The sequence below is a fragment of the Gobio gobio genome (genome assembly GCF_949357685.1).
Source record: "Gobio gobio genome assembly, chromosome: 24".
Taxonomy (NCBI): Eukaryota; Metazoa; Chordata; class Actinopteri; order Cypriniformes; family Gobionidae; genus Gobio; species Gobio gobio.
In genome coordinates, this window is record NC_137120.1 from 11,365,340 (window position 1) to 11,437,428 (window position 72,089).

Here is a 72,089-nt window from a genome sequence, read left to right on the forward strand (position 1 = left end):
CACAGCAAAGGCACAGTCCCCCCTGAGCCTACGCATTGTTTTGGGCACGTTCAGGAGCAGTTGATAGGCTGACCTGAGAGAACGGGTGGGTGTATAAGGGTGTAGCAGCTCAAAGATGTAGGTTGGGGTGAGACCATTTAGGGATTTAAAAACAAATAAAATCATTTTAAAGTGGATCCTAAAATGGGGGAAATGTGCACATGTTTATGTGTTCGAGTTAAAAGACACACTGCAGCATTTTGTACCATCTGGAGATGGGCAACAGAAGACCCACTAACCCCCCGTATAGAAGAGGATGTGCACTGACTACACAAGATGGTGTTACAATGACGTCTCTTTGGCAGCTTCAGTTGTATTATAGGATGTCCCATTAGCACCATTCACCAAGTGATTCTCGTTCTGATGAGGAGACGTCCCATTGGCAGCATTCTTCATTAGAGGTTGAGTCTGATTAGGGGATTCTACTACACCATTCTCCTGCAAGAAAACAGATTCACAGACGGTAAAAGAAATGAACAGGATTTATGATTCAGACACAAAAATACAAGAAGAGACTAGAGAATCCAACTATTGTAAATAGTGTGCTCTAATACAACACTTGCTCTCTAAATAAAGTTATTTGTTATTACGTTTATTTAACTGTTCTGTTCTTAACTGTTCGTAGTCAAATCTTAAATTGTGAGTTATTATTATTGTTGTTATAGTTGTAATTTTTTACAGATACACCACATGCATACAGGGGTCCGTTCTTCGTACCTCGCTTAATAAATTTGCGGATTGGATTCAAATATCTGGATTAAATGATCTAAGATTACTGCGCGTTCCTGTGTTCATTGAAGAGGGCAGATGCATCGATACTCGAAACAACAATCAGCAATGTTTTTCAAACGTTTTTCAGAGAGCCTCAAAACCAAGGCAGAAAATAGTCTATTACTTATTCATTATGATGTTTTTGAATGTAAAAACCACGCAAACGTCATAAGTTGACCATAAGTTGAAAAAAAAAAAAAGCCAGTTCAATGGTTTTGAACGGTACCTAAAACCCAGGATTGGCACAAACTAAGCTTAAACATATCTGGTTAGCCAGCTAAACCGGCTTCATGGTATGGCCCCGGGATGAGCTTCGAAGAACCAAACAATCCAAGATCATACCAAATCGTCAACAATCAAATCCAGCTAACTGAGTAAGCGACATACGAAGGACCCCAGATCTCACAAATCTGAATCTGTATAAAATTCAGTTTTTTAACAGACAGACAGATTTACTGCACATATTCTCACCTCATCACCCCTGGCCTGCATCTCGATCGTGTCTGTTTAAACAAAAACAAACTCAATTAAACACATTACTTTGGTTAGTTTTCACATATTTTCACACATTAAATCTCATATTTTCAATCTTATTAAGTCATGTTTATGTATATAATACCTTTTTTACGCTTGAGATAGTAAATCACAGCAGCAGCAGCAGCCACCACCAGCAGAACAGCAGCACATATTCCTCCTATAGCACCTGAAGACAGACCTGAATCTGGAACAGCTAAAAACATACAGTCGTTATTACTAGAGACTGACTGATAATCCATCTAGTATTTTTCAATATCTTTGACTTATTTATAACTCTCTATATTGTCTATCAGCTGTATGATATTGATTTAACTAATAAAGGGCTCCATCTGGTGGGATTCCGAAGAACTGCTGCTAAAGCAGCACCACAGCAATGCTAGCTCAACAGGAAATAGTAGCACTATTTTTATACATTTTTCCTGTTGATAACTTTGCATTTAAAAATTAATAATGTCACATAAAATGTACATGTCTCATGGGCAGTGCGCCAATATATAGCTGCCAGGAGTCTGTTTCGTATTAGTGTCCTGTCTTTTATTTTGAATCTTGTATTGTTTGTTCATGATTTCACATCCTTTTGTAGACTTGTTGCCAAGTTTGCGGTTTTCCGGCGTAATTGGGCTACTTTTACAGCTTTGTTTTTTTCTTCTTGTTTAAAGTGATTTTTTTTTTCTGATTACACTAGCATATAAAGTGACAGATTCTCCCTCCACTGACTGGTTCTTCATGTTATCTAGTCCTGTAGCAGGAACATCTGACACATCAACAGCTGCTTTAAAGACTTTTTTGCTGAAGAACAAAAAACTACATAACCTGAGAGAACTGTGGAAATGAAAGTGATTACACAAGACCTTTCTTCACTTTAAATCTGTATTTAAAAAAACATGTATCCGTGTTTTGTGCTCATGAACATATTTGAATCCTTATTTATCATAAAATAATAATCAGAGATTGTATGACTGAAACTCTTAGCAGAACACACCTGCAGCCATTTTATAATTCATATCTAACCGTTAAAACTAACAGCTCATTAATGGTTATTATTAAGTTTGAAATAAAAATGAATTTCATTTGTATTGAAATCTACAAATTCCACTTTAAGTATTTTTCATGAAATGATCTCTATAGACTGTATGTGAATTAATATATAGGCACACGGAAACAACACAGTAATGATGTGATTTAAACATATCTCTGCCTTTAAACATTCATTAAATGACTCACCAGTGATGGTAACATTGAAGATCTTTGGACTGCTGCTGCTGTTGATCCATAGTTTATAGAGTCCAGAGTCTGTGGTTCTGGTGTTTGTGATGGTCAGAGATCCAGTCTGATTGTTCAGCTTCAGTCTGTCTCCGAATCTCTCTTTACACTGATCATCTTTACAGAGCATACTCCAATTGTCTCTACTGATCAGAGCTAAGCGAGTTTTATTATAATACCATTTCATGTCTTCTTGTTGGTTTGTTTTAACACTACTGTTTAGAGTGACTGAATCTCCCTCCATCACAGAGACTGACACTACATCTGTATCAGCACCAGAGGCACCTGGAGAAGAAATGAACAATTCATTAATATAAATCACTTTTTGTTTTATGTAACAAATGCAAACAGCAGAAGAACATCATTGACTTACACATTTACTCATCAGGCAAACATACTCGAGTCTCATGGATGATCTTATACAACTGAACATCACACACACATCCTGATTCATATACACTCTTTCTCTATACATACAATTGTGAATTCATGCAACCAACTAGCCTATTTTCATAGTCTAATAATGAATATTACCCATTATGAATATTACATAGATGAACAGCCTATTACCAAGAAGAAGAAAAAACCTTCAGAAAATTGTGCAACTCTCTTGTTCTAAACGGAAATTCCCATTTTAGACTACAGTTTTCCGGTAACATGGATTTAACATATAGATATCAGTCTCAATGATTTCAGAGTAGGTCAGAACAAATTCAAACATCATTTTATAACCAGGTAATTGAAAGAGTGATTTAAAATCCAATTCTGACAAGAAACATCAACTAAATAGATTTTTTTTTTATATTATAGGGTTAATAGAAACTAACCCTAACCCTAAGATCAAAAACACAAAAGAGCGGCTCTCAAATGGTTTGGCCATGGGACATGAATGACCATGGTCATTAAGCCACAACCCAAACTTTTAAAAATTTGAACCAAGCTATTCATCCAAAATGGTTGACACACACAAGTACCTTAACTTATACAACACATACATTGTAAGAATATCACTAACTGATGAATAAACATAAGGAAAGGCTACAGTCTTTGGTTGAATAAAGTGAGTACTCAACTATCGGCTGTAACCGTCCATTCTGTTAATAATATAGGGTAGACATGGTGGCAGCAATTCTTAATGAGGAATATGAAACCACAGAGATTTAGCAGACACAACGCAAGACACCGACCGGCTCAGTAGAATGGTGGAGAGAGCTCCTGGACTGGAGCCAATCTGGCCAAATCTTGCCAAATGAAACATGAGAGACTTCTGAAAGCCACACCCTTGCTGGCATGCCACATTTCCTAACATTATCTACAACTTATTTGTGGTTTATACTGTGGTTGAGGGAGACCATGTCATGTTGATTGTGAACATGTTAGGTGTCTTAATAAAAAAAAGGTCTCTTTATTAAGACACCTAACATGTTCACAATCAACATGACATGGTCTCCCTCAACCACAGTATAAACCACAAATAAGTAGAGAGGGAGGAGTAGAGAGAAAATGGTACTAGCGATTGCAGACAGTGGTGAGGTGTGATCTATTCATGGGGATGTATCTTGATGAGGATGTTCTGTAGTGGCCTTCAAATGATGATTTCCAGGAAAAGTCCTTTGTTTCTCAGGGAATAGAGTTTTCTTTCTAGGTCCAGACATCTTACAGGGTTTCAAACTGGTGGGTGTTTCTAAGTTATGCAGTGAAAAAAATTCCCTATCTGACCCTAACCTAAACACAACCACCACGTGTGACATGACCAAATCATGCAAAAGAACTGAAAATGTCCCTTTGTTATGGCCTCACCCACCAAACAGGTAATTTAATTATCCCTTAGTTTATGTGCATTTTGATATGTTTTTGTTTGATTAAAGTTAAATAAGGTTTGCACTATTTCTATTATGTCCCTGCTTAAACAGAACCCAGTTTGCGCTGGTTGGCTGGTTTTAGAGGGGGCACTTTTTTAGCCAACCAGGCTGGTCTTTAGCTGGTCAAGCTGAGAGACCAGCTGAACACCAGCCCAGCCTGGGACCAGCTTAAACAGACTATTTCCAGCTATGACCAGTCAACTAACCTAGGGTGGTTTTATTCTTCTCAGCAGGGGTTATGTGGAACTATTATTTTGAAATTGAAGAGAGCAGCACGAGGCGCACACATCCGATTCCGATCCGAGGAAACCAGCATTCACTCAGCAGACACATTCAAAATCACAGACACACCGTCTGTCCTAATCAACAGTAAGCTTTGAGTAGTATTTCTGTTATATTCTCCGTGTATGCTAATGATAATGCAAAAGAGATAGCCATACATTTTTGTATTTAATGCACATTTTTGTACGTTACCCTGTTGTTATTCGGCTCTTCTGGTCTTTTTGCGTATGAATGTCTGATTTAACAATAAAACCTCTCAAAAATCACCAGTCAAGTTTTGGCCATCATTCGGACGCGGTCCGTTACAAATTGAGCATGGACCACATTATTTTTTATTTATTTATATATATTTTAAAAAATATATTATGCCCATATTGTTGTCATGTTTGGAACTGCGTCACATTTCATCCTTCGATTTATCGTTTACCAGAGGAGAGATTTATAACAAAAAATGTCTTACAGTGGTTAAAAAAAATACACAGAGAGAAAAAACCCAATAATAAATGTCAAGCATAACAAGAACAATGTCGAATATAAAGATTTTAGAGCTGGTCCAAATTTAAACCGGAAGAATATGTCTTACTTACCGTGTAACGTTAGCAAAAACCCCGCTGAGAGAAAACACAGGAAGACGTTCATTTTCACAGCAAAAACATAAATAATAATAAAAACCGTTTGTATGAGAGCGCTAGCTCGTTGCTCTGCAATGAGTGAGACGATCAGAAAAAAAAATTAACATTATTTTCAGGTCCCACCTTCTCGTGCTAGCTATGCTAGCGCTAGTTTGTTCTCCTCTTGGAATCCAGGAATAGGAATTTATCTGACACCTAAATCAGTCACAGTTTTAGGTCTGGATGTCATGTAACGTTAAAGAGCAAATTCAAGACTTTGTTGGGTGACATTTTTGTAACTCTTTGAAATTAAACTTAAAAAAATACTAACTTTTTGGCGCATAATTTGCAAAGGCCGCATCACCGATTTTCTTTCTTCGATAACTGTTAACCTCCAATAAACCTGCACTAGATGATCTTGGGGTTCTTGATGGAATATAATTAACAAAATAACTGGCAATATAGTTAGGTCCTTGCCCGTTAAGAGCTTTGTATGTGATGAGGAGGACTTTAAAATCTATTCTAAATTTTATTGGAAGCCATGCAGTGCAGTGCAGCTAATACTGGTGTTATATGTTCTCTCTTTTTAGTTCTGGTTAGTAACCGAGCTGCTGAATTTTGAATAAGCTGAAGTCTGTTTATTGATTTTTGAGGGAGACCTGTAAAAAGTGCATTACAATAGTATAGTCTACTTGAGATAAGAGCATTGATTAGTTTTTCTGCATCTTTCCGGTTTAAGAGAGGTCTTATTTTAGCTATATTTCTTAGATGGAAAAATGAAGATTTTGTTACCTTCTTAATATGGGAGTCAAAACTTAGATCCAAGTCTAAAATAACACCAAGGCTTGTAACCTCCGGTCTAATCCACAGAGTCAATTTGACTAAATTCTGGAGCAGCATTTCTCTCTTAGATTTTGGGCCAACTAATAGAATATCAGTCTTATCCTCATTTAATTTTAGAAAGTTATTACTCCAATTATTTACTGCCATAAGGCAGGTAGTAATAGAATTAACAGCTGTATTATAATTTGGCTCGACAGAAATATAGAGCTGTGTGTCGTCAACATACCTATGGAAACACACATTGTTTTCTCTGATGATGTCACCAAGTGGCAGCATGTACAATGAAAATAATAGAGGACCAAGGCAGCTTCCTTGTGGGACTCCCCAGAGGATTTCATGTTTCTCAGACATATGTTCTCCAAGTTTAACATAAAAATACCTCCCTTTAATGTATATTTTTAAACCAGTTTAATACACAAGTGGACAGACCTACTAGCTTTTCCAGACGATTGATTAAAATATCATGGTCAATCGTATCAAACGCTGCACTTATTAAGTCTAAAAGAACAAGAATTGAGACCTTCCTTTTTTCAGAATTTATTCTCAGATCACTGGTTATTTTTGTAAGGGCAGTTTCTGTACTATGGTACGCTCTAAAACCAGACTGAAACTCACTGAAAAGAAAGGAGTTTATTTGTGCTGCAACTACCTTTTCAAGTACTTCACTAATAAACGGGAGGTTAGATATTGGTCTAAAATTAGCCAGGACATTACCATCCAGATTAGGCTTTTTCAACACAGGTTTTACAATAGCCGTTTTAAAAGCCTCAGGGAAGTAGCCAATCAGAAGAGAAGTATTTATTGTATACAAGACATGACTTGTCTTGAAACACTGTCAAACACTAGTTTAAAAAAAGTTGTAGGTACAGGGTCAACGCATGAGGTAGTGGAATTACAAGCAGTAACAATCTTACGAAGCTCAGTTAATGTTATACAAGTTTCATCTCTATCATATATTTGATCAGCTATATTTTGTTCGATGGCAATATTATTCAATAATCAATTCTTATTGATGATATTCTATCATTAAAAAAAGTGTGCAAATTCTTCACATTTTGATGCTGAGAAATCGTGATGAATGGGTGCAGTATTTACTAACTGATCGATAACAGCAAATAATGTTCCAGGGTTACCACAATTCTCTGTAATAATCTTGGAGAAATATTTTTTTCTTGCCAAAAGTAGTGTTTTGTTATAGACAGTCATTGCTTCTTTATATATATTGCAATGAACTGTTAACCGTGTTTTTCTCCATTTTCGTTCAGCAGCCCAACAACATCTCTTAGCTTCTCTCGGAAAATCGATTGGAGATTGGAATTCTGGAATCTGAGGGTGCAAAAAAATCTCCTTTAAAGTTGTCCAAATGAAGTCCCTAGCAATACAAATAATAATGTTGATATATTTACGGTAGGAAATGTACAAAAATATCCTAATGATTTTTGGCATAAAAGAAAAAACAATAATTTTGACCCTTGCAATTCATTTTAAAGAAGACTGAGGCCTCAAGTTTATCACTTTTTTTTTTAAATAATTTAATTTATTAAACAATTGTATAAATGATGGAACAAACAAAAACTGATTAAAAAAACAGTGGTCTAACTTTATTTATAAAAATAGATAAATAAAATATTGTAACAGTAATGAAAACTGTAAACAGGAACGAGTGTCCGTATGTGTGTGTAAGAGAGAGTTGTACAAAGCCGTGTGTATATGTGTGCGAGTGAGATTTCTGTTGAAGGAATGTACTATGTGCTAGTAATAAATACTTCAGCGAATAAGGTTTAAAGAGAAAGGAGAGAGAGGGAAGGAAAGACAAAAAGGGAGAATTAGAGGGTTGCGGGTGTGTCTTGCTCCTTCCCTTGCAGCATGCCATGCGTTTCTGGCTCCTGCATAGTATGGGTTCTCTCAATCTTCTACAAAAGATAAGAAAGACAAATGCAAATACAAAAAGTTGAAGTCACTGGCTCCCTGTAAATATGCTATTCACATTGTAAAACTAATCCTAAATGTATACTTTTTTTTTAAACTGTAAAACTCATAAAACGGGTGAATAGCATTATCAACTAATATTCACACAATTCAATCAACAAAACAGAGGACTCTGCTGTTACTGTTACTCACTCCTGTTATTTATCATATAAGTAACAGGACTGAATGTAACAGGATTGAGTTTTTAAGCAACAAATTAGCAAATATATGACAAGTGAATAGGGAAAGAAACTATATTAATATTCCTATGAAATATTAGATATTATTATGAACATCTTGCCAGTTATTACTCCCCTTATTCCACTTCTTTTGTCATTACATGTTGCCACAAGAACACATTGATATGCAAATTAGATACAGTGTATAAATACATTGTATTGAATGGGACTATACATGTATGGCCATTTTACCCACATATTGCATAAAGTAAAATGGTGCATAATTTCATTCCATTATAGCTTTCATAATATAGCTGAGAATCATCTTTTTTTTCTTTCATAACAGTTTATTATACAGATGAAAATTAAACCAACAAGTACTAAAGAAAAACATTATCTGCACACTTTTTTTTTAAACACGTTCCCTTACCCACATAATGAGGGAAGGAACCCCAAGCCACCCCCCACCCAAAAAAAAACCTGGAGGATTAGAAAATATCAACAGTCTCTCTGAGCAATTATACTTAAAAAATAAATAAATAAATGCTTTGAAGAGCAGAAGAAAGAAGAGGGGGGAAAAATGACAGTGTTCATTGGAGATAATATGAACATATGTATCTGCACATTCATACAAAAATATACCCGTAACTTACGCCTGATCAAGGATGTAAGCTTGCACATTTATAATATATATGATTAGTCAGAATCTAGTGAGGATACAGAGTCATAAAGATTAAGAACAGGATTCCAAATGTTATAAAATGTATCCATTGAGCCCTGTATAGAGTATTTACATTTTTCAAGTGACAGGAATGACATTAGATCCTTTAACCACACTGAAAAAACAGGAAAACACATGTTGTCCAATTTACTTAATCTTATTATTTGTGATCTACGCAACAAATTTGTGTTTCTCTTCTAAACATGATTTCATTGCTTTCGATTAATGTAATTCTCTAAAATGTGAAATCTACTAGATTAAATTATTTGGGGTGAATGTGAAGCAATTAAGTACTCGAAAATGATTTTTGCTGAAACTGTAGTTCCCAGCATGCTTTGCTTGGGACTTGACGACTAGAGTAAAATTGTTGAAATTAAGTGTTATTTTATGTGTTTTTGGGCAAAATGAGAAAAAGGGGGAGACTTTATATTGTTTATTAGTGTTTAATGTTTAATTATGTTGGAATTATTCGAACCATTTAAATTACACTGGGTTACCATAGTGGAGAAGAGCGGAGCGATTGCTTAGGGTGTGGACTGACTCAGCACATGTCATTAAAGAGCATTTCACACATAGCACATATATGAGGTGCTATTGCTGGCAAATATAATGAAAGCTACTGAGTACTGTGTTATAGATCAGTCAAATGACAACACAAATATACAAAAATAAACGTGTTTTGATTAAAGAGGTTAGATCTTAAGCCCCCGTGTGCACCACTGTTGTTAGGGAGCCATATTGTGAGACTACTCAATTCGGTTACTTAAAAATAACTTAATTCCATTATGTTGAAATTATGTGAACAAATTATGTTTGTTTAACTTAATTGAATCATGTGGAACCGATGTACATGATTAAATCATGTAAATCCAACACACCATTTTTTTCAGTGCAAGAGGTAGTTGGGGGTGGGGTTGGACACTTCCAGTGCAGCAAGATGCACCGTCTAGCAATAAGAGGAGCGAAAGCGATAACATCAGCTTTCTGTCTTGAGAAAGGTGACGAGTGATAAACACCAAAAATGGCAACTAGGACATGGAGATAGAGAAACACGCAGTGCCCTAGACATGAACTCAAAAAAAGAAGCCCAATATGAGGCCAGTTTTGGGCAGCTAAAGAATGTATGGGTGTGATCAGTGGGAGAGAAGGAGCATCTGGTACAGGAGTCCTCTGTTTCTAGGAAATGTATGAAGTCTAGCATTGGTCAAATGTATTCGATGAAATACTTTAAGCTGAATGAGACTTAGCCGAGCACATACAGAGGTAGAATTAACTCTAGCAAGGGCCTCAGACCATAGCTCATCCGATAACTTGCAACTCATTCTCCCATGTTATCTTTAAGCAGGAGAGAGAAGATGTACTAGGTGAAAGTAACATGGCGTAGATAGAAGACATCCGACTACCACCTGTAGGGACTGACAATAAATTCTCAAGGAGAGATTTTTCTGGTAACAGAGCCTGTAGAATTCAAGTTAAATTTGGACATAAGATTGCTAAATGTAGCAAAAGAATTATCAATAAAAAGATCTGAAAAACAAACAATGCCCTTATCTTTCCATCTTTTAAAAGTAAAAACAAGTGATTATTGCAAGTAGGTGACTCCAACCGAAAATGTTGTCGAAATTGTTTCCACATTTTTAATGTCGACAGCACAATGGGATTCCTGGGAATCATCTTTATAACAATTTTGGTTTAAAAAAATCCAGAAACCTAAAAATGGATTGGTTAATGAAAAAAAAATCACATTGTTTTTGCTATTATTATTTCATTATTTTTTTAAACAACTCAGTCCTGGGGCCCGTTTCAGAAAGGAGGTTAAGTGAAAACTCTGAGTAGGTTAACCCTGAAATAAGGGAAACTCTGGGTTTTCTGTTTCAGAATGGGAGGTATGTCAAACCCAAGAAAGCAGGGTAAGTCAAGCCCGTTTCTGAAAGAGAGGTAACTTCTACTCAGAGTCAGTTACCAGGGTAACTTACTCTGTGAACCTAACCTGGGGCCTATACCATGAAGCCGGTTTAGCTGGCTAGCCAGATATGTTTAAGCTTAATTTGTGCTAATCCTGGGTTTTAGGTACCATTAAAGTGGTTTGGCTTTTAGCAGTGTTCATCTCCATAGTAACTTACGCTCCACAGCTAACCTGCTCCAGGGCAGGTTATGTTCTGGATAAGAGATCTCAAACTGAAATTGGACCAATCAGCTGTGAGCAAAGTGACACATATCTGATGCAATAAAGTCACTCCCCCTGTTTCTACTCCAAATTAAAGGTCACTACATAGCTAATGGCTATTAAAGACTTAAGCCTCTGGCTTTTAACAATGCTTATTTATAATAATAATAATAATTTTGAATTATTTAAAAATAATTTATGTAATTATTATACCCTTAATCAATTACACATGTATAATTTTAGTAAATCAATCATTAATATGCATTTTGTTAATATTAAAATAAATAGCCTATATAAAGGTCATACAAATAAGCTTTAAATTCAATAACTAAATCTATAAAAAATTACATGTGAGCATAAATGTTCAATTCTCTCTATATATCAACTAAACTAACTTCATAACTTTTACTTGCATTGACGTATAAGATTTTTCTTAAAGTTGTCCTCGACAGCTATTTTCTTATGTGTAAATTTGTTTAAATTCTTAATATTTTTCAATCATGTAATATTCTGCAGAAGAGTGAAGTGAATCACACTGCTTCTCTCGCGAGAAGTGAATCTCAGTTTTACTGATCCACAGCGTGTGATTGGCTGTTCACTACTGATGTCACAGCGAAACTCCTAAACTCAGGATCAAAGCCTGAGTTGACAGAGAAAGTTGATGATCAGCATCAAGGGACCAACAAAGCCTGAATAGATTGGTTTGGTTTTGTCAACTCGAAACTAATCCTGTAACCCTGAGTTTGTTAAACTACCATCATGGTACAGGCCCCTGGTCAGGAGCAGGTTTTCTTTGGTAAACCCAGAGTTTCTTTCGTTCTCCTCCCCCTTTTTAAAGCACCAGCAGTGTTTAAATACTTTATTCATTCATTCAAACGCCACAAATGCTTTTCTTACTGAGTATTTTGGTCGTATTTCAAGTATAAATATAAAAAAAATTATAAATTTAATCTAAATCTAAAGTAAGCAAAGTTTACTTAAAACAAATAAAATTTTCTGCCACTTGACAAAAATACATAGTAAGAAAAGCATTCTTTGCAGGAACATTCATTGCTCATATTTCCATCATGAGGACACTGTCAAAGTGACAAAACTGGCATGTCCTTTTATACAGGATCCTGACATTCACTTGATAATCCTCTAGAAGTAACCTAATAATTAGAATTTCCTTTAGGATTTCCAGTGGTTGGACGCATTGATGACAATCATATTCCCATCATTACACTTTCTGAAAACGGATTACTGTATGGAATGGAAGGATGCTGCCAGATGGTAGTACGAGATAAATGCCATAACCACCACCACAGCTGTTAAATACATTTATTTACATTTTTTATAGTCATCTTTATTTCCTACAAATACTTTATTCTTTTTCCTGTTGGATGTTAATATTCTTCCTCCATCTCCTCTTCATCTGTCAGTGGTGCTGGAGTTTGGCTGGCCTGAGTAGAAGTCAAATGTTAATGTCATTACCCTGATTAATAAATGTAACCGGTGGGATTAGAGAACATTTCATTATGTGAAAAGAGCATAGACCCTTTCACATTTCTGGGTTTCCGAAGCTGAAGTCGTCATAGTTGGGTTAACTCTTATAGCTGTGAATGAGAGAATACATGAAATATATATTTTTGTCTCTCCATTTGCTCAAATAGCAAAAGAAAAACTCCACAATAGTGATTTCACAACTTTCAAAAAGATGGACAAATTAAAGTGAGATTGATAACTGCAGTGAAAAGAGAGAAAGATGTTAATTTTAACTATCACTCCCATAGACGCTTTATTAGAAACACTCTCACAGCAGCGGTAGCTTGATTTTTGTAATTTGATGCACAAGTAATATAATACAAAGTATTAGTGTTATAAATGTACATGCATAAAAAAAAAAAAATACAAAAAACGTTGCAGGATTTACGATATTGATGACCATTAAAACGCGCTATCACAGTCTGTGAAAAGGGTCTATGTGGGAAAAGCTGCTGCACATTGGACACTGAATGATATTTATTTAATATGTCAAATGTTTGTAAAGTCATTAAACCTACACCCATGAAAATTTTATGCTTAAAGCTTTTCCTGATTGAATTATGTTTTTTTTTTTTTTTTTTTTTAGCTGCTGCCACATTCTTTGTTTGCCTTTTGGATACCATGAAAATTAAACTTAATTAAAATAATTAAGAATTAAACTTGTGTATTGACCCGGAAGTATGCAAACGTCTTTTTGTTGGGTGCTGTTGCCATGGTGAATCGTAATTTCGGAGCTCCATTGATCGTGGCTTTTCATAGTCGTGGCTTTTCTTAACTCAGTCTACTCAGAGTTGACTGAACTACCTCAATTCAGCTGTTCTGAAACCCAAAACTCAGAGTTTCCCATCTCAGAGTAAGTCAACTCAGAGTTCAGGTTTAAACTCTTTGACTGTCGGGAAGAAGTCACCAGTGCGGGCTCGGCAGAAGTGCGCATCAAGGGCGCATATCGGCCTCAAAGGGGGCGCTCGCGAGCACCCTTCTGAGACCTAAAATGACAAATGGGACACTCTACGGTCTTGTGGACTTAACGGACACGCGCACGCAGCGGCCATTGTAAGTCCACAAGACCGAAAGTGCACATGAAGTGTGCCATTTGGGACAGGGCCTTCGTAGGCATCCCATTTAACAACGCTCAGTCCGACCTTTGTGGCCTTAGTTCGAAGGATGCAGCCTTTGAATCGAGACACAGCTGTTTCACTGGTCTTTCACACCTCCGATCTCTAAAAGATGAGATATTGGAAAAGACTGAAGAATAGTGATGGGAAGATCAGATCAACTTTGACAACAAAGTTCTGTTTAAGCATTTAATCACTTTGCCATCGCGTTCATGATCAGACTGTATAGGCTAATGCACACATATATTTCATTTAAAGAAGATGTGATTGAATATGTGCACATATGGTTGGTTCAAGTTCAGAGCACTAGAGGAGATGAAATATTGCCATTACGTGCTCGGTACAGATATGGACTGTGATGAGAGCTGCAAGTGTTGTTAAACTCATTGCAGTGGTTCAACACAAACAGCTCGTTCCGTGTGTACGTGAAATGCTTTTTTACAGACATATTTTCCTTGTGTTGGTAGGTAGCTAAATGCATGCGGGGGTAGTGCAAACAACGTTCTTACAGCCATGTCTCTGAAAGACAACAGCACTTGTTGAACAGACCTGAAACAGCTTAGTGTTGAAGTCGCATGTGCGCTTCACTATGAAACACAAAGCGCATATTAAATCGAACCATTTGCGGTTCAAAAATCACATTATCGAGATTTCTATTTTGTGCTGGTATATTGGTCCTAGACTAAACTGTGTGTGTGTGTTAAACCTAAATTTAGCTGCAGCCAAGTGACTGCGCAACCCACCTTTTCCTTTTCTTGGATCGGACTCGTAGTTTAAAGACCCATAGTTTTCAATATGCAACAAATACATTCAGGGTTTCTGTGGGTCTTAAAAAGGCCTTAACTATGAGCAGAAAGGCTTACATTCATAGTTCAATATTAAAGGGTTTGTCCAACCCCCCTCCACCCACACACACAAAACATTTTTTATCAGTGACTCACCCACATGCCACTCCAAACCTGCAAGACTTTCATTCATCTTCAGAACACAAATGCAAATGTTTTTAATGAAATCTGAGAGATTTCTGTCCCTCCAAAGACAGCTATACATAACTACCTCTTTGACCCTTCAAAAAGTTCATAGATCATAAAACCATGATCCATATGAATCGAGTGGTTTAGTCCAAATTTTGTAAAGAGACTCGATCGCTTTATATGATGAACAGATTATTTTCGAATGCAAATATCTAATCATTCTCAAGATACATTTACTCGAGAAGCAAAATAAAGATATGGAACCTTGCTTTCTGAGAAATTGGACAAAATGAAGTGAGTTTATGCCTAAAACAAGAACAAATATCTGTCAATGGGATTTAAAAAAATGAAGTGAATCATTCTTAACCTACTGGCAGATATTTGTTCTTGTTTTAATTATAAATATTGAGAACATACACTGTTTAGGCATAACATTTTTACCACATTCGTAATTGTCACACGGTGTTTTGGTGTTGGTTCATGTTCATTGTTCCTTGTTCATGTTTTAAGTTGATTATGTTCAAGTTATGTTTGAGTGTCATGTTCACTGTCTTGCTTCATGGTTTTGTCACGTGACTCCCATGCCCTCATGTGATCTTGTGTCTTGTCCTGTCATTGGTTCATTGTTTAATCACTGTTCACAGGTGTCACTTGTCTTGTCATTAGTCTGCGGCTGCGTCCCAATTCGCATACTATCCGTACTAAATAGTATTCGAAAAAAGAATTAGTATGTCCCAAATCTTAGTATGTTGAAAAAAGTATTCCAAAGATTCCCGGATGGTTTACTATTTCCGGTCAGAATCCGAAGTGCAGATCGATGCGCACTCTAACGGCTGATATTGCCCACAACCCATTGCGAGATGGACGAGGATTCGATTAGAACCACATACGCGGATAAAAAGTGTTAAAAAACTACAAACATGACGGTTACGCGAGTCTGACGGTTAAGTGGAGAGGATTAGATAAAGTGGTTTGAGTGAGCAATTATCAGTATTTAACCTGACGAAAAGATATTTATTCAATATTATCCACATTATATTTCTCCTTCAGCAGCATTGAGAACTTTTGTAATGATACGTTTGGCCATTAACTTTGCAAACACATGAGAGGAGTCTCTGCATTATAGACCCACGAAAGGCAGATCAACGAGCGACTACATTTCTCTCCGATACGGTAGGAAATTAAATTGAAAGTGGGGGATTTGAACTGTGACGATGATTGACAGGGCAGTTTAAACGGTGACGGGACGCGCGTAACAGAGTCCGTTAAAGATGACGAAGTAGTATGTCCCAAAGCTTGCATACTCTTCTGCTACACACTCAAAAGTATGTACTTTTTCTTCACAAAAAGAGTACATACTTTTAGGACGTAGTATAAGTAGGCGAATTGGGACGCAGCCACATGTGTGTATTTAGCCCTCATGTTTGCCATGTGTCTTCATCTGTTATTGTCATTGTAACCTGCTGTGTAGGTGAGGTTTATGTTTAGCTATGTCACGTCTTTGTTTTGAGTATTGCCAAGTCTTTGTTTTATATTTTGATATTTTTGATTAAACTGCACTTGGGTCCAACAACATGCCTCCAGTGGATTCATTGTGACAGTAATATTGTGTAGGTCCCCTTTTGCTGCCAAAACAGCCCTGACCCGTCATGGCATGGAATCCACTAGACCCCTGAAGGTGTGCTGTGGTATCTGGCCCAAAGATGTTAGCAGCAGATCCTTTAGGGGTCCTTCAGAGGTAAAGTCAGACTGTGAGGTTCATAACAGCAGGACAGGAAGAAGCTCTTCACCTACAAACTAAACACACATCAAACAATTGGCCACTTTCCTGCAATAGCTGTTTGTCCACCAAACAGATCAAACCATGTTTCTGAAGAAACCCGACCGCAGTTTCAGTTTGACTCACTAGATGAGCTGCTAGAGTCATACTTCAGACTGGCAATGTGAGATGATGGATGGTTTGAATTGTTTTTGTTTGTTTTACACATTTTATACATGGATATTCAATTGAATTATACAATCAGTAAGATCTACTTTACTATGCAATTCAAGGAGATTCAGACAATATTCCACTCTTCTATTTTTACGTAATTGAGAGAGAGAGAGAGAGAGAGAGAGAGGGAGGGTCAAACTGTTGTGGGAGGATTCACACCTTGTTGAGTGTTTCCAGGAAATAGTCCTGTTAGATCATACACTGCATGAGTGAAGAAAATGTTTCTTGTGTTTGTTTTGTTCTTTTTGTGCTGGAGGTGTCCAACTGGTAAGTTTTAAAATCATTTTTATTGCTTAATGTATCATATTTGTTTTAGAACAAAGTGAAAGCCACGGTTTAGATTACACTATTTACACTTGTTATCGCCAATTAAATCAAACTGAGATTTTATTTTGAGATTTACTACTGTATTCAGGTTTCTGGTTGTCAGGAAACTTTTACATTGTAATGTTCATGCCTGTAAAAGTCATGGAAATGTATTAAAATGTTAAGTCATGGACAATAATGGAAAGGTCTATGGCGAAGAAGCTCGAACAGTGGAGGCTCAGAAAGGAAATCCTCCATTGCGCCACTTTCAAACCTCAGGCCTTTTTTTGTGATTTTTAAATGCATTCATTTCATACAAAATGGAAAAGCATGCTCAGCTGTCATTAAAATTACTTAAAAAATACTTCTACTGTAATCACTGACAACAAATGTTATACAAATTAATATTTACTTTCAAACCGCAACTGATTTTATACTTCGCAAACCATTAGGAGCCTAATCTGCATAAAACCTTTTTCTTTTTACCCTCCAGGTGTGTTTGGTGATGATGAAGTTAAATCAGTGACCGTGATGGAGGGAGAATCAGTCCTTCTACAATCTGATGTCACTGAAATACAAGACGACGACGAAATACTGTGGAAATTTGTGAATGAAAACGCTCTCCTAGCTAAAGTCAATAGAGAGAAACAAATCTTCTCCACTTATAATGTTCCTGATGGTAGATTCAGAGACAGATTGAAGCTGGACGATCAAACTGCATCTCTGACCATCACAAACACCAGAACCACAGACACTGGACTCTATAAACTTGATATATTTGGAGCTGAACATTCGTCAAAAACATTCAGTGTTTCGGTTTATGGTGAGTAGAGAGTTTATTTGTACAAATATTCATATACAGTGCATCCGGGAAGTATTCACAGCGCTTCACTTTTTCCACATTTTGTATTTGTTACAGCCTTATTCCAACATGGATTAAATTAATTATTTTCCTCAAAATTCTACAAACAATACCCCATAATGACAATGTGAAAGAAGTGTGTTTGAAATCTTTGCAAATTTATATATCTATATATATATATAAAAAAATTGTTTTTATCTGTATAGAGGGAAAGGGAAGGAGGCCTTCACAGGGGAGAGTCTAGTTGACACAGTCTCTCTATGCTGACACTTCAGGGCTGCGTTGTGGTTATGTCTAGGCGCAGGTCCACCATCTGATCTGCAGTAAACCTAGAGAGACTAATATTAGCGTAGATGCCATTATTTTTATGATGTAGCGAGTACATCAGGTGTTATGGGACGTGTTCCCAGTTCCGGCAGACCTAGTTAATGCAGCCTAACAATCATTTAACTGATTTAAATAATAAAAATTGATATTGTTCTATGTGTATGCCATAGTAAAGAGATGTGTTTTTAGTCTAGATTTAAACTGACAGAGTGTGTCTGCTTCCCGAACAATGCTTGAAAGACTGTTCCGAAGTTTAGGTGCTAAATAGGAAAAGGATCGACTGCCAGCATTTGATTTTGATATTCTAGGTATTATCTATCAACTGGCCAGAATTTTGAGACCGCAATAGACATGGTGGAGTATAATGCGCTAAGAACTCGCTCAAGTACTGGGGAGCTAAACCATTTAGTGCTATGTAAGTAATAATAAGCAAGATTTTGCTATGACACTCAAAATTGAGCTCAGGTGCATCCTGTTTCCACTGATCATCCTTGAGATGTATCTACAACTTGATTTGAGTCCACCTGTGGTAAATTCAGTTTATTGGACATGATGTGGAAAGGCACACACCAGTCTATTGAAGGTCCCACAGTTAACAGTGCCGCTGCGTCCCAATTCGCCTACTTATACTACGACCTAAAAGTATGTACTCTTTTTGTGAGGAAAAAGTTCATACTTTTGAGTGTGTAGCAGAAGAGTATGCAAGCTTTGGGACACACTACTTCGTCATCTTTAACTGACTCTTTTGCTTAGTTACGTGCATCCCGTCACCATCTAAACTGCTCTGTCAATCATCGTCACAGTTCAAATCCTCCACATTCAATTTAATTTCCTACCATATAGGAGAGAAGAGTAGTCACACGTTGATCTGCCATTCGTGAGTATTTAATGCAGAGACTCTCCTCATGTGTTTGCAATTTAAATATAATGATGCATTTAAAAGTTAATGGCCAAACGTATCATTACAAAAGTTCACAAATGCTGCTGCAGATTAAATATACTGGGGAGAACATTGAATCAATATCTTTTTGTCTGGTTAAATACAGATGATTGATCACTCAAGCCCCTTAATCTTAACCTCTCTACTTAACTGTCGGACTCACATAACCGTCATGTTTGTAGTTTTTTAACACTTTTTATCCGCGTTTGTAGTTCTAATCGAATCCTCGTCCATCTTGCAATGGGTTGTGGGCAATATCAGCCGTCAGAGTGCGCATCGATCTGTACTTCGAATACTGACCGGAAATAGTAGACCATCCGGGGCATCTTTGGAATACTCTTTTCAACATACTACGATTTGGGACATACTAATTCTGTTTTCAAATACTATTTAGGATGGCTAGTATCCGAATTGGGACGTAGCATGCATGTCAGAGCACAAACCAAGCCATGAAGTCCGAGGAATTGTCTGTAGACCTCTTAGACAGGATTGTATCGAGGCACAGATCTGGGGAAGGGTACAGAAACATTTCGGCAGCATTGCAGGTCCCAATCAGCACAGTGGCCCCCATCATCCATACATGGAAGAAGTTTGGAACCACCAGGATTGTTCCTAGAGCTGGCCGCCCGGCCAAACTGAGCAATCGGGGGATAAGGGCCTTAGTCAGGGATGTGACCAAGAACCCAGCGTTTCTTTGTGAAGAGGGGAGAACCTTCCAGAAGAACAACCATCTCTGCAGCTCTCCACCAATCAGGCCTGTATGGTAGAGTGGCCAGACGGCAAATTACATCCCGTCAGGAGTTTGCCAAAAGGCACCTGAAGGACTCTCAGATGGAACAAAGATTAAACTCTTTGGCCTGTATGGCAAGCGTCATGTCTGGAGGAAACCAAGCACCGCTCATCACCTGACCAATACCATCCCTACAGTGAAGCATGGTGGTGGCAGCATCATGCTGTGGGGATGTTTTTCAGCGACAGGAACTGGGAGACTAGTCAGGATAGAGGGAAAGATGAATGCAATATTTTACAGAGACATGCTCTGGACCTCAGTGCTCTGGCACGAAGGTTCATCTTCCAACAGGACAACGACCCTAAGCACACAGCCAAGATAACAAAGGAGTGGCTACGGGACAACTCTGTGAATGTCCTTGAGGGGCCCAACCAGACTTGAAACCGATTGAACATTTCTGGTGAGATCTGAACCTGATGGAGCTTGAGAGGTCCTGCAAAGAAGAATGGGAGGAACTGCCCAAAAATAGGTGTGCCAAGCTTGTAGCCTCATACTCAAAAAGACTAGAGGCTGCAATTGGTGCTAAAGGCGCTTCAACAAAGTATTGAATACTTATGTACTTGTGATTTTTTTTTTATTGTTAATAAATTTGCAAAGATTTCAAACACACTTGTTTCATGTTGTCATTATGGGGTATTGTTTGTAGAATTTTGAGGAAAATAATGAATTCAATCCATGTTGGAATAAGGCTGTAACTTAACAAAATGTGGAAAAAGTGAAGCGCCGTGAATACTTTCCGGATGTAAACTGTAAATCATTTTGTGGCGAGCAGCGAGGCTGGGGGACCGTGAGAGCGGGACGAGGCAGCGGTCATTAGTGATGATGAGCGCCAGCAGTCTCACGGAGGAGTTACAGGAGCATAAAGTCCAGGCCGGGTCCTCTCTCGTCCTTCACTGTCGTTGTTCCTTTATGCTCCCGTAACTCCTCCGTAAGACTCGTCCCACTCTCACGGTCCCTCAGCCTCGCTGCTCGCCACACATTTGTTTGAGTGTTTATGGTGTAGGGATGTCAAAGCGACAAAGTTAAATATAACTTTACACAGAAAAGGATAGTGGGTGATTTTTTTTTTTCACAATGAACTCATGTTAACAGTCCTATTGTTCACATCTTGTCACTGTACTATTGAAACAGTGAGTATTTTGATGTTTGTGGATCTGCCCCATTCACTGCCCTTGTGAATCTTATTGTAACCCAGATTTTTACATTTCTGCTGGAAACATGTTTTAGTTTCAGATCATAGAAACACTCACTGTGATCACACTAAACAGTTACAAAACACATTGAACTGAAAATAACATTGTTGATTAGATTTCGGATTTGTTTATTCTCTCATGTTTTCCAGCTCGTCTGCCTGTTCCTGTCGTCAGCAGAAACTCTTCACAATGTTCTTCATCATCATCAAATTGTTCACTGGTGTGTTCAGTGGTGAATGTGGGTCATGTGACTCTCTCCTGGTACAAAGGAAACAGTTTATTGTCCAGCATCAGTGTGTCTGATCTCAGCATCAGTCTCTCTCTACCTCTGGAGGTGGAATATCAGGATAAAAACACCTACAGCTGTGTGCTCAACAATCCCATCAGCAACCAGACCAGACATCCCAACATTACTCAACTCTGTCACACATGTCCTGGTACAGCAGCACAACTGATATATGTGATTATTTACTGACCTGGGCTGTGTTTCCCAAAAGCATTGTGAGCCGGAGACTTTTGCCACCAGTGTTCTCTATGATCAACTTAGCTCAAGATGATTTTGGGAAACGCAGCCCTAATCTCTTGTAGACTGACACATTCTTTACGCTAATGACTGTTTCTCTTTAGCCGTTACAGCACTGGTCCCACAGACTCTTTCACAGTCTCCTTCAGGTCTTCCAGTCTCAGTCTCTCTGATGTTGATCTCTGCTTCTGCTGGATCTCTGTTGATTGTTGTGTCAGTTGGGATCTTCTGCATCTGCATGAAATGTAGAAAAACAGGTCAGAAATGTAATTATTAACTACAAATATTAATTTGAATCCGATGTACAAAATGATATACAAGAATGCTAGCACTGTTGTTTTTAACTCATCTGTATTATTGCAGTTCAGACCCGGGAGGAAGACAGAACTGATTCAGCATTGTTGAAACCAATAACACGAAAAAAGGTAAGATTTTGCAAGAAGTTGCTGCAGTCAGTCAGTGTGATTGAAGTTTGCAGCATCAGATGGTCAGTGAACAGGCGTGTGAATAACGGCCCAGACATTATTATTATTGCCTTCACTTGTAAAAGACGACGTAAACGTAAAAAAAATGGTCGAATGACTGGCAGCTAAGGCTGCCAAACAAAAACTGTACAATTTAAGGAAAATGTCCTAATTAATAAAATTCAAAGAAAAAATATTACAGAAAATTTGATTGAAAGTTTGACTAAAAAACAGATATTTCACTGTAAATTGTAAATCTCTTGCAGTTAACCGTTAGCTACACTCTAAAAAAAGCGGTTCTTCAGAGGTGCTATATAGCACCTTAGTCAAAGAACTGGTGAAGAACCACTGAAGCACCAAAATTGGTGCTTTATAGCACTAAAAAAGGTTCCCCTATGATTACGAGCCAAGAACCATTTTTGGTGCCATATAGAACCTTTTTTTTTTTAGAGTGTAGCAACAGCACACATGCATGAGCGAATATAGACATAATCACTGTAACACAGCTACTGTCTTTAAATAAAGCAACATGCAGCATAACACCAATGTTTTCTGGCCCATCCTGGACTGGGATCTCTGGATCTCTCAATATCTCAGCATCTTTACTTATTACAAACCAGTTTCACTTAATTTCTTTAATGCTAAAGTTCTTATTGAGAATTAAGATGTTTCTTTAAGATCTTTTATTGAAAATAATAACGTTAAAAGTCACCATCATGGTGATCGGTGTTTGCTTTAGTTGCCCTCTTGACCCTTAACTTTTTTTCTGTTTCAATGGTTACAACTGTCCCTTTTTGCCATCTAGTGGTGATTTTACGAACTATTATCAGCATTATTTTTGTAATTTGTACATACATTTCTATGTAGTTGAAGAAAACAGCAAATATTGTTATAAATAATAAATTTTCTGTATAAAAAAAATTAGAATTACTAAATGTAATTTGTCATGAATGGCATAATACGTCAAATAACAGTTGTTAATTTAAATATATTGTTTGTAAATTTACAGAGTTTTGAGTACAATTTAAAATAAAACTGAAAAAAATATATATTTTCCGTAAAAAATATATATATTTTTTACAGTGTTCAATAGGGTGCCGATCAAAATGTTTTTAAGCATGGTTTTAACCTTTTTATATTAAGTGTATGTACTGTTTGTACCTAAAAACATTAATTAGCATTAGGGCTGGGCGATATGGAGAAAAAAATATATCTCGATATATTTTGCTATATCTCGATATACGATATATATCTCGATATCTTTACAGGAAAAATAACCCAAAACCTACTGCAAAAACAAATATGCCAAATACCACAAAGTCTTTTTTTTATTGAAGTGCAAAGAGGTAGGCAGTTCATGTAGGAACAAAGTAGGGATGCAACAATACAGTAAGTCCAATTGCAAAGTACCTCGTTTTTTTTTACCACGGTTTTCGGTTCGGTTCTGATGGCTAATCGCATCAGATTTTTGCTATTCTATTCTTAGCCGAACATCAAGAGCTTAAGGAGGAAAAAATACTATTTTTTTATTGCAATACTCTTTCTTTATTTTACTTAAAAGACTTGAAAAACCTTACTTAAACTTAAAACTTTACTTTTAAAAAACCTTGTACACATTCTTAGTGTACTGTATAATATAAAATAAATATATATTTATAAAGATTTACACTGGCAGCTCAGAGCTGTACAGCAGCATTTAAGTATGAAATTGAATTAATAAATGTAAAAATAAAACACTACATAGACTTCCCTATAAAATATACATTGATTCTTATTAAAGCTACTGTATTAGTTTTTCAGTCAAGAGCCGTGAGTGATTTTGTCTTTGTCTTTTGTTATTTTATTTACCACTAAAGGAATAGTTCACACAAAAATGAAAAATCTGTCATTGATTACTTGCGCTCAAGTTGTTTTAAACCTGAATAAAGTTCTTTCTTCTGTTGGACATAACATATATTTTGAAGAATATTGGATCAGCTGTCTGTGTTCAACAGAAGAAATTAATACAGGCTTGGAACAACATTAGAGTGAGTAAATAATGACATCATTTTAGAGTGAACTGTCCCTTTAAGGACAAGCAGCAGCGTGTTCACTAAAGGCTGCCCTGCTGTCAATTTAAGACTTTCACGCATCTAATATACAGACACACGCCGATTTTACTTTCACTTTAGACATAAACGACTGTGTTTGTTAACCTTGTGTGTATTTGACAGTATTAGCGCATTAAGATTTAGTCCAGTAATCACTTGTTTGACAGGCTTTTAGTGCGCGCGCTCGGGAAAGCGCATGGTGCCCTACGCGCAAGGCTTTAAAACCGACGCCTTAAACCCGAAGTATCTCCATATAATGGAGCCAGTTGTTTTTAAGACGAGTTCTGTAGCCTCCGAGCTGGTTGCGGACGCCGCCATGACAACACGCGAGGGAAGGGGGAACAAAAGCGAGGAGGCGGGGGGGGCGAGCGAGCGGGCGCGAGCACAGCACAGAGAAGGCAAACAAGCAAAGTGGCGGAAGCAGAATTAAATATAAAGAATATATCGATATATACGATATGTCAAAATCCATATCGTGTTTAAAAAATTTCGCGATATATTTTAAATATCGAGATATCGCCCACCCCTAATTAGCATAAATCAAAATGTATTAGCACAGACCAGTATTGCTTTTTACTCACTCCTCATTCTATTTCTGATGTACTCCTCATGCCTGTGCTACTTCTGATCAGTTGGCGGATTGGCAACGGCAAATTTTCGATATCGTCCAGATGAAAATACACATATCAAATCCAATCATCCATTGTCCTATGTAGGGTCTGCTGGAGCCTGTTCCAGCATCTCTGGCCATCAGAAACACCCTGGTCATTTAATAAAATACACATAATCAATTTAAACTTTTAAATCTTAAAGGAACATTCCACTATTTTTGAAAATAGGCTCATTCCCCGTCTCCCCTAGAATTAAACAGTTGAGTTTGACCTTTTTCGAATCCATTCAGCCGATCTCCAGGTCTCGATCACTTTTAGCATAGCTTAGCATAGATAATTGAATCTGATTAGACTGTTAGCATCTGCAATGATATTACACAGTGGCTGAAAGTAGGCTAACTTCTATCAAAATAACCAATGTGACGACCTGCTTACACAGGGAGCGCTGGGACTATTTTCAGGTGCTGTGTAATATCATTGCGCCACTGCACTCATGGGACGGCTCAAAGTCTGTTGATTATTACGCAGGAATCAGAGTATAGTTCCTAGCCATATCGGCCTAGAAAATCATAACTTCTCATTTTCCGTCGGTCTCAGTACGCGATGTAACTACAGAAGAGTCAAGGTTTAAATAGGAAAAATATTGAAACTCTTTGCTCATTTTTGAGCGAGATGCTAACGGTCTAATCAGATTCAATGATCTATGCTAAGCTATGCTAGAAGTTCTACCGCCAGACCTGGAGATCAGCTGAATGGATTCAAAAACGGTCAAACTCAACTGTTTAACTCTAGGGGTGTCGGAAAATTAGCCTATTTTCAAAAAAAGGGGCGTGTTCCTTTAAAACCATGATTTGTTATATATATAATATGTACACTCTAAAAAATGCTGGGTTAAAAATAACCCAAATTGGGATTAAAATGGACTAACCCATCAGCAATTGGGTTGTTTTAAGCAAACATTCAACCCCACCGCTGGGTAGTCCATTTTCAACCCAACTTGGGTTGTTTTTAACCCAGCATTTTTTTAGAGTGTATATAATATATGTGTGTGTGTGTGCGTTACATGTTTTGTTTCTTGGAAACATGACAGATTTGACAAAAGCTTGAGCTGACAGTAGAATAGATACAGATGTAAATTTAATACACAAACAATATCTGTAAACGTTTTAACAACCTCGTTTTTAAAGGGTGAAATGGAAATATTATAACTGAGTTTGAACTCTTATTTACATTAATGAGTACTATCACCACAAGTAAAACCACACATGGCACCTCACTACATGGTAGTATGTAAAAAAAAAAATATTGTTTCTATATCTAGAATGGCTTTATGGCATTTAGTCTATAAACACATTTAGTATAAAAAAATAGTCTGTTATCTGGCCTTTATTACTCATTTAATACATGTCGACATTAAAAATTAAATAAAATTAGATATTAACCTACATTTCTAACAAAATACCACAGTTACAGTTAATGTTACCACAGTAAATCCATGATAAATGTTGGTGAATTCTGACTTTTCTGCTGAGGAAAAGTGAAGCCTCCGGAGGTCCGAATATGGTGCTGACATCTTGCACTATACTGGGACCAAACACATGGGGGCGATCGAGGCGCGTAGGCTTCAGTTTTTAACAGGAGTGCTGCAGGCTTGTGTGGGACACTTGGCAAGTAAACACGTTGGGTGCGTCTCAATCAGCTCCTTAGTTCAGTAGTCAGGGCACTGATCAGGGAATCAGCCCACTGACTTGTGTCCTGATCAGTGCCCTGACTACTGAACCAGGGAGCTGATCGCACGCATTGTGCCCAATTTATACTTCTGCATCGAGTGTACGCCGTAGCTACGTCGTAGGCTGTGTGTTGCACGCGTAGCCTACAACGTACCCTGACGTGCATCTCTCCAAAAATGTAACAATGCGACAATTCTATGCGGATTCTGGGATTGGTCTACCAGAACCCCTCCATAGGGGTACACATACTCTCTCTGCATGTGTCACTGCACGTCAACGTGGACAAGGACGCAGAAGTATAAATGAAAATCGATGCATAACCCACGGCGTACAGGCTACGCTGTAGGTCCGACGCAGAAGTATAAAGCAGACAGCACACGTAGCACTGTTTCGTTATGCTTTTGCTGCATTTCCCTGGCCTAAAATCTAGTACTTGTCCACCTTGTGTTGACATTGTGAAACTGCACGATTTGTCAATTATTTGTGGCGGGCCACATATATTTTAATCAAGCGGCAACCTCCCGCAGTTTCTCTTGAAGCCAATACGGAAGGGACATAAACTGCAATTCATCGACTGGCCGCTAGGGACAGGCTTCAGAAGGGAGCAGAATCTCATTGAGCCCCATGTTAAAATGACCAACTTTACAGCAGAATAAAACATGTTTACAGTCTGATACAAATTGTGGTTTTGGTCTATATGGCTAATTTTGCCCTTTATGACAACTGTGATGAAAACTGCCTTAAAGTTCTGCATAATTAAGGGCGTGGCCACTTTGAGTGACAGGTGGATAGCCATTTATCTGCTGTCTATTAGTCATCGCATCGCTTCAGCTCCGCCCACGTCCCGCCTTTTTGCCCATTTTCTGTTATCCGGGAGTGATGCGCGGTGACGCGCTGACAAGATGGCAACGGCCAGCTCGTCCCTACTTTTCGCTTCAGAACGGCTCATCAGAATCCTATGGGTGACGTCATGGACACTACGTCCATATTTATTTTACAGTCTATGATTTTAATAGACAAGCTGTGGGCCGTTTGAAATGTATCCCTGGGCCACATTTGGCCCGCTGGCCGACTTTGGACACCCCTGCTCTAGCTGCTCTTCTTGTAGATGCTTCAGTTCTACATTGTGAAATAATCGAGACTTCAGATAAATATTGGGTTAAATAAATTATTAAGTCCCTGTAAAGGCAATTCTGAGATTTGTTTGTAAACACATTATAAATGTTAGAAATGTGTTGCTGAAACACATTACAAAGACTGTAAACTATTTAGTACTGAATTCAGAAGTTAGACTGCTAAACAGTTCCCTTTCAAGGGAACTCGCGCTGCGCCAAGCGCTGCGGGAACGCCCCTGCGTGATGCGTCATGAAGCACTCGTAAAATCAGTCCAATGGTGTGGCGGGACGTCTTATGCGGGTGATGTCATCGACCAGGAAGCTATAAAGCAGCCCTGAACCAGACACTGTCAGCTTCTGTGTCTTCACAAGCGCTCTATGTGAAATCGTTTGTCCTGAATATATGAAAAGTGTGTGTGTGTCTCACTCAAAAAAAACAAAAAAAAAACAAATGGCGAATCCACAGTTCAGACAGTGTGTTACTCCCTGCCCTCGTTTCATCACGGGTGGGGATACACATCTGCTCTGTGTAATGTGTTTGGGACCGGAGCATGCACAGTCCGCTCTCGAGGGAGCTGGCTGCGAGCATTGTGAGAAACTCTCCATGAAAACTCTCCGGTCCCGCCGAGCGCTCTTCGAGGAGAGCGCTCTTCGAGGAGAGCGCTTTGGCTCGCGTTCCCCATGGTGCAGGTCCCGCTGCTGCCGAGGCACACTGAAGGCTTACGTCCTGGGGTTCGCAGATGGATCTAACGGCGGGTTAGAGACGGGTGATCCCCTATCTCTGCCTTTACCCGTTAGATCCAACGCTTCAGTTGCCGAGTTAGAAGCATGCTCTGCGGTTTCTTCTGCTCGCGCTGAAGCGCAGGTGCATCAGCATTCCAGCTCTGAGGAGCTGGATGTTGAAAGCCTGGATTATTTAGATGAGGTTTCGCCACCTCATTCACACGCGCAAGAGGAGTTTATGGAGGTTGTGATTCACGCTGTTGCCAGGTTGCAAATAGATTGGCCAGCCGAGACGCAGGAGGTTCGTTAGCCCAGTAAATTAGACGAGCGCTTTCTTCCATCCAGATCACAACCTCCAAAGCGGGGCTTGCCATTTTTTCCTGATCTCCACACCGAGGTGTCGAGATCGTGGATTAAACCAGCATCATTTCGGCCATTCAACCCCATTTCCTCTGCATATTCAAACATTGTGGGGTTGAAGCAACATGGTTATGCGGCGATGCCTCGGGTGGAAGAGACGCTCGCGAGCTATCTCTCCCCCGAGTCTGCATCGTCGCATGAAAGCCCCGCAGCTGCCCACTAAGCCAGTTAGAACAACGTCAGCTTTAGTGGGTAGGGCTTACTCGGCAGCAGGATGGTCTCCACACGATGGTGGTGTTGCTGAAAGACATTGATGATGAATGTGAAGAAGTGGGGAGGGAAACCATAGCGGAGATTAGGAGAGCTGCTGATTTGTCTCTTCGGGCCACCAAGGAGACGGCCAAATCCATCCAAATCCTCCTGCTGGTCTTTTTGGTGACTCAGTCAACACAGTGGTTGAAATGTTTCAGGATGCTAAAAAGCAGGCAGCCGCCTTTCAGAAATTCCTTCCCAGAAAATGTCATGTCTCTGGGGCTGCTGGGCGGGATCAGCCCCAGCCGAGTATGTCCTCCTCTTACCGAGCGCAACAGAGAGAGAGTGTTGCTACCCGCTGTAGTAAATGTTGTTTGTACGGGAAGAAGGAGGCGGGAACCGGCGAACAGTCAAAACATTTAATCAAAATAAAATGGCGGCGACAGCCCCTCACGGTCGACTGCCGCCTACATACAAACAAATACAAAATGAAAATAAAAAGCTGCAGCCCCTCACGGACGACTGCAGCGAACACAAAATAAAACATAACATAAAATCCAGGCCTGGTCCTCTCTCGTCCCTCACTGTTGTCGCTCCTCCTTTATAGTCCCTCACTCCTCCGCAAGGGCCGAGATCGCTGCGGCGCGCAGCTGGCGCTCATCCTCCCTGATGAGCGCCGCCTCGTCCCGCCCTCACGGTCCCTCGGCCTCGCTGCCCGCCACATACCCCCAACGCCCTTCGCAGGCCGGGGGGTACTCCCGAGTCTGCGCTCTACTCCCCCCCCCCCCCTCCCCGGGGGGGGGCGATCACGGCGGCCGCGGGACCTGGGGGTAAGAACAGCGAGGTGAGAGAACGGAGCGAGGAGCGACAGGGACGAGAGAGTGGAGAGAGGAGAAAAGAGAGAAAGAAAAAAAAAAAAAATTCTGGTCCGGTTCCCAGACACACTGCCGCTCGGTCCTCAGCCAGCCAAGAGGTTCTTCTTCGCGGTGCCATGCGGTGGTACTGGACGGCCGGTGGACGGCTCGACGCTCCTCCGCCCCCTGGCGGCCGGCGGTGGCTCCTCCTGTCGAGGGCAGCCGGCAGCGAGTCCCGCGCGCTCCCTGCCCCTCCCCTACACGGCGGAGGGATACAGGCTCCGGCCCACGGCGAACGCCGGTGACTCCTCCGCGCTCCCTCTAGGACGGCAGCCACCCCACCTCGACCCAGGGGCACGGCAGCGAGCTCTCCGTCCCACCGACCTTCATCCGCTCCAGCACCACCGCTTCGGGCAGCCGCTCGCGGACTTCTCTCCTCCGCGCTGCCCGAACTCCGCGGCACCGCGATCCCCCTCAGCTGCGAGGGCTCTTCGACAGCGCGTCCCTCCTTCCTCCCGGGTTTCGGCACCACTGTAGTAAATGTTGTTTGTACGGGAAGAAGGAGGCGGGAACCGGCGAACAGTCAAAACATTTAATCAAAATAAAATGGCGGCGACAGCCCCTCACGGTCGACTGCCGCCTACATACAAACAAATACAAAATGAAAATAAAAAGCTGCAGCCCCTCACGGACGACTGCAGCGAACACAAAATAAAACATAACATAAAATCCAGGCCTGGTCCTCTCTCGTCCCTCACTGTTGTCGCTCCTCCTTTATAGTCCCTCACTCCTCCGCAAGGGCCGAGATCGCTGCGGCGCGCAGCTGGCGCTCATCCTCCCTGATGAGCGCCGCCTCGTCCCGCCCTCACGGTCCCTTGGCCTCGCTGCCCGCCACACCCGCGCTCCCCCACAGAGAGACTGGGGACGGGGTCAGCGCTCTCAGCCGAGGTCTTCCCGAGGTAGAGCAGATCTGAGGACTGTTCTTATCTCCAGGAAGGCCTCGGCGAAGAAGTCCTGATGCCAAAGGTGTCAGGCTTCTGATGGCAGTCCCCTCCGAGGGGAAGCGGTGTGTCGAGGCACCCGTCTCCTCTCGGTGCCATTTGCGTGGCACAAATCTCCACGTCCGCCCGGAAACTTAGCGGCGCAGGGATGCACGCTCCCTCCAAGGAGGGTCCAAAGTGGATCAGTTCGGTTGCTTCCTGCCGGCGCGCCGTTTCAGGACACCGAGCTGCTCACATTAAAAAATACAGAGGCAAGCCTGGAGAGGCTGGTTCCCTTAGTAGATTTTCTGGCAGCGTGGAAACTTCTGCCAAATATCTCAGATTGGGTCCTGCGTATAATAGAAAAAGGGTACAGAATACAATTCGGGTCACACCCGCCCATGTTCAACGGGGTACTATCCACAGTGGTAAACTCAGAGCAGGCTCTGGTAATGGAACAAGAGGTACAGACTCTTCTACGAAAAGAGGCTATAGAGAGGGTTCCTCCCCACAGCAGAGAGTCAGGGTTTTACTGCCGGTACTTCATAGTTCCAAAGAAGGATGGAGGACTGCGTCCTATTCTAGATCTGCGCCAGCTAAATCGGGCGGTAAAGAAGTTGAAGTTTAAAATGCTCACTCTAAAACAGATCATGTGTCACATCATGTCCGAGGACTGGTGTGTCACAATAGACCTAAAAGGCGCATACTTCCATGTCTCCATCCTTCCTCAACACCGGAAGTTCCTCAGGTTTGCTTTCGGGGGCGAAGCATTCCAATATCAGGTTCTTCCATTTGCCCTAGCATTATCACCCTGCACCTTCACAAAATGGGTGGATGCAGCTTTGGCTCCTCTGAGACTCCAGGGCATCCGCGTGATGAACTACATAGACGACTGGCTGATTCTAGCAGAGTCGGAACATCTAGCGGCTCAGCATCGAGATGCTGTGCTCGCTCACATGAAGGCGTTGGGTTTGAGGTTAAACGCAAAGAAAAGTGTGCTAACTCCACAACAGAGTACCACTTTTCTCGGCGTAGTTTGGGACACGAACACCATGAGGGTGCGGCTGGCGCCCGCCAGGTGAAATCGATCCTAGACTCCGTGACCAGGATAAAGCTAGGCCAGTCACTCACTGTAAAGCAGTTCCAGAGACTGCTGGGTTTGATGGCAGCAGCGTCCAACGTGTTACCTTTTGGCCTGCTGTACATGAGACCCCTACAGTGGTGGCTCAAGACCAAGGGATTCTCCCCGAGGGGAAATCTGTTTCGCATGATCAAGGTCACGCGGCGATGCCTACGTGCCTTAGTCATGTGGAAAGATCCTTGTGTCTTGTCCCAGGGTCCGGTGCTGGGGGCTCCTTGTCGTCGCTTAATGCTAACGACGGATGCATCCCTCACCGGCTGGGGAGTGACCATGAGTGGTCGCTCAGCTCAGGGTCTGTGGAGCGACCAGCAGCTCTCCTGGCACATAAACCAGTTAGAGCTGATGGCAGTGTTCCTGGCACTCAGGCACTTTCTCCCAGACCTGAGGGGCCATCATGAGTTGGTTCGCATGGACAACACATCGGTGGTCTCATATATAAATCGCCAGGGGGGTTTACGCTCGCGCCGGCTATGGAAGCTGGCACATCGAGTCTTAGTTTGGGCCCAGGGCAAGATGCTATTGGTCCGAGCAGTGTACATCCCGGGGTACCTGAACACGACGGCAGACTCCCTGTCGAGGCAGGGAGTGGTGCCGGGGAGTTGGAGACTCCACCCCAAGGTGGTGGAGCTCCTATCGAACCGGTTTGGTCAGGCTCAGGTGGATCTGTTTGCGTCTCAAGAGACAACGCACTGTCCCCTATTTTACTCCCTCACACATCCAGCCCCTCTGGGGTTGGATGCCATGGTGCAGACGTGGCCGAGTCTGCGTCTGTACGCCTTTCCCCCTCTGGCATTGATACCAGGAGTGCTGGAGAGAATACGCCGGAACGGGGTCCGTCTGTTACTAATTTTTGGCCGACACAAGTTTGGCTGTCAGATATCATCTCTCTCCTCGAAGGTCCCCCGTGGGAGATTCCGATCAGGAGGGACCTTCTCTCCCAGGCGTCGGGGTCAATCCTGCACCCGAGGCCGGAGTTGTGGAAACTGTGGGCTTGGCCCCTGAGGGGGACCAGCTCGTAGACTCAGGTCTCTCTGCCGAGATAGTTGAGACCATGTTGGACTCCAGAGCCCCTTCAACGAGGAGGCTGTATTCCCTTAAATGGAGAGTCTTCATCGCATGGTGTTCTAACCATTCTCTAAATCCAGTCAACTGCCAAGTCAACTCAGTGCTAGATTTTCTACAAGAAAAGTTCTCTTCAGGGTTATCCCCGTCCACCTTGAAGGTATACGTGACGGCAATATCAGCCTATCACGTCCATCTGGATGGTGCATCGGTGGGGAAACACCCATGGGTTACTCGCTTCCTTCGTGGTACTCTGAGGCTAAGGCCTGCGGCACGCCCGAGGGTGCCGACCTGGGATCTGGCCGTGGTGCTGGAAGGTCTAGCTTTGGTCCCATTTGAGCCTATTGAGGAGGTGCCAGAGAAGTTCCTCACGTTAAAAACTGTGTTTCTCTTGGCTATTTCTTCTCTAAAGAGAGTGGGGGATTTGCAAGCACTATCTGTCGCCCCCTCCTGTCTTGGGTTTGCGCCAGGAATGGTGAAAGCTTTTCTATTTCCAAAAGAAGGATATGTCCCGAAAGTTCCTACGAACGTGGCAGGTCCTATAATGCTGCAGGCCTTCTCTCCGCCTTCCTTTGAGAATCCAGACCAGGAGAAATTAAATCTGCTCTGCCCAGTGAGGGCACTAGATGCTTATGTCCACAGAGCTGCCCTGTGGAGAAAATCTGAGCAATTGTTCATCTGTTTCGGGCCCCCAAACAAAGCGAAACCTGCATCTAAGCAGACATTAAGTAAGTGGATATTTGAGGCTATCTCACTCGCATATGAGTCGGCCGGCCAACCTTCACCACTAAAGGTCCGAGCCCACTCTACTAGGAGTATGGCGGCCTCTTTGGCTCTTCTGTCAGGAGTCTCCCTGCAGGAGGTATGTGATGCGGCAGGGTGGTCCTCTCCGCACACCTTTGTGAGGTTCTACAACCTTGATGTAGCCTCTACTCCAGGTTCTCGGGTGCTTGTAGCTTAATGTGCGCTATGAATTTCACATATACAGGCATTTGAGAGTCATGGCGGCGTTGTTACTGTTAGTTATTACAGCCTACAAGTTACTAAACAGCTTTCAAAACAAAAACGGTGATCAAGAATAGGTGGATTAATTTTGTGAACAGCTGCCTTGATGGAGAGCTGAGGATCACCACCGACACCTGCCTCTTCAGTGACTTTACACCGGATAGTTTTACAAATTTTCACCTGAGACAACTGGGATTCACTGATAGTCCGCTGCAGAACCGACTATCCCCCGCCCCGGCCTTCATCCTCCCGTCCCGCCGACATCTGGTGCGTCGTGACTCGTGATCATAGACGGTCGTGATTAGTACGTGAGTGTTGTCTTGTGTGCTACGGCAGCTTTCCCGCGAGTGGGCGCGGTTTCGGCGCCGCCAGCGGACACAGCCTTCAGCGTTTGAGAGCAGAGAATGCTGCTCATTTTTTCAAGTATTTGATAAGCTATTTTATGTAGGCCTACTTGCCGGATTTTATGATTCAAATTTGGCTGGGAGGTTAATAACACATTTATCTGTGGTGTGAGGAACTCAGAACACATGTTTAGTTTTGACTTTACAGGGACTTTAAAGAAAACTTTTTTTTTCTGATCAGCATTGTGGAATTGGTCTGCAATTAATACATTTGAAGCAAAATTCTAATATTAGCTTTAAAACTGTTGCATCAGCAGGTTCCTAATTGAGTTTGTTTCCTTTCAGAAATCAAAGACGGGTGCTGCTGTGTATGAAAATGTCCCCAAAAAACGATGATCGAATACTGGACACTGACTCGCACCTTTTGACCATTTTTCTCTGCTAGGATATGTCTGTTTTCTTTTCACTCTCTGTATCATATCTTTTGGTGTTATCGTGATGTATGAAAGTTTGTAAACTCTTCTACGTTTAGTTTATCATATGGAAATTTACCTATATTCATTATTAAATATTAATCACACCCTTCACTGTGCTCCTTTGACTTTCATTTACTGTTCTTTTTTATTCGTTTTTAGGAAATTGAACTGGATATTAACTGCATTACACAGTGATTGCGTATAACATTATATGATCTGCTGGACATTTTGGCCAATGTAACACAAGCACATCATTGCACTCTGTCTAAAGCAGAAAATAACATCTCTATGAGTACTTTTACTCGCTATAAAATAGATGCTCTCATTGATAGAGGAACTGCCAAAGAAGTTGAACAACATACCTCTTATATTTCTATTGTATTAAATCAGCAGGGTGTAATTCTTGGCATTCTGTTGTGCATGTGTTTTGTGTGGAGTGACTGCAGTGATAGTAAATCACACCAGTTACAGTTACCAGCAGAACAACAGCAACACAACTGAAGACAGACCTGGATAATTAATGATAAAGATCGACTGATAATCCGTTTTAGTGATATATTTTACTGACATTTACATATTTTTTTCTTTGGTCATCAGTTGTATTGATTTAACTGATAAATGGGTTTTGAGGAACAACATCACAGCACTGTTCGGTGCACAGGGAAAATACTAATTTTATTCCTTTTATTCAATGTGACAGTTGTCACATGAATTTGCAGTGCACGTGAATATGACATATTATCCAAATAATATTTAAATATTGAGTCAAAGTAAAATTTTCCATGTTTTAAAATTTTACTTTTTTGTGACAAGACTCGAAATTGAACCCATTATATCTACACTGGATGTGATACAAAAAATCCACAACGGGCAGTCACACTACACTTTATTTTTTATATATATTGATTTTAAAGTGTTACAACTACGGTCAAGGCGGTCACACTACACAAACTCCACTCATACGCGCAAGCTCCGATGAAAAGTTTCACATTTCGCTGTGTTCCAAAGTTCTGGTTTAGTGAACTACTAATTCGCATCACGAGAAGACGTGTGGCCAATAGAAGATCAATACGTCATGACATGACCTCTTGGCTGAATGAAAAGAACAATATTATTGCAGTGAAGTCGAGTAGATTGTTTATATTTTTGTGTGTATTATTTGTTTTTTTAATTCATGTTTATAAAAAAAGACGTTGCAGCGCGATATGACGTCATATCACAACCGTTGCAGACTCATAGACTGTAAAAAATATGGACATAGCACTGTCTGACGTCACCTGTAGATTTCTGAAGAGCATTTTTGAAACCTAAAGCCGGCCGCCGCCATCTTGGCATCACGTCACTCCCAGATAACTGAAAATGAGCAAATAGGCGGGACGTGGGTGGAGCTGAGGTGCCTGGTTGCTGAAAACACACCCGCCTAGCTCGACCATAGTGGCAATCCACCTGTCACTCAAGTGGCCACGCCCTTAATTTTGCATAACGTTAAGGCTAAACATAATTTAAATGGATGAGTTATTAAAAAATTCCTGTACCAGGCTGTAAACATATTTTTTTCTGCTGTAAAGTTGGGCATTTAACATAAGGAAGATACATATTTGACTCCCTTTTGGATCCTGTCTCTAGCGGCCAGTCGATGAATTGCAGTTTAAGTCACTTCCGTGTTGGATTCAAGAGAGACCATGGGATGTTGCCGCTTGTGCAGACTTCTGCTAAGAAATGTCGCATGCTCAAAGTCTAGTGTGTCTGATCATGTCAAAGTCAATGTCCCGTTCTGACAGCACTCTCGTGTTGCAGGAGACTCGGCAGACAGATTACTGTGAATACAGGAAAGCAAAGAAGAGAATCGGGAATCGCGTCTGTTCTCTGCCAACTCCTCTGCATGTATGATGATGTCGGCGGCTGGCGGCTGCAGAGAGAGTCCGTATGCACTTGCGTCATCTTCCCGTAACACAATAAGAGTCTCCTCAGATTGTCCATGTAAAATGGTAAGAGTCCTTTCTCAATATCCATATTCAGAGTGCAAAAGGGAATATATTTATGAACTACTCTATAATATTTGTGTACATACTTTCCGTGTGCACCACGCGTTACATCTGACATAAGAGACATTTAAAGTGACTGTCAGTAGCCTACATTCTGCTTACCACCACCTTCTGTGTTACCAGAAGAAAAAGACTGCTTTTTTTACTGTTGTGGCGTGGTGAGAAAATGGTTGTGTCCTAATGGGCTTAATGGGCTCTCAAGTTTTGAACTGAGTTGAGATCAAGGGGGTAGCCCAGCCCCCGGAAAGCGTACCACCCATAGTCGCGGCCATTGCTAACCAAGCCATCACCTGTTGTTAGCATCCCATTGACTCCCATTCATTTTGGCCTCACTTTGACAGTGAATATCTTTACATCTCAGGCGTTTAAAGACTCCATTCGTCCATTGTTTATTTCTAAACAAACACGACAATGTATAAAAGGCTCCATTACCTTGCATCTTACACTATCGCCCCGTTGAAGCTGTTTTTGTAAAATATAGGCTAACGATTGCGTCATAACCACGCGACTGTGTCGCGCTGTTGAGCAAATTACCGTATAGACCCGAGGAGAAGCTCGTAGGCAATCTTTTACTGCCTATGAGGCAATCGGGGTGACGTGGAGGCATAAACGCAGATAGAGATGTTGCAGATCCTGCTTCAGTCATCAAAAGTTGCTCCTGCTCACCCTCTCTGTCTCTGTCTCAGATTTTACGTTGCACAACTACTAGAAGATTTGCCACTGTCGGACAGGCTGATCACGTCACATCTACGTCGTCAAGCTCACGCCGCATTCACACGGGGCGTCGGCGTCAGCGCTTCTCGTTTACTTTGAATGGGTGACGTCATGCGTTGACAAACTGAATTGTGGGTTCCGTTGCAAGCGGCAAAAGTTTAAGATTTCTCAACTTTTCAAGCGCCAACGCAGGCGTCATCCAATCAGATCACCCTATGCAAATATCCTAGAGTAGGCGCTAGCCAATAGCGTTCGTTTAAAACACCGGTGAATGAAGAGTGAATGAAGAGTGAAAAACGATCTAAAATGGAGGAAAAGCTAATAATTGCGGTGGGTAATCACCCGGTCCTTTACTACCAATCATTATTTACCTACCGGGACACAAACCGGAGAGACCAGGCCTGGAAGGAGGTGGCAGAGACGGTTGGAGAATCTGGAATGTATCATGCTTGTATTCCGTCCGTGTACTCTGTTTATCATTGAATTGACAGGCAGCATATCATATCATGTGTGGTTCAAATAGGCGCTATCCCCCAGCCAAATGAGGAATAAAATATTAAAGTGATCAGTTTTCATACACAAAATAGTCTCACAGACTAGCTGTCAAAAAGGCGTTTTTTTTGTGTTGTGTTGTGGTCCAAGCGGCAAGTAATGTGATTAGCTGTTGTCACTATGACGGTCGCGTCAGCACCAAGCTTCAGCCACGCCCTCCGTCAAGCATTGACGCCGACGGCCCGTGTGAATGCGGCGTCTGGGTGCTGATCCACTTGTCCGTGCAACACTTCTGTCGCGCCGCACTCCACTTTATTCCTATGGGTGACGTCAGGCGACTTTAACGCGCCCGCAAAGCATTCTGGGAAGGCGGCGCTGCATTTGAACAAATGCCGCGCGTCAAAAAAGCTGACCGAAGCTCAACTTTATGCAAATGAATCCGTTGAACGCGACGCAGCTATCCAATAGAAGTAGAGCACATGGAGACGGAGGGAAGTCTCTCGCCGGTCCTTTGTTTTTCATTCCCCGCTGGCTCAAACACACGCCCATAGCGGTAAACTTGAGGAACGGCCATCAATATACACATGAGGGGAAGCATCACAACACCACGCTTCAGTCGTGCCGCGAAAGTGGATCTGTATCGTCTGGGTGCTGATCCACTTGTCCGTGCAACACTTCTGTCGCGCCGCACTCCACTTTATTCCTATGGGTGACGTCAGGCGACTTTAACGCGCCCGCAAGGCATTCTGGGAAGGCGGCGCTGCATTTGAACAAATGCCGCGCGTCAAAAAAGCTGGCCAAAGCTCAACTTTATGCAAATGAATCCGTTGAATGCGACGCGCCTATCCAATAGAAGTAGAGCACATGGAGACGGAGGGAAGTCTCTCGCCGGTCCTTTGTTTTTCATTCCCCGCTGGCTCAAACGCACACCCATAGCGGTAAACTTGAGGAACGCCCATCAACATATATATGAGGGGAAGCGTCACAACACCACGCTTCAGTCGTGTTGCAAAAGTGGATCTGTATCGTCAGTCTGAGGATGCGCGGTACACTCAGCCATCAGGAAGTAAGTGCTCCTAGTGTGACTTCAATTCTCTCCGTCGAAGTCTATGGGGTCGCTGTGTCCATTTCTTTTACGGTCTATGGTTGAGATACCCATAGACAGTATTTTCACATTTTGTTGCACTTCACTGTGCATATTGCAATATTACTGTAAACATTAATGGCACCTTAAATACTTAGTTCAATTTTATTTTTGTTTATTTTTGTGTATTATATTTTTGGACAGTTTCTGTTGCTTTGTCAATACTGCATGTAAAACATTTATGCCAATAAAAGTAGTTTGAAGTTAAACTGACTACACACAGTGCATTTTCAGTGATAACTTTCTTTTATTTCAAAACAAAGCAGATATATGTTTTATAATTATAATTACAGAACTATGTACACATACAGATTATCACACACACACATATTATAATTTTTATATCACATACTGTTAGGGGAATAACAGTTTAGGACCCAAGACCAGTTGTGGTGAATGAAGACCAAGAGTCAGGAGTGTAATTAATGAAAGAAATACTGAAGAATAGTTTGCAGTTTCATCAGCAGAAGCCAGCTTCAGGTCTCACAAGGAGTTCGTAGGCCGCTCTCCCTCTCTACCGGTCCCTCATACATACAATTTATCAACAGTTATACAAGAAACTATATGTTATATATGTTGAACATATCCTTAATATGTTATACATCAGTTTTCAAGGTCTAGCCACGTCATTAGTGCTGAATGATTCTTATTGGCTAAGAGAAAATAGATTGGAGTTGGTTGAGCTCCAGTTTTGACCCAAAAAGTTTCCCAAAACATACTGATAACTAGGGGTGCTCCGATCGATCGGCAACTGATCTCGATCGGTCGATAATCGCTTTGGGATGATTGATCGGCGGTCTCCAAAAAGGCCGATCTCATGAACCGATCGCATGCTGACGACACATAAAACCCGCACCTGCCGTGAGAGCTAGGGCATGATATGCAGCGACACCGTCTCATTCTCTTTCCAGCGCGGGTAAAATAATTATAATGCTGAAGGTGAGGTACAATTCATATTTCTATATTAGATAACTTACGCAGTCATTTGAAAACGTTCTGTGGGACGCAAGTTCACAAACAGCGTGCGTGAATCACCGCGTGCGCGCGCTCTCTCTCTCTCTCCCTTTCAAAATGCTCAAATGGCTTCACATCAGCGCATCGCATGTGCACTAAAATCGAGCTGCACAGTTGACACAGGATTTGCCACTTTGCACAATCGAGGCAGTGTCGCATCGTCACTAAAGTTTATCATTTGCATTTATTTTTAAGTCTTGCCAGTGTTCAAACCGCACTCTCGCGCACGGTCTGGACACACACACACACAGGCCATCTCACAAAAAGCTTGCGAGTACAAATTGCGTTGAAATGGTCAGATACACACAAATGTATGTACTAAATGACCGTCTTGACCAGTATGCACGTAAACCCCGTCGTGACTCGCGAGTGAACGTTTGTGCAGCTGCATGTAACCGTATCCGTGTTCGCTCTTAAAGTGACAGCATGTCGAATAAACTGCTGCTGTCTCTGAGTTTCTCTGTCTTGTGTTGAACCTTTATGACACTCACTGCTCTTGAATGACTAACTTTTGCAACCTTAAGTGTAAGGATTAATCTAATTTAATTTATTCAGGGAAGACCAATATTAATTTACATTTGATTTCTTATTAAATGTCTTTAGTATTTCTTACCTCAATACTAATGTTAGACCTACCTGAAATTTTTTTTTTAAAAACAAAAATGCACTGCATGATCAAATATTTAGGTGAGATAATTATATACATTTATTATATACATTTATTTGGGAAAGATGGCCTACAGTAGCCTTACGTTATCTCATTTTCTAAAATAAACACTTGGTGGTTCTTCAAGATCTTGACTGTTAATTTAGAGTTAGTTTCATTTCTACAAATGGTGCAAACTCTGCAAGAGTATAGATAAAAGATTGCCATTCCCCTGCCATTCTGTGATCGGCAGTGATCGGCAATCGGCAGATCATGATCTTGGTGATCGGTAATCGGTGATCGGCCCCAAAAATGCTGATCGGAGCATCTCTATCTCTACTGATAACATGTGCTTTCTCTCAGTGAGTGGTACAGACCATATTCACCATAGTTCTTTAGTGTTTCAGTACAATAAAATATAAAATGAAAGACAAATCCATATTTCAAGTGAGCAAACATTGTTACTGCACTCCTGGCATGGGCCAGACCCTCAGTCACTCCTCAGAGACCAAATACAAACTTTAGAAAACATACATGAAGAAACAATCAGTGGTTCTATTGATTAAGTAATATCATAACTGGAAAGAATCATTATAATAATATAAGAGAATACATATTGATTAATGCTTTGATTATGAATTTAATTAGGAGATTCAGAATGTATTTCAGAATCCGCACCCTTCAACACGAAACAATTTGTTTAAATCTACTCTGGAATTCCCCTCCATCATTAAAAAAAAACATTCAACAGAGCAATAGCCCTCAACCTATCTGAATAAAATCCACGCAGGACTCCTCTTCTGCCATCACCAACATACCCAGGAGGACAGTCCTTGAATCGTGCAGTGCAAGCACCTAGTCAATGAGTTGGGCACCCAAAACTCTTTGCTGTGTTGTGTGGACAATGCACACCAGTTCACGACACCCAAGTCTATCATGAAAAAACAAACAAACAAACAGATGATAAATAGATAGACCAATATTACAGACATGCAGACAGACATTAGAGACAGGCAATCAGACAGACATACATGTATGTGTGTTTGTGTGCAGGGGCGTAGCACCAAATTTTGGGCCCTGGGTACAAACCATCTTGCTGGGCCCCCGTACCAAATACCATAGTGATACCAATGGGTGGGGTATTGCATTTTTATCATAAAAACACTTCTTTGCAGCCCTGAGGACATCGGATTCCCACCTGGTCTCCGCCTTCAGCCGCCTGCCGTTCCAGCTGCGCCATCCGGCGATATATCCTTTATTCTGTCTGTGTTATTTTGTGTGTGTTGCCGCTGACACCCACCTCAAAAAGAGCGCGAGCGTTGATACAAATGCCTCGCTTTTTCTGCGCCTCGTGCCGAGCACCTCTCCTCGGCGGGGACCACCACATCATCTGTGTGGCTTGCCTCGGACGCGACCACGCTGAGACTGCACTCAACAAGGGCGGCTGCCCCGAGTGCGACGAGATGACTCTGCAGACCCTTCGGGCTCGCCTCGCCAGCTTCAATGTCTCCGCCCCGACCGCGCTCCTCCTACCGCGCAAAAAGAAGCGTCGCGACCAGAGGCCACCTGAGCGCTCGAGCGACTGCACGCCGAGTACTTATCCACGTGCCTCGCTCCCGCAGGTGAAGTTCACACAGGAGGAACAGCGCCCCTCACCTGCAGTGGCCTGTTCCGTCTCTTTCGGTGGACCAGTAGGTGATGAAGAAGAGGGGGAGGACAGCCTTTCACTGGCTGCATCTGGAATACAGGAATACACTGGAATACACTGGCTGCACCTCAATACAGATGAGGGCGCGGCTTACGTCACAGCGCGCCCTCTCTATTCAGAACATGGCGAAGTCATTCAAAGCTGGTGCTTGCGTTCCTCTCAAACGTTTTCAGAGGATGCTAGGTCTTATGGCCTCGGCATCAGCAGTACTCAAACTGGGTCTATTACACATGCGTCCCCTCCAACGCTGGCTAAACTCCCGCGTTCCGGCTCACGCATGGCGATCAGGCCAGTTTCGCATCAAAGTGAACCACAGCTGTGTCAAAGCTCTGGCTCCTTGGAAGGCGACCACCTGGTATCAAACAGGTGTTATGATGGGTACAGTTACGAATTGGAAAGTGGTCTCGACAGACGCGTCCAACCTAGGTTGGGGCGCCCTACACAAGGGCAAGCCATTTTCTGGCCAGTGGGCAACTTCAGAGAAAAGGCTACACATAAACTGTCTAGAGATGAAAGCGGTCATCCTATCGCTGAAAGCTTTCCTTCCGTACATAAAGGGTCACCATGTCTTGGTCCGAACGGACAACATGTCAGTGATATCCTATATAAATCGCCAGGGCGGGCTGAAATCACGCTCCCTACATTCCATGGCGAATCACCTCCTTTTATGGGCAGAGCACTTCCTGAGCTCCCTGAGGGCGGCTCACGTGCCAGGTATCCTGAATCAGGGTCCGGATATGTTATCCAGAGGCGGCAGAGTCCTGCACGGGTCCGATTTTGTAAATCCGCACCCGCCCGTACCCGCGGTGCTTAAAACCGCATCCGACCCGTTTTCCGACAGCAGCACTAATTAAAATCCGCACCCGACCCGACCCGCTTAAAATAGAACCGACACCCGACCCGCACCCGAAATAAAATCAGTTTAGCATATAGACACGTTTATTGGCAGGTCATACAGAAGTCATTACACCACCATTAGCACAACGACAACGTCAGCCGAAGCTGTCAAAAGGCTACATCATGAAGAACATGGCATTGCTACCACAAAACTGAGTAATACAATTTTACCAATCGAACAGACGTGAGACGCGGCTATCACTATACTGCCACACACAGTTTCGTCTACTCTAGCTTAGCCTACATCTGACAATTTCGGGTTTAAACATGCCCTGCACACCACACATACTTAACAGTGTTAAATTAAACAATTAACAACATGTGTAGGTGATATTTTAAATGAAAAAAGTCCAGTTATGTATGCGAATCATTATAACAAATGTGGCTAGACTGGACATAAGCTACTTAACTGCTGAGACGTGGAACTGTCCCGTTTATGAATCTAATGGGGGCAATTTTGGCCTGTACCTTTTCCCGTGCGAGGGGATTAGATCCTGTTTGTGGTGTGGTGGTGTTTTAAATTGCTGTGTAAAAAAAGCACATCGTCCACTGTTGACGGTTTCAGCTGACTCCTCCGCTCTTGGATAACGTATCCAGCACAAGAGAAGTCTCGCTCACTTGCAGCGCTGGATGCAGGGATGGAGAGGATAGACCTCGCAATCTGGGCAATATTAGGAAAAAGGCGAGCATGGTCTTGCCACCATGACAAAACGTCAAAAGGGTCATCTTTTGGCGTTTTGTGATCGATATAAGCAGCCACTTCGTCCTGATACTGCGGGGCCTCATCACCGGAATCTTCTACGTCTGATAAAGTGTCCACCGACACTCGAACTCGCTTCTCCGGTGGGGGGCGGTGGCACTGTTGCTCAGGACTTCCACGCTTATCCTTAAGATCTATAATAAATGCAAACAAACATTCTACAGGTGAAACTCGAAAAATTTGAAAATCATATCGTGCAAAAGTTCGTGTATTTCAGTAATTGAAGCCATCTTTACATAAATAGTAAGCAGCATCCAAAATGTTACAATGCAAATATGGAAACGTTGGACAGAACGAGAGATGCACGAGCCCAACGTCGATACAGTTTCAATTCAAATAAATTCATTTAGGATTGGTGTTTAAAATAAATGTTGATTTGTAATAAATGGCACAATATATAGGCTATTTTTATATGCTACTATGAATATTTTTATTATACGACTACTTATATTGTTAATTCTTGTTTTCTGAATACCATTAATTTAAGTATTTGTCATACAGTGATGGGAAGTAAAATGCACATAACCTACATGTTAATAATGTTAATATAGTATTTTATTTAAGCTACACTACTTTTGAATGTAGCAAATCATAAAATACAGTTTTTACAATGAAACGCGCACGTTTCTCTCTCAACATGACCCGATGTCGTGTGAATTAGCCTACACTCTGTGCGACTTTTCACTTTTAATTCATTTTAATAAAACACAAGACAATAAAATAAAATATTGTAATTAAGTATTTTAATATATCTGTTCTCCGGTTGTCTGGTTGCAACGAATTATTCTTTCCTTTTTGTATTAGTGTTTAAAATATTTATATCTTGTTCTTGTTATATCTTTTTTATTTTATTTACTTAACCAAGCAAGGTAGGCTATGACAGTCGTCATATATCCTGCCAGCTGATGCAAAGAGTTAGATTTCGAGCCATTCGTTAGTCTGGTTGTTTGATGGGAAAAAAAATGAAATGTAGCTGCAATAAACGTGTTAAGAATTGGTAGCAGCACAAACGAATATTTAGTTACTAGTATAAATAACTATACATATGCATGCTTATACTTTTCAGAGGGCCGACATTGTAGCCTATTCACATTTTCTGAGATTTTGAATTTGTGGTTTTCATAAGATGTAAGCCATAATCATCAAGTAGGCCTATAACTTTTGCACGATATTCAAATTTTTCGAGTTTAACCTGTAGTGCAAACATTTTACGCTATATTCAAGATTCAAGAGTTTTATTTGTCACATACACAGTTATATACACAATATACAACTGGCAGTGAAATGTAAACAGGTCCGCTCCATGGACAGTGCAAATAACAGTTACAAGAAATTAAAATAGAAATAGAATAAAATTAGAATAAAAAGTATTAACATAAGTAGAATTATAAATAAATCAAGTAAAGGATAAAAATAGGAAATAAGATAAAAATAAAAATATAAAAATTAAAATATAAAAAATATAAAAAAATAAGTGGATATGATAAGTGAGATAAACTGTAGACTTAGAAATAAGTGGTTAACATAAATATATATATATGTATATATAAAGAAGTATAATGTGCAAGGTTTATTACAGGTTGTTACGCAGTAACAATAGGAAAGTAAAGTGCAGTGCAATGGCAGTATGTGGATGTTAATGTTAAAACTGGATGTTTATGCGTGTGCGGGGTGAAGTGAAGTCACGTGACTGAGTTCAGGAGTCTGATGGCCTGGGGGAAGAAGCTCCTCCTGAGTCTTTCAGTCTTTGCCATCAGGCTACGGAAGCGCTTACCAGATGGCAGCAGGGTGAAGTGAGAGTTTGCAGGGTGATTAATGTCTCTGATGATTTTAGTAGCTCTACCTCTGCAGCGTTTGGTGTAAATGTCCTGCAGAGACGGGAGAGCTGAGCCTGAGATGCGCTCGGATAAGCGCACCACTCTTTGCAGGGCTTTGCAGTCGTGACTATATATTTTATAAGCAGGTGTAGGTAATAGGTATAACGTCTAATAATGGGACCTATGTTTGCATTAAGACTGACCTTTCACAAGGCGCCACATCTCACTGTGCACACTTGTCACTTCACTACTGTCAGCAAGTAGCTTCATACTTTTCAGTTTAGGATGCAGGAACATTGCAAGTCTGTGTAAAAGATGAATGTCGAACTTGTCCTGGAGAAAACTGAGGCATTTCTCCTTCAGTGAGGAAATCGTCATGAGAGAGTATTAGAGGGCACATTATGTCACTTTTGATTGATTTATGGCCCCTAATTAACATTCCACCCCCCCCTCCCTCCTCCCCCCTCCCTCCCACCGGACTGGACACCTGTTCTGGACACCTGTTCTGGACACCTGTTTTGGCCATCTGTTTTGACCCCCTGTTTTATTATCCTCCCCCTGCTATTCCTCCCCATTCAAAGGAATTTACGACTGTTTGTAACTTTGTGTGTTTTTCTAAAAAGTTAGAAAACGATCAAAGAATGTTTAAAAACGAATGTGCTTGAAACGTTTTAAAATGTCAGACATTGTGTTTGGATAACAGTGACAAGATCAGGGAATAGTATTTATTAAACAAAGATAGTATTTCACATACATTTGAACTTTGAGCCGTTAAAATGTTTTTTCATAAATATAAAAACAAGTTAGAGAATATCTTTGACTTACGGTTTGTAAAGATAGAGTAAACACTGTTTTCAAACAAGTATAGGCATTAAACATATCAAGTTTTTCTTTAGTTTTAGTTAAAATAATTCTCTCTTACGGACATCAGTGCGAACACGTCCTTTCAGGTTGACGACAGAAACAAGAATGTACCCGGAGGCTCGCGCGAAGCCCCCTCCCTCAGCTCCGCCCCTAACACCCACACTCTGTGCGGAACAGAGGTTAAAAATAAATAAATAAATAAAGCAAAAACGAATAATATAAAGTTTTTTCACATTACAATTACTGTTCATTTTCTATTTAGTTTAGGCAAAAACACACTCTCTCTTACACACCAAGAAGCAAACACGTCCTTTCTCTCTGACGACGAAACATGAATGGGCTCAGGTGAGCTGTGCGTAAACCCGCCCCAGACCCCGCCCCTTACTCTCCCCTCGGCGCAGAAGAATACACCTCCCAGTCATACAGACGTTTAAATAACGGTAAAATAATTAAGCAAATGACTTTTAATAAATAGGCCTAGTATTTGGTTTAACATTTAGTTATTCACCCTTAGCTCTCCCAACTCTAACAGCCTCAAGTCACACACACACACACACACACACACACACACACACACACACACACACACACACACACACACACACACACACACACACACACACACACACACATGGAACTCCGTGCAAACACGTCCTCTCTCCCCTGATGGCTAGATCATCAATGGACTCTGGGGGCTGTGCGTAAACCCCGCCAGACTCCGCCCCTAACACTCCCCTCGGAGCAGAAGAATACACCCTCTTAAAATAATTAAACAAATGACTTTTATAAATAGTATTAGTTTTAACATTTTGTTTAGTTCATTGTTTATTTAGTTATTCTCTCTTAGCTCTTTCAACTCTAATTGTCTCTCAAGCTCTTTTAATAAACTATTTTACTTTTAAAAAAGAAAAAAAAAGTTTAAACTGTTCAAAACTATGTGCTTTAAACTTAAAAAAGGGCAAAACGTGGGTAGTAAACATGGCGATCAACATGGTGATTTTTATTTAAGAAAGTTTTTTCTTACATTTGAAGACATTATTTTTACCTTAAAGCGATGCAGATCGTTAAAAACTAAAAATGTAGTACACACACACACACACACACACACACACACACACACACACACACACACACACACATGAAACTAAAACTTTAAAGCGATACATATAGTTAAAAACAAAAACGTACTATTCAGGCATTGTAAAATGTTACCAGAAACAGTAAAACGTGTTTCTGAAACGCTTTAAAAATGTAAAATTGTGAAACAAGTTTTTCGACGGGGCTTTTTATTAAAGAACATTTTTATTAACTACATACATTTGAAGAAAGTTTTTCACACACACATGTAACATTTTCATATATAACTTTAAAGTGATGCAGACCTTTAAATACAAAAACGTAATATATTCAGGCATTTATCAGAAAAGTAAAATGTGTTTCTGAAGCAGTATAAACCTATATGCTTTAAAATGATAAAATGTGAAAAGTTTTAGATTAAATGCTGGATTCAGGGGTTGTTTTTATGAAATATATTTTTTTTCCTATACATCTTGCGTGGTAAAAATTGCGATCAAGAATAAAGAACGTTTTTCTTACATTTGAAAGTTTTCACACACACACACACATGTAACATTTTCACATATAACTTTAAAACTTTAAAGTGATGCAGATCTTTAAAAAATGTAGTAGGCCTATTCAGGCATTGTAAAATTTTATCAGAAAAAAGTAAAATGTATTGAAACAGTATAAAACTATATGCTTTTTAAATGTGAAACTTTTGATCTTAAATACTGCAATCAGGGTGTTTTTATTTAAAATATTTTAACATAGGCCTACATTTGAAGAGTGGTTCCCCGTCAAAACATTAAACAACATTAAAAATGCTTACAACAGAAAAGCCAAGACAGGATAGGATAGGTACAATGTTTTCACATGATGTAAACAATTTCAGAAGAGGTAAAATGTGTTTCTAAGCTACTGTTTTCAAACCAGCTTTGACGCAAAGTTGAAATGTTCCTTTGTCATGAAAGGTACCAGATGAACAGATGCACCAGTAAGTTACTGTAAGTGACGATTACAATGCGTAAGCATTAGACATATCACGCAACAGTAGTTTACATTTGTCCAACGAGCAGTTTTTAACATTCAACATCAAATAGCTTAATCTGTTCTGTTTGAGACGTCATCACATGCAAATGACAAATGTTTGAAATGAGGATAGAACTGACGTGTATAGCTGTATCTCCCCGACCAAAGGAAATGTAGGCCAACGCAAAGACACACACCAGGGGTGTAGATTTAAACTTTGGTAAAAGAATTAAACCAAATATTGTTTTAAACGTAATTTTATTTAATTTAGTTATTCACTCATTCTTTGATCTTTCAAGCATCTTAGCCCTAGCACAACCACCCCCCACCACACACACACACACACACACACACACACACACACACACACACACACACACACACACAGACAGTAGGACGTCTAAACTTTTACGACATCTTACAGAATGTAAATACTTTGTATCATGCTGTTTTGTATAACGAGAATGGATGTCTTGTCGTGACGTAGAATCAGTAAAGCGTCACAGGCTGTAAAACATGTGCTAAAGATGTTTTGCGATGTTTTACAACACAGCTCTGGTAAATCTGCAAGGATCTGGCATCGTGAACTCTGGATGGCATTGTGACCTTTGGTTGGCATTGCAAACCTTTACATATAGTCTATATACAATTTAGGTTTCTCTCAAGAAATTGATAAACCATTATAAAAACATTAATGCAACTTTTGCTTGTCCAAGTACAGTTATTTTACTAAAACAAGACAAAACGTAGTATTTTTCACTTACACCCACAGTTATTTTTCCCCAGTTAGCCATATAGTTATCCCTTTATTTCTGTATTTTTCAAAACTAAAACCATGATGCTCTAAAGCATGGATTCCAATTGAATGATCCAAAGTCGATTTAAACATTTATACATGTTTGTGTGTCACAAAAGCAGAAAACCTACATTTAAAATTAATTTCATGAAGTGTTTAACAACCACAGGGAATACCACATGATTACCCAGTAATTGTGCTAAAATCTTTGTTTGATTTTTACACACCTACATATTTTGTCAGGGATATGTCACAACGCTGTGATGCAAAGTTTCACACTCTTGTAAAGGCTAAGATAACTTTCAAACATAAACTCTTCACAGGAATTATGTGTATCTAGAACATCCATGTAAAATTCAAAAGACTAAATAACTAAGAGGGCACAGCACATTTTGTGAAGTACCAATTATAATAAGCACACAAAATACATTCGTGAGTAGTTTTGGAAATTTGTAAATGTTGTTTTGTGAATTACGTTTTTTGTCAAGTTAGACAAGATTTTTAGTCATCTTGTTCAGAAAGCAGACGACACTGTTCACATTTATGTGTTGGACTGTATGTGTTTTTAGGTGAAGACTCTTTTTGAGAGCTGTCAACATTCAATGTTTATTGGAATAAATAAAATAAAAAATAAAGAATTTAAGTAATAGTCTTTCTGTTTGAGAAGGTTTGATCAAATTGACATTTTAGTGCCACTTTATAGCTATCTATGATGTGGTATCGCATGAAGTACAACACAAATAAATTTGTGTATTTTACACTTAAAACAATTACAACTGAATCACATCTGACTATTGTACTGAAAGTTACACATTCATTAAAGTTTGAGGTTGTTAAACAAAGGTACAACTCTGGTAAAACCCGTAAACAAAATGAGAAAAAACAACACACCATCTAAATTCAAGACCCCCAAATAACAAATAAAATATAGCTCAAACATACACCATACAAGAAAAGCACTGTTTGTAATGCATACAGAAAATCCATTTATGAGCAATTTGCTAGTTTGTTACAAGTTTGTAAATGTGGATTTACAATTTTTTTTTCTTTTACTCCAATATGGTTTAGCCATCTTGTCCAGATAGCATAACACTGTTCACGTTTCTCTGTTTGCTAGAGTGAGTTCTGTTTTAGGTGAAGACGCTTCTCTGGATGTTGTCAACAAAGAGTTGTGAGTTCAAGCTATTCCTCACATGGGAAAGCGTGTGTTAAACGCAGACCTTTCATTTAATAAACTTTTAAGATTGAACTTTCTCTTTTGACAAACAGGCATTTCAAATATATTTTTTTCCCCCTAAGGTGTTTAATGTACACAGAATGGCTTCTTTCAACATCCTACTTGACATTAAAGATTATAGTATTTTTCAGCTATTATCACCATCTTACCATCATCATCATCATCATCATGCAAATGAAACTACTATGTGTGCTAAGAATCTTTGCACATTTTTGCTCTTCTGTGGGGTTTGTTAGATATGCCACCACTAATACTAATACATTTAAGAACTATGATGCTCCTCTTTTAAAGGCTATGGATAAGATTCAAACATAATCTTTATACAGAAATTAGGTTTGCACAAAAGTTTATTCACGAGAGCAACTTACTAAACATAAATAGCATGAACCATTTAAAATGAATACAGAAATCTTCTCTCCTGGTCTATTGTGAAAGTTTATGTTGATTTGTAAGTGACCTTTTTCCTCTAGTCGATTTTGTTTCTTTTGTTTTGTACAGTTTGTAATAAAACTAGTCACTGGGCATGGTCAAACATGTTCATAGGAATTAATTAAAAACACATGAACAATGACAGTCCTTCTACATGAGAGTGTTTAAGACTAAACAAATGATATTTCTTTTAGGACATCTTTCTGGTTTGTCTATGATGTGGACATGACACCTCAACATGTCAAAGTGAGTCTTTCTGTTTTTCTGTTACAACTACACAACTAATTCATGTCAAACGTTTCTAACTATTACACTTAAAGCTGTGCATTTCACAGCAGTCATACACATTTATTTTGTGTACGTCTCTAAACAACGGCTAAGTAAATTAATTACAGTTGATGGGTAGATATTTTAGGTGAAAGGTGGGATGATTCATGTTTTTTTTCGCTGCACATCAATACTGTAACACCAGTGTTTTAGGTGTCTGTCTATTAGGTCTTGTCCAAAAACCTTTATATAAAAATGCTAAACATATGGTAAGCAGCTTTTGTACTCATCGGCAGAATACCAAAATGTTTTTAACATATCGTACATTTCAATTGTTAGCTAGCAACTGCAAGTGAGGTCATTTACAGTAATGTGAAACAAACACATCAGAGTTGGGTTCTAGTTTGTATTAAACAGTTATTGCCCACAGCATGTTTATCAGTACTTTCATGCTTAACAAAGTTTACACAAGTGACAAAGTTTTCATTGTAGTATACTGACTCTGAAACATACCAAAAAACGTTATGCGTGTGACAGTTTGGAGACATTTGTGTTTCATGCATCTTAGATTTTGTTTGCATTTCTCCTAAAAAACACACTGCTTTTGAAAATGTTTACCAATTTTAACATCACCATTCTCAATAATGTGTGTGTGTGTGTGTGTGTCTGTTTTCCTTACACTTTGTCCGGAAGAAATATGTAGCATTTGAACTCATTTAAGATCATTATCTTATTATTCAGATAATTACGGAACCAGGGTTGCAGGCTGTGTAATATAGTTTTGGGCTCAGACAACAAAAGAATAACAAGTTAAGATTCAGCTTTTTTATTTCATGCTCATACAATATATTGATGAATACATGTTGAAGTAAAGAAAATGGTAAAATGGCATTAGATACAAACAGTTAAACAAAAATAATGACATTACAGGTGATAGCCAGAAAAGAAAATCATGTTTTACTCTAGTAGCTGACTAGAGTTTCAACTATTTATTCAACGTCCGTTTTCTCATTTGTTGAAAACAGTAAAATGCATAGATCTGTTACAAATGTACACATACACAAAAATCTCGGTAACTTCTAACTCGTTACTACATTCACGTATCATATCCAGAATTTTCTGAGGACAGAATTTAATTCATGAATTTGTACTTACAAATTTTGTTTCTCTTACAACATCCATTTCATTTTTGAGATTTGTTACACGTTTGGTGTGCAATTGTTATTCTAATCACATGCAGCATCGATGATCTTATGCATCAAGCCAACCATCTGTCCTATAAAATTATTTTTAAACATGCAGTCAAATGTAGCTTTTAAATGATGGCACCAGCGCTGCTTGTGCTCAGCATCGCCAAAACTCCTGTCCTCCATCAGTTTTTGCGTAGCCATTACAGAAATCCACACGGCTTCTTCAGAACTCAACTTTGCGTACAATATAAACTCTGTCCCCTATTTGATGGCGAATGATTTTAATAGTTCGAGGAATCTCCTGTGAGTGAGTCCTTGCAGCAAAATTGTCCAGGCCTTTAACGCTTTGAAGTTTGGTTTATGGGTCAGATAACCCAAAGTGTTATTAGTTGAAGAAGCTCTGTTTGCATCAGGCTCAGACAAACAGGATGACTTTGGCAGCCCATGTAACAATAGACAATGTTCCTTCAACCAAGATGTTGCAGTAGCACGGGAGTCCACGCTGTCAAACCTGATATTGGTAGTAGCGCCCACTGACCAGATAGGACAACTCAGTTAAGAGATCAACTGAGCTCTGTGTATCTCTGTGAGATTATCAGGATGCCTGATTGATCAGCCCTCCCCCACTGGAGTGTGGCGTACAGGGGGGGGGGGGGGGTGATCATCAGGAAGTCATAAATGACTATATAGGATTAAAGCCATGATGAAACATAGCATCATGGAGAAGTTCTGCATATAGACATGGAGAAGTTCTGTCACCAGAGAGATGTCTATTCATTTCACCAAAAGATTTAGTTAACATATATCTTGATTCAAGATTACAAGGTGTTCACAATAAGATCCATAAGGATGCATTTCATTTTGTGCAGGCTTTAAGTTTTTACCAAATTTAAAGAGATGTTAAAGTTCAGACCATTAGCGCATTAAAATATATTGATTAAAATTAAAACGTATCGTACATATCTCATAAAACGTCATTAAATACTGAATTCAGGGGTTCAGGAATTCAAGGATGCGACACCTTGTATTCATTAAACACCAGCTGCTTTTAATACACTTAAGATGCACTGAAGTGAGATTATTCAGCAAAGGATTCATTAGACTGGTTCAAAATACAAATAAAATAAATAAATAATCATAATAAAAATCGTAATTATCTGAATAATAAGATAATGATCTTAAATGAGTTCAAATGCTACATATTTCTTCCGGACAAAGTGTAAGGAAAACAGACACACACACACACACACACATTATTGAGAATGGTGATGTTAAAATTGGTAAACATTTTCAAAAGCAGTGTGTTTTTTAGGAGAAATGCAAACAAAATCTAAGATGCATGAAACACAAATGTCTCCAAACTGTCACACGCATAACGTTTTTTGGTATGTTTCAGAGTCAGTATACTACAATGAAAACTTTGTCACTTGTGTAAACTTTGTTAAGCATGAAAGTACTGATAAACATGCTGTGGGCAATAACTGTTTAATACAAACTAGAACCCAACTCTGATGTGTTTGTTTCACATTACTGTAAATGACCTCACTTGCAGTTGCTAGCTAACAATTGAAATGTACGATATGTTAAAAACATTTTGGTATTCTGCCGATGAGTACAAAAGCTGCTTACCATATGTTTAGCATTTTTATATAAAGGTTTTTGGACAAGACCTAATAGACAGACACCTAAAACACTGGTGTTACAGTATTGATGTGCAGCGAAAAAAAACATGAATCATCCCACCTTTCACCTAAAATATCTACCCATCAACTGTAATTAATTTACTTAGCCGTTGTTTAGAGACGTACACAAAATAAATGTGTATGACTGCTGTGAAATGCACAGCTTTAAGTGTAATAGTTAGAAACGTTTGACATGAATTAGTTGTGTAGTTGTAACAGAAAAACAGAAAGACTCACTTTGACATGTTGAGGTGTCATGTCCACATCATAGACAAACCAGAAAGATGTCCTAAAAGAAATATCATTTGTTTAGTCTTAAACACTCTCATGTAGAAGGACTGTCATTGTTCATGTGTTTTTAATTAATTCCTATGAACATGTTTGACCATGCCCAGTGACTAGTTTTATTACAAACTGTACAAAACAAAAGAAACAAAATCGACTAGAGGAAAAAGGTCACTTACAAATCAACATAAACTTTCACAATAGACCAGGAGAGAAGATTTCTGTATTCATTTTAAATGGTTCATGCTATTTATTTTTAGTAAGTTGCTCTCGTGAATAAACTTTTGTGCAAACCTAATTTCTGTATAAAGATTATGTTTGAATCTTATCCATAGCCTTTAAAAGAGGAGCATCATAGTTCTTAAATGTATTAGTATTAGTGGTGGCATATCTAACAAACCCCACAGAAGAGCAAAAATGTGCAAAGATTCTTAGCACACATAGTAGTTTCATTTGCATGATGATGATGATGATGATGGTAAGATGGTGATAATAGCTGAAAAATACTATAATCTTTAATGTCAAGTAGGATGTTGAAAGAAGCCATTCTGTGTACATTAAACACCTTAGGGGGAAAAAAATATATTTGAAATGCCTGTTTGTCAAAAGAGAAAGTTCAATCTTAAAAGTTTATTAAATGAAAGGTCTGCGTTTAACACACGCTTTCCCATGTGAGGAATAGCTTGAACTCACAACTCTTTGTTGACAACATCCAGAGAAGCGTCTTCACCTAAAACAGAACTCACTCTAGCAAACAGAGAAACGTGAACAGTGTTATGCTATCTGGACAAGATGGCTAAACCATATTGGAGTAAAAGAAAAAAAAATTGTAAATCCACATTTACAAACTTGTAACAAACTAGCAAATTGCTCATAAATGGATTTTCTGTATGCATTACAAACAGTGCTTTTCTTGTATGGTGTATGTTTGAGCTATATTTTATTTGTTATTTGGGGGTCTTGAATTTAGATGGTGTGTTGTTTTTTCTCATTTTGTTTACGGGTTTTACCAGAGTTGTACCTTTGTTTAACAACCTCAAACTTTAATGAATGTGTAACTTTCAGTACAATAGTCAGATGTGATTCAGTTGTAATTGTTTTAAGTGTAAAATACACAAATTTATTTGTGTTGTACTTCATGCGATACCACATCATAGATAGCTATAAAGTGGCACTAAAATGTCAATTTGATCAAACCTTCTCAAACAGAAAGACTATTACTTAAATTCTTTATTTTTTATTTTATTTATTCCAATAAACATTGAATGTTGACAGCTCTCAAAAAGAGTCTTCACCTAAAAACACATACAGTCCAACACATAAATGTGAACAGTGTCGTCTGCTTTCTGAACAAGATGACTAAAAATCTTGTCTAACTTGACAAAAAACGTAATTCACAAAACAACATTTACAAATTTCCAAAACTACTCACGAATGTATTTTGTGTGCTTATTATAATTGGTACTTCACAAAATGTGCTGTGCCCTCTTAGTTATTTAGTCTTTTGAATTTTACATGGATGTTCTAGATACACATAATTCCTGTGAAGAGTTTATGTTTGAAAGTTATCTTAGCCTTTACAAGAGTGTGAAACTTTGCATCACAGCGTTGTGACATATCCCTGACAAAATATGTAGGTGTGTAAAAATCAAACAAAGATTTTAGCACAATTACTGGGTAATCATGTGGTATTCCCTGTGGTTGTTAAACACTTCATGAAATTAATTTTAAATGTAGGTTTTCTGCTTTTGTGACACACAAACATGTATAAATGTTTAAATCGACTTTGGATCATTCAATTGGAATCCATGCTTTAGAGCATCATGGTTTTAGTTTTGAAAAATACAGAAATAAAGGGATAACTATATGGCTAACTGGGGAAAAATAACTGTGGGTGTAAGTGAAAAATACTACGTTTTGTCTTGTTTTAGTAAAATAACTGTACTTGGACAAGCAAAAGTTGCATTAATGTTTTTATAATGGTTTATCAATTTCTTGAGAGAAACCTAAATTGTATATAGACTATATGTAAAGGTTTGCAATGCCAACCAAAGGTCACAATGCCATCCAGAGTTCACGATGCCAGATCCTTGCAGATTTACCAGAGCTGTGTTGTAAAACATCGCAAAACATCTTTAGCACATGTTTTACAGCCTGTGACGCTTTACTGATTCTACGTCACGACAAGACATCCATTCTCGTTATACAAAACAGCATGATACAAAGTATTTACATTCTGTAAGATGTCGTAAAAGTTTAGACGTCCTACTGTCTGTGTGTGTGTGTGTGTGTGTGTGTGTGTGTGTGTGTGTGTGTGTGTGTGGTGGGGGGTGGTTGTGCTAGGGCTAAGATGCTTGAAAGATCAAAGAATGAGTGAATAACTAAATTAAATAAAATTACGTTTAAAACAATATTTGGTTTAATTCTTTTACCAAAGTTTAAATCTACACCCCTGGTGTGTGTCTTTGCGTTGGCCTACATTTCCTTTGGTCGGGGAGATACAGCTATACACGTCAGTTCTATCCTCATTTCAAACATTTGTCATTTGCATGTGATGACGTCTCAAACAGAACAGATTAAGCTATTTGATGTTGAATGTTAAAAACTGCTCGTTGGACAAATGTAAACTACTGTTGCGTGATATGTCTAATGCTTACGCATTGTAATCGTCACTTACAGTAACTTACTGGTGCATCTGTTCATCTGGTACCTTTCATGACAAAGGAACATTTCAACTTTGCGTCAAAGCTGGTTTGAAAACAGTAGCTTAGAAACACATTTTACCTCTTCTGAAATTGTTTACATCATGTGAAAACATTGTACCTATCCTATCCCGTCTTGGCTTTTCTGTTGTAAGCATTTTTAATGTTGTTTAATGTTTTGACGGGGAACCACTCTTCAAATGTAGGCCTATGTTAAAATATTTTAAATAAAAACACCCTGATTGCAGTATTTAAGATCAAAAGTTTCACATTTAAAAAGCATATAGTTTTATACTGTTTCAATACATTTTACTTTTTTCTGATAAAATTTTACAATGCCTGAATAGGCCTACTACATTTTTTAAAGATCTGCATCACTTTAAAGTTTTAAAGTTATATGTGAAAATGTTACATGTGTGTGTGTGTGTGAAAACTTTCAAATGTAAGAAAAACGTTCTTTATTCTTGATCGCAATTTTTACCACGCAAGATGTATAGGAAAAAAAATATATTTCATAAAAACAACCCCTGAATCCAGCATTTAATCTAAAACTTTTCACATTTTATCATTTTAAAGCATATAGGTTTATACTGCTTCAGAAACACATTTTACTTTTCTGATAAATGCCTGAATATATTACGTTTTTGTATTTAAAGGTCTGCATCACTTTAAAGTTATATATGAAAATGTTACATGTGTGTGTGAAAAACTTTCTTCAAATGTATGTAGTTAATAAAAATGTTCTTTAATAAAAAGCCCCGTCGAAAAACTTGTTTCACAATTTTACATTTTTAAAGCGTTTCAGAAACACGTTTTACTGTTTCTGGTAACATTTTACAATGCCTGAATAGTACGTTTTTGTTTTTAACTATATGTATCGCTTTAAAGTTTTAGTTTCATGTGTGTGTGTGTGTGTGTGTGTGTGTGTGTGTGTGTGTGTGTGTGTGTGTGTGTGTACTACATTTTTAGTTTTTAACGATCTGCATCGCTTTAAGGTAAAAATAATGTCTTCAAATGTAAGAAAAAACTTTCTTAAATAAAAATCACCATGTTGATCGCCATGTTTACTACCCACGTTTTGCCCTTTTTTAAGTTTAAAGCACATAGTTTTGAACAGTTTAAACTTTTTTTTTCTTTTTTAAAAGTAAAATAGTTTATTAAAAGAGCTTGAGAGACAATTAGAGTTGAAAGAGCTAAGAGAGAATAACTAAATAAACAATGAACTAAACAAAATGTTAAAACTAATACTATTTATAAAAGTCATTTGTTTAATTATTTTAAGAGGGTGTATTCTTCTGCTCCGAGGGGAGTGTTAGGGGCGGAGTCTGGCGGGGTTTACGCACAGCCCCCAGAGTCCATTGATGATCTAGCCATCAGGGGAGAGAGGACGTGTTTGCACGGAGTTCCATGTGTGTGTGTGTGTGTGTGTGTGTGTGTGTGTGTGTGTGTGTGTGTGTGTGTGTGTGTGTGTGTGTGTGTGTGTGTGTGTGTGTGTGTGACTTGAGGCTGTTAGAGTTGGGAGAGCTAAGGGTGAATAACTAAATGTTAAACCAAATACTAGGCCTATTTATTAAAAGTCATTTGCTTAATTATTTTACCGTTATTTAAACGTCTGTATGACTGGGAGGTGTATTCTTCTGCGCCGAGGGGAGAGTAAGGGGCGGGGTCTGGGGCGGGTTTACGCACAGCTCACCTGAGCCCATTCATGTTTCGTCGTCAGAGAGAAAGGACGTGTTTGCTTCTTGGTGTGTAAGAGAGAGTGTGTTTTTGCCTAAACTAAATAGAAAATGAACAGTAATTGTAATGTGAAAAAACTTTATATTATTCGTTTTTGCTTTATTTATTTATTTATTTTTAACCTCTGTTCCGCACAGAGTGTGGGTGTTAGGGGCGGAGCTGAGGGAGGGGGCTTCGCGCGAGCCTCCGGGTACATTCTTGTTTCTGTCGTCAACCTGAAAGGACGTGTTCGCACTGATGTCCGTAAGAGAGAATTATTTTAACTAAAACTAAAGAAAAACTTGATATGTTTAATGCCTATACTTGTTTGAAAACAGTGTTTACTCTATCTTTACAAACCGTAAGTCAAAGATATTCTCTAACTTGTTTTTATATTTATGAAAAAACATTTTAACGGCTCAAAGTTCAAATGTATGTGAAATACTATCTTTGTTTAATAAATACTATTCCCTGATCTTGTCACTGTTATCCAAACACAATGTCTGACATTTTAAAATGTTTCAAGCACATTCGTTTTTAAACATTCTTTGATCGTTTTCTAACTTTTTAGAAAAACACACAAAGTTACAAACAGTCGTAAATTCCTTTGAATGGGGAGGAATAGCAGGGGGAGGATAATAAAACAGGGGGTCAAAACAGATGGCCAAAACAGGTGTCCAGAACAGGTGTCCAGAACAGGTGTCCAGTCCGGTGGGAGGGAGGGGGGAGGAGGGAGGGGGGGGTGGAATGTTAATTAGGGGCCATAAATCAATCAAAAGTGACATAATGTGCCCTCTAATACTCTCTGTCATGCTGTCATTTGAAGAAGCTTGCAAGTGGCGTCTGATGCGCTCATACCAAACAATGGTTAGATGGAGGGTCGGGATTTTCGATGCCTCTAACGCTTTAGTGGCTTCCTTAAATCGCTCCAGGAATGCAACCAAGTCGGATAGGGCCTCTTCAGCCAAGTTTGTGAGGCGGTCAACTTCCCCTCGCTCTTCCATAAGTGTGCGGACGTCTTCATATTGACTGCTGATAGACTCTAGCATTGTATGCAGGGAATTCCAACGTGTCTCTACAGAGTTTTTGAGAGTCTTTTTCAGGCGAGCCTGGAGGTTGGTCTGCTTGAAATATGTCACCAGTGACTTGGCCGAGTCAATCATAGCTGTTACTTCTTCTCCATACATATCCCGCTGGGATGGTTTGAATGTAGTGTACAGGACAGTGTTTAAAATATGGGCAGCGCAGCTCAATCTGGTCACTGTACGCAGGGCCGCGACTATATTTGCACCCATATCTGTCACGTAGACCAGTTTGGAGTAGGATTCATCAATGCCAAATTTACGCAATGCGCTGATGATGGCTGGTTTAATGTTGTCAGCCGTTTTACGCAGTGAACTGTCCCACTCAGAGGTACACAACACTCGTTCGATCAGCTCCCACTTATTGCTAATGTAGTGCAGAGTAACACAAAGGTAGCCGATTTTTCTGTAGTCGTCAGTCCACATGTCCAATGTAACAGCTCCGTTACTCCCCTCTAACTGCATTTTAAGTTCTGGGATTAGTTTTTGGCGAATCTCCTCTGCATATTTGTTAACTCCACGAGAAACCGTCGTAGGGTCAGGCAGCAATTGTTTAGCATCCACACGACCAGTCCGAGCACCAACATCTATCAACCCTTGTGCTAATGCAAAAAATCCCTCACCGTGCACTGCCTCAAAGGGTCTAATATCTGAAAGATTATATGTGTATATATTCTGAGTATACGTTTTCTGCAAACTTCATTTTCTGAGCATGAGAAAGGCAACAGGTGTCTCCTGTTTTCTCAGCTCTTGGTGTGTGCGCAAGCACATTCCATTATCAGGCCGTGTGTACAGAAACGCACAAACCTAGCTGTTATCATTTCTATGCGACCAGTCTGTTCCTATTTTTTGCTACTACCAAGGACGTTCAACCGTTGAACTTATCTCTACTCTTCTGTTCTTATAACGGACACACACACCTAACTGTAAGGGCGTGGATGAATGGTATAAATATCACTGTTTTTTTGCTGTATCTCTGAGAGCTGCATTCTGAATAAACCATATTGACTTCATTCGTGTGGTTCATTGACTTGCACTCTCCCAAGATCTTGAAGCTGTAACTGATTGCTGAGCAGAGACTGAAACACACAAAGACACAGGGAATCAAATTTCTTACAGTGTTCTGGGGGCTACGTCCGGGATACATCCAGACAGGTAAGAGATAAATTTAATTTTTTACCTGTTCTGGTTGTATCTCAAACTTAAGGGAAAAATTGTGTAAATTCTACACGTACAATTATAGACTAAGTAAACTGTGTGTGTCAGTGCCTGGCCAGTTAATTTGGGACAATGGGTCAAACATATCCAGAACCAGAACCAAGCGAAATCCCTAAGGGATGGATGGAAAGATATAGTTGGGGATATTACACAAATCCATATTTGGATAATTTAGCCGGCTGGACAGAGGGTACACAATGGCGTAGTTATCCCAGGGAAGGAACTTTCGACCCTGGATTCCTACGAAGTGCGTTCGACCTAATTTATGGGCGACAGGGCGACCCAAATTGGGATTATGACTACATAAAAGGGGAATATGACGTGTGGTATAAAATGGCTGATGTATGGCGAGACAAAACTCGAGCATATGTCCCAAAAGCCGTCTTAAAGACTGTTCCTAACCCTGAGAAATTTAAAAAGAAAAAACCTACAGCTGATAAGTCAAGATTTTGCCTTGTCACGGGAAAATCCTCCCCCTTATGTTCCACCGCCTAATTTAGTGTGTGTTTCGAAATCGTCGACGTCTGCGCCTCTGCAAATTCCTAAAAACCTAGAGAAATACCAAAAATCTACCCTTCAATTCTTACAATCAGGTTGAGGGGGGATTGTGTACCAATGTTTATGGTCTTACAAAAACAGATCAGTTGTTAAACTTAAAATGACGAAATAGGTCGACAAACCTGGCAATGTTGGGAAAGAGTTGACCAGGTTTGATGAAAGTATTATAAAAACTCTGTTTATCCTGCAAACCCCGGCGTAATGAAAGATAAAAATGTCTGGAGTCAAAGATCTCAGTGTGTGTCAAAAGTGTGTCAAAGTGTGTGTATAATTCCGCATTTGAGAGGTTTGAGTGCTGCGCACCTTCTCTGGACCGTCACTTAAGTGTGACCTGGTAGGAACGGACGCAGTACTCGAGCAGCTCAGAGAGGAAGAGAGATTGATGAGACCTCTTGAACTAAGAGGGTCAGAGTGAATGTAATAAAACCGAGTGATTGAGTGTGTGTGAAGAGATCATAAATAAATTGTATTAGAAGCATTGCTATCAAGACAGACAACGCGTATCAAGAATGCACCAAAGTGTTGGATGTGTACAGGTTATTAAGGTTAAGTATACTTGGGTGTATACAGGTCTGAGGAATAAAAGAGAGAAAAACTAGGTGACACAGGTGCGTCAAATATAGGGCAGGTTGCACTGGTGTGCAGTTTTTAAAAAAAAAAAAAAAAAAAAGAGAAGAGGGAGCAGGAATTACAAATTGTTGGAATGAATTAAAAATTCAACACAATTGGTCAGATGAGACAATAGGAAAAGGTGATTTGGCTGAAAATATTAGGTAGGCAGCTGTTATTAGCGAAACGAAATTTGGATGAGACCAAGAGGGGGAACAAAGGGTCATTCTTATGATAACACGAAGGAAGCCAGAGGCAACTCCTTAGCTGACAAAATGGCAAAAGAGGGGGCTTTATCAGGAAAAATGCCTCCATGGTTAAACATAACTGCTGTATCAGCTGACCCACAGGTCCTTACCTGTGGCATGATACCAAATACAGACTTAAGAGCAATGCAGGCCTCGGCATCTGACTCTGACAGGGCTTATTGGGACTACATGGGTGGTGTTGAAAATTCATTGGGTATTATCATTGATGGTCATGGCCGCGTTTGTGTGCCAGCCTCATGTGCTTACTTCCTTATTTGGGAGTTTCATGGTGTCACACACCGCGGCCAAAGAGGGGTATATGAGGATATGTCTAAATTTTTATGTATTCAAGATTTGGCAGCAAGAATACAGGACACATTAGGGAGATGTGTGACATGTGCAATGAATAATACTACGAAACCAGTAGCGAAACATCAAATTTCACCGCTACCTGATAGTCCATTACAACAATGGCAAGTAGACTTTACACATTTACCTAAGAAAGGTCCGTACAAATACCTATTGGTATTCATTGATAAGTTTTCAAGGTGGATTGAGGCTTTCCCGTGTGCTAAGGAGGATGCGAAGACAGTTGTAACACATTTAATGTAGGAAATTATACCTAGATATGGCATACCACTCGCCATAGACTCAGACAAAGGCCCTGCTTTCATCGCAAAATTGCTAATGGACAAATTGAGAAAAGCAATGCACACAGCTGGTCATAGTGACTGGCCAAAATTGTTACCTGTTGTCCTAGCCGAAATGAGAATGGCACCCCATAAGGGTCTAAAAGGGTTATCTCCATATGAAATGGTGATGGGTCGTCCATTCCCCGCCCCCTGGAAAGGAGGTGGGATTCTTGGAGGTGTTGGATGTGATGTGCCCCTGGGGGAATATGCTAGATTATTATGTGAGGTACTCCATGAAAACTGGAGGAAGCTGCATTCGAGTTCTGCACCACTACCATTAGACCCAACACACCCATTCAAAATTGGGGACGAAGTGATGGTCAAACAATTCTTAAAGATGGGGGATTCTTTTGAAACTACAAAGTATAGCTCCCCGACAAAAATTGTGGCGGTAACTCGAACTGCAGCACTAACTGAATCTTTTCTACAGCGGATCCATGCTACGAGAATGGAAAAAAATCCCTGGACAAACTGCTAACTAATTTTGTGTGTTACAGGTGTCCCAGGACGTGTGCATTAATGGAAATGCAATAGCAATAATTGTAGGGAATAACCATGTCTGTCTAGGTTTACTAGAGCTGTCCAATACCTGAACAAGGGGCCACTTGGGTAGGGTTTGAAGAAACCACTACTGCGTCAAAGGGCGGAGAGGCTGGGGCTGTGCGTGACCTGGACTGACTGGGACTGACCACGATTCTTTGCTGGCTGACTGTCTGTTATCGCATAGCAGAGGAGCTGAACACGCAGCGCTGCTCATGAAATAACACTCATCAGCACCAATATCTTTTCTGATTTTATTTTTTGCTTTGGTACCATAAGCAGCATCATCATCATCATTATTTTCTGTATTGTTATTATTGTTGTATTGATATTAAGCATACTCTCAGAATGCAGCCGTATTATGTGTATGTAATTGTTCTCTGTATGACATGTACCTTGGCTGTAAAGCCAACGGATAATTTGTTTTGGCAATATGCTAGTTCTGTCGCTCGAGACGTCACCGATGAATCATGTTACGTATGTCAACAAATAATGTCATCTGTAATCGGTATCTCTATGCCCGTGCTAGACCAATCTTTATACGATCATTCATGCACATATGTGTACGTATGGCCTGGAGGAAGAGATTATGCATGGCTCCCTCGAGCCCGCTGCAGGGACCACTCTCAGAATGGCTCCCGGCCCCAACACCCCTTCCTACCTGAACATATCAAAATCAGGCCCGTCTTTCCAAAGAATTTTATATTTACTAAATGTTATCAAGGTATTAGCACCAATCCATCCGACCCCAGGGGCCGGATTAGGTGAGAGATGTGTAAAGAGGTGATCAGTGAACAACCACTCTGGACCTCTTTCAATGCCACCACCGTACACGTCAACACGATAAAAAAGACATTATTAAAGGTACTTGAGTCATATGGTAATATTACTTTCAGATTACACATTGATTGGTGGTGGTATTGTGGCCCAGGAGACCTATCCAAAGATATACCGGAAAACTGGTCCGGTCTGTGTGCCCCACTTCAGTTATCCTACCCAATCCAGATATTCCAGCAAACTAACCAGCCTAGGCCCACGCATCGTCGACTGAGAAGGGACGTATCCATGGATGAAGTCCCTAAAGACCACCGCCTGACCTCCCACTGGACTCGTTGGTGGACCTCTATGTTCCCCCAAAAGGGAACTGCAGATCAATGGGTTCACATCGAGGTCCTTCACTATCGACTGGCAAAGTTTGTCAATGACACCACTGATGGTATGACCGGAGTGAGAAAAGAACTAGGTGCCCTGCGCCTGATGACCATGCAAAACCGCCTGGCATTGGACATGCTCCTGGCTGATAAAGGGGGCGTCTGTGCCATGGTGGGGGATCAGTGCTGCACCTTTGTCCCAGCTGAGGATGAAGCTGAAGGAGCTGTGGGCCATGCTGTGCAAGAAATGAGAAAAACAGCGAAGAAGTTATATGAGGATGAAACTAGAGAAAAGGATTGGGGTTGGGGTTTTATGCATTCCGTATTTGGTTGGGTCACGCCATTTGTAACTATGTTAATGCCAATATTGCTGATTCTACTGGCTGTCTGTATTTTTGGGCCATGCTTACTGCAATGTTTGATGAATCGAGTGTACGCTACTGTCTCTAGCTTGACACCATCACATCGTTATGAACCAATTGCTAAACGTTAAGCTTTCAGCTTAAAAGAGGGGATTGAAAGATTATATGTGTATATATTCTGAGTATACGTTTTCTGCAAACTTCATTTTCTGAGCATGAGAAAGGCAACAGGTGTCTCCTGTTTTCTCAGCTCTTGGTGTGTGCGCAAGCACATTCCATTATCAGGCCGTGTGTACAGAAACGCACAAACCTAGCTGTTATCATTTCTATGCGACCAGTCTGTTCCTATTTTTTGCTACTACCAAGGACGTTCAACCGTTGAACTTATCTCTACTCTTCTGTTCTTATAACGGACACACACACCTAACTGTAAGGGCGTGGATGAATGGTATAAATATCACTGTTTTTTTGCTGTATCTCTGAGAGCTGCATTCTGAATAAACCATATTGACTTCATTCGTGTGGTTCATTGACTTGCACTCTCCCAAGATCTTGAAGCTGTAACTGATTGCTGAGCAGAGACTGAAACACACAAAGACACAGGGAATCAAATTTCTTACAATATCATTGCATTCAAAGCTCACAGACAGCTTGGTTATGGTGTCCTTGTCATCTCTACGAGGTACCTTCAGTTCTGTCCCCTTTGAAAAAAACTGTTCTATAGAACTGCTTGTGTTTGGATTGTTACCACCACAGTTCTCAGCGTGCTTCCTCAGCGACGAAGTTCCACATTTGCGGCTATCCAACACGAACACTTTAAGGCAGATTTTGCATGCAGCAAAGCCTTTCACAATATTGTTTCCATGATCTGCGATAACCCCAAATTTCTCCCACATGCTGGACTTGATTTTTGATGACCTATTGTCGACAACTTTACAATCTCCACTAGCTATTCTTTTTTTCAACTCCTCCGGATCCATCTCGACTACTGCTGTGCAGAATCCCGCGGGCTCGGTTGTTATTTTTTGAAAGTGAGAGACTCATGGGAGGGCAAATAAACTGATATGGTTTTGAAATTATTTTATCAACTTGAAATACAGGCAAGGCATATTTTTGTAGATGTGTTCATAAAAATATGCATACATTTTTACATTTGCACGTGACTGTTTTAGACCCGTGTTTAGACCCGTGTTTCCCCCTTGTCCGACCCGACCCGCACCCGTATCCGACACAGTTGGATGTTTTTCACCCGTTTCAGCAAAATTTGCGGGTACCCGCACCCGCGCAGGACTCTGAGAGGCGGTATTCCCCCCGGGGAGTGGTCTCTTCACCCGCAGACGATTCAGTTGATATGGAGCAGCTTCGGCGAAGTGAAAGTAGACCTTTTCGCCTCAGAAGACAATGCTCACTGCCCAATATTTTTCTCCAAACGCAGAGATGCGCTGGCCCATGTCTGGCCCAGTCTCCCTCTGTATGCTTTTCCTCCGATCGCGCTGTTGCCACAGGCCATCAAAAAGATCAGGGAAACCAATTCCACAGTGCTCTTAATAGCCCCCTTGTGGAAGAATCAAGTATGGGTCTCCGAACTGACTCTCATGTCAGACACAGCCCCATGGCCGATTCCGCTGAGGAAAGACCTCCTCACGCAGGCGAAGGGGAAAATTTGGCATCCCCACTCCGAACTGTGGGCTCTCCACATTTGGCCCATCAACCAATACCCATGAACCTTTCTGAAAGAGTTCTAAATACTATTTCTGAAGCTAGAGCACCCACAACCAGGCGGCTCTATGCACTGAAATGGTCAGTATTCTCTAACTGGTGTACAGCATGAAACCTTGACGCACGCTCGTGCGAGGTGGCAGAAGTGCTCGCCTTCCTTCAAGAGCTAATGGACGCGGGTTGTTCCCCCTCCACGCTCAAAGTGTATGTTGCCGCCATAGCAGCTTATCACGCTCAGGTCGCAGGACAATCACTGGGGAAAAGCGAACTTATTGTACGCTTTCTTAAAGGGGCCAGAAGGCTGAACCCGCCTCGCACCCCCTCAGTCCCTATATGGGGCCTTGCCATAGTATTAGAAGCTATGAAGGGCTCTACCTTTGAACCGCTTCAGTCTTTGAGCCTAAAGCACCTCTCACTGAAAACCGCTTTTCTGCTGGCACTGGCCTCAGTCAAGCGAGTGGCCGATTTACACGCACTCTCCGCGAGTGCTTCCTGTCTTGAGTTTGGGCCTAACGACTCCAGGGTCGTCCTCAAACCTAGACATGGTTATGTTCCTAAAGTGCTTTCTACTCCCTTTAGGGCACAGGTAATTTTTCTTTTGGCCCTGCCCCCGTCGCAAGACGAAAAGGACGCAAATTTGCTCTGCCCAGTTAGAGCGTTGAGACTGTATCTAGAGCACTCCGCCCCTTTCAGGCAATCGGAACAGCTCTTTGTGTGCTTCGGTGGTCGCACTAAAGGCTATGCTGTCACAAAGCAGAGACTGTCACACTGGATAGTGGACGCCATCTCTATGGCTTATAAGTCTAAAAGACCTAACTTGCCCTATAGGCATTAAAGCCCATTCTACCAGAGGCATGGCCTCGTCATGGGCATGGTCACGTGGCATACCGCTAGAAGATATCTGTGCGGAGGTAGGCTGGGCCTCTCCGTCCACTTTTATCAGATTTTATAAACTGGAAGTCCCCGCTCTACAAGCTGGGATTATCTCCATTTAATAGGTATTGCCTATCGTTATTAACTAGACCCGATTTGTCTGGTCTCCCTGTTATTCATACATGATAAGTTCTCACAAGCATGTTGGAACTGTTTTCACAAGCATGTGCTACACTATATATATATAAGGCCCGACTATGTCCGGTCATAATTCTATAATCATATGGCCCGATTCTATCCGGCCTATATACTCTTTATGTCCTCTCAAGAGACCCACTTTGTTGGTCTCCTGTGACTCACTGTTACCCATCTTACGTGCCTCAGGCCATTGGGTCAGTTAAGCACGCACAGCGTTTTAAATTGGGTTCCCATACGCAATACGAGAGACCTCTCGAAAGGGAACATACTCGGTTACTCACGTAACCTCGGTTCCCTGAGAGAGGGAACGAGTATTGCGTAACGCGCCGTGCTTGTGCTTCTCAGGGTATCGCTTCAGTCGATTTTTAACCTGATTCACTATGGCAAAACACGGTCTTTTATAGCCTCAGATATGCTAATTCTAGAGACCTTGTTCGGCGGGAATTCTAGCGACCCCTATTGGTTCGCTCTCTCCATAGGTTCATGCAGTTCCCACTGCACAGCCAATCAGCGCGCAGCTCGCGCTGGTCTATCGGCTGTGCAGCGGCACTGCGTTTTACATAGACACTTTATAGAATAAAGTTTTTGCTTCATATTCTCGAGAAAAGGAGTTTTCCCATACGCAATACTCGTTCCCTCTCTCAGGGAACCGAGGTTACGTGAGTAACCGAGTACGTTTTCATGTAAACTTCTGACTCTGGGGAGAACTGCAGCAGAAGAGGAGACAAGCTGCGCAGTGTGTTGAGCTCCCAGCTCCGCCTCCGTCTGCTTCTCACTCCCTGTTTTTTACCCAGAAATATTGTTTGCTCGCTATAGGGTGTGATACTATAAAGTATTGGTATATTATTCAAAAATAGTACGAACATAAATGGGGGGGGAGGGGGGGTATGAATCACGTTCCGGAGGGGGTGCCGTTATTAATCGCATTCCGGGGAGGATTCTGCGTTCATATGCTTCGCGTTCGCGGGGGCACCGCGGCGCGATTGAAGAGGGCACTTTCACTTTCACTTTCAAAGGGGCAGGGGCTCAAGCCTCCCCGCCCCCCGCCCTGTGCACGCCACTGCATTTGGAGCTCACCTTTCTTTTCAAAAAACTGAGTGAGCTGCTTGCCCTCATTTGCCTTTCTATCTTTAATCTTTTTTTTCTTTTAGTTTTTGAGCCCCTGATTTTCCTTTCTTAAGGAAAGACATGGCTCTTCCCCTGTCTTCCTAGTTCATATCACCGCTAACTCCAGCTCCTCCTGTCTCATTAACTGATTCACCGCAGGTCCGCAGCAGAAGCACCTGCGGGTCGTACCATTTACATTGATTCGAGAGGGGTGGTGGGGCCCTGCACAGCATGAAAATTACTTTTTTTATACCAAACCAGTGCTATAACTACAAGTTTAGTTTTGCAGACAAGCTTTTTTATTTGTAAATAAATGCTATACAAATGTTAGTGCATGTATATGTGTGTATAGAAAACTGACTTCTAAGGGGGTCCCCCCCTGCCTCGGGCCCTGGGTACTCGGTACCCTTTACCCCCCCAGTCCGACGCCCCTGTTTGTGTGTGTGTGTGTATATATATATATATATAACTAGGGAGAAACAACAGGTGTAAACTGTTTCAATAGAACTGTTTCAATCATTACTTTTTAATTTATTTTACCTCCAAAAAAACTAGTAACATAACCTACAGTACAGGAACATAACTTTTACAGTACGATCTGATCATGCTGCAAAAAAAGTGTTGTTCCTCAGTAGTTTTACAAGTTGTTGATACAAAGTGACATAAAATACGAATTCTTGATAAAAAAAATAAATAAAGTGAGTTTATAATTAAAATAATAACAAATACCATCCATCAAAGCTCAGAAAATTAACTTATTTAAAAGGGAAGGTTATAACTCATTGACAGATATTTGCTTTTGTTTTAAACTTAAATTCACATAATTTTATTCAGCCTTTTTACACTCCAATTTACATTTGCATTCCATGTAAATGCATCTCTGTTTAACAATGTTTACATATCTATTTTGGAAAACAGGACAAAAATATTTTTTTTTGCAATGCATGCCACAATCAATAACATGACTTCATTAATTTAAGCTCTCTATGACATCCCTTACCATTAAAACCGTTAAACCTAACGCACAATTGTTAAAAACAACGTAAATAATGACTTACTGCCATGGAATCCATCGATCTCGAACAAACGCTAATTGAAGCGAACTTATGCGTATGCGCGGTTACATAAACGTGATGTCATTGGCGCGCATGCGCATTCATTTCAGACGAAACGTCTATACGTGACGTCACCGCGCTACAGTCTGCAGCGAGGAGTAGTTGGAAATGACGCGATGGTGGGGACGGGGTTCTGATCTGAAAAATGACAATTCGTACGAATAAAGTCATATTTAATTCAGCATTGCTTAGTGTGAGTGAGTGAGTGAGTGAGTGAGTGAGTGAGTGAGTGAGTGAGTGAGTGAGTGAGTGAGTGAGTGAGTGAGTGAGAGAGAGAGAGAGAGAGAGAGAGAGAGAGAGAGAGAGAGAGAGAGAGAGAGAGAGAGAGAGAGAGAGAGAGAGAGAGATGTGAAAACATTTGGCCTATTTCATTATATTTTATCCAGACAATGCATAGTAGGCTATTATTACATTTGTCTATTTCAAAGATATCAGAGAGGAGGCAAATGTCAAATTATGAGATGACTTACTCACAGGGCGACATTAAGCCTGTTCACGTGCTAAGTAAATCATTCACTTGTCCGAGTAAAACATTTGCTTGTCCAGAAATTTTTTTTTTTTTTTTTTGTAAATATAATCTATTCTGAAGCAATATTCTCCCCATTGTTCAATCATCTTTGACATATTTAAATCTGCATATTTGTGATATTTTTACATTTTTTAAAAGGGCATTTTTCAAAAATCTTATTTACTGAAACTGACATTTAGTATTAAGCTTTGTATCAGTAGAAACCCGGTAGTATTTTAATTATGGTACTTTTCCCCCTCATATCCCCCTGAGACAAGATAATTATGCATTTTATTTAGTGTAAGACCGATATATTGGTTGGCCGATATATCGGGCCGATATTTGCGATTTTTACGTGTATTGGCATCAGCCGATACAAGGCTGCTGCCTTCGCCGATATTTTTTTCCCTGCATTATTTACAGACAGGCGTCCACAGGCAGCTCTCACCGTCTTCAAACTGTTTTGCTCTCCCTCCCTCGCGCATATTATTAAAAATCAATTGAGAATTGACACAATGGTAAAAAGTCGAAAGACTGAAGTTTCACGTGGAGCATTGGGAGATTTTTTCCTGAATTACCGCTGGTGTTGCTCTACAAGAGATTAAGTTAAGTGCACATA

The 72,089-nt window shown here is 40.3% G+C and overlaps 1 protein-coding gene across 1 annotated transcript; it reads left to right on the forward strand.

Moving 5' to 3' along the window:
• Nucleotides 1-4,775: 4,775 nt before the first annotated feature.
• On the forward strand, nucleotides 4,776-36,985 carry LOC307120426 (SLAM family member 5-like). The gene is made up of 6 exons (XM_079807456.1): nucleotides 4,776-4,841; nucleotides 17,649-17,978; nucleotides 21,417-21,704; nucleotides 21,895-22,047; nucleotides 22,154-22,215; nucleotides 36,795-36,985. The coding sequence occupies exons 2-6, from the start codon at nucleotides 17,687-17,689 to the stop codon at nucleotides 36,885-36,887; spliced, it is 888 nt and encodes a 295-aa protein (XP_079663582.1). The 5' UTR covers nucleotides 4,776-4,841; nucleotides 17,649-17,686; the 3' UTR covers nucleotides 36,888-36,985.
• Nucleotides 36,986-72,089: the final 35,104 nt, after the last annotated feature.

Bases quoted from the DNA above. Each gene is read 5' to 3' on its own strand.
- LOC307120426 (XM_079807456.1), top strand. From the start codon at position 17,687: ATGGAGGGAGAATCAGTCCTTCTACAATCTGATGTCACTGAAATACAA. The intron at 17,979-21,416 runs GTGAGTAGAGAG...CATGTTTTCCAG, and splicing joins ATTCAGTGTTTCGGTTTATG to CTCGTCTGCCTGTTCCTGTC. The intron at 21,705-21,894 runs GTACAGCAGCAC...GTTTCTCTTTAG, and splicing joins ACTCTGTCACACATGTCCTG to CCGTTACAGCACTGGTCCCA.